Here is a 52967-nt window from a genome sequence, read left to right on the forward strand (position 1 = left end):
TAGAGATTAATATGATTCCGGCCCACTCTTTGCAGCTGTAACAGCTTCAACTATTCTGGGAAGCTTTCCACAAGGTTTAGGAATGTGTTTATGTGAATTTTTTACCATTCTTCCCGAAGCGCATCAGACACTGATGTTGGTCGAGAAGACCTGGCTCGCAGTCTCCACACAAACTCATCCCAAAGGTGTTCTATCAAGTTGAGGTCAGGACTCTGTGCAGGTCAGTCAAGTTCTTCCACAGCAAACTCATTCATCCATGTCTTTATGGACCTTGCTTTGTGAAATGGTGCGCAGTCATGTTGGAACAGGAAGGGGCTATCCCCAAACTGTTCCCACAAACTTGGGAGCATGAGATTGTTCAAAATCTCATTAAAGCATTAACAGTTCCTCTCACTGGAACCAAGGGGTCGGGCCCAATTCCTGAAAAACAACCACATGCCAAAATCCCCCCTCCACCAAACTTTTCACTTGGCACAATGCAGTCAGACAAGTACCGTTCTCCTAGCAACTGCCAATTCCAGACTCCCAGACAGAGAAGTGTGGTTAATCACTCCAGAGAACATGTCTCCACTGCTCTAGAGTCCAGTGGCTTTACGCCACTGCATCCAACGCTTTGCATTGCACTTGGTGATGTAAGGCTTGGATGCAGCTGCTCGGCCATGGAAACCCATTCCATGAATGCACTGTTATGCACTATTATGCACCTATGCACTGTTCTTGAGCTAATCTGAAGACCACATGAAGTTTGGAGGTCTGTGGGGATTAACTCTGCAGAAGGTTGGGGACCTCTGCGCCCTATGCGCCTCAGCCACCCCGCTCTGTCATTTTACGTGGTCTACCACTTCTTGGCTGAGTTGCTGTCATTCCCAATTGCTTCCACTTTGTTATAATACCACTGACAATTGACTGTGAAATATGTAGTACTGAGGAAATTTCATAATGGGACTTGTTACACAGGTGGCATCCTATCATGGTACCACGCTGGAATTCAGTGAGCTCCTGAGAGCGACTCATTCAGATGTTCTTCCTGGCATCTGCTGGAGTTATTCTCCCAGTTTGTGGGGTAACAGCTCATAGTGCTCCGAATACTATGGGAACCACAGTTTTTATATCTGTTATTTTATCCATTAGTTATTTTTTTTGTGTGTGTTTCTTGGTCTTGATGTTGCCATCATGTTAGATCTCTCAGTACGACCCTCTTCTGCTGTTTGTCTATGAATATATATATATATATATATATATATAATAATCAGTTGACCTTTCCCGTCCCAATACTTTTGCTTCCCACATTATGTTTATGGGGATTCCATCCCAATACTTGTGTTTCCAACATTATGTTTATGAGGAATTGATCCTGATGTTGATCATGAGCCACAGCATGAAGGCTTCAGCAGGGAGGAGTGTTTGAGTAGAGAAGTGCACATCTATAAATGACAGCTGCTCTCTCTTCTGTGTGGCTTTTGGTTTCTCACACAGACACAGGTAAGGCCTGACAGAGATAGCAAACAATTATAAGACTCAATAATCCTTAGGACCATTTATTTTTAATATTCTTAATACTACTATAATGTATTTACAACAGAATAAAAATGTACTGTTTGTAAAATATTTTATTGGTCATTCAGAATATGCAAAATTACTCAAAAGAGAATTAAAGTGTGGTATAACATATATAATATCAATTACTCTTTAATAATCCTTTACATTACCATTTCTCTTCACAGTGTGAAAAGGATCCCTGAAATTATGGATTTAAAGGACATCTTAAACCACAATGGGAAAATAGGAAATCTTTCTCTATGTTATGAAAATAATTCCAACTCTTGTCAGAGACTATTTGTCTATCCACCGGCTGTGAAAGTTATGTCTTATTTTGTGCTTGTTGCCATTATACTTCTAACACTGTTAGGCAACCTTTTGGTGATCATATCTATAACTCATTTCAAGCAGCTCCACACACCAACTAACTATCTCACTCTGTCTCTAGCTGCGGCTGATTTGCTTGTAGGAGGACTTGTGATGCCTCCCAGTATGATACGCTCTCTGGAGACCTGCTGGTATTTGGGGACCACATTCTGTAAAATACACACCAGTCTTGATTTAATGTTGTGCACTACCTCTGTTTTAAATCTGGCATTTATCTCTGTTGAACGATATTATGCAGTATGTCACCCTCTGCTGTACCACAGTAAAATGACTCCTCTCACTACTGTACTCATGATTGCTGTTTGTTGGAGTATTTCTGCTGCTGTGGGATTTGGGATGGTGTTTCTGGAGCTCAGCATTCAAGGTACTGAAAGCTACAGTAATATATTATGTGAGGGGGGGTGTATAAGTATTCTAGGACCTGTGGCAGTTCTGGTAATTTCATTGTTCAATTTGTATATCCCCACCATTGTTATGCTAAGCATTTATCTGAAAATATATCTTGTGGCACAGAGACAATCGCGTGTAATACAAAATACTCAAATAAACACATCCAGAGCGCAAAACACCATTAGTAAGGCAGAGAGAAAAGCCACTAAAACATTAGCCATCGTTATGGGGGTTTTTCTTCTGTCCTGGGCACCACTGTTTATCTACAGTATTACTATTATATTTCAGGGTTTGAATGGTCCTCCACAGATGTTTGATTTCTTTGGTTGGATTGCCTATGGTAATTCAGCATGTAATCCCATCGTGTATGCATTCTTCTACACATGGTTTAGAAAGGCCATTAAAGTTGTTCTACAAGGTAAAATATTCCAAACTAATTCTTCAAGAACAGACCTGTGCTCAGAGAAACATTTGTGACTGGTCCTTTTACATGTTTTTCAGTAATTTACTATTGTTTTCCCATCTCCAACAACACTGAGTTTCTCTTGTCTTAAACATATTTCAGATCTTATTTCTTATAGTACATTTCTCCACCCCCAAAAAGATTTAAAACTTTACTGTTTTCTCTGCCTGATGCTTTAGCTTTTATACATATATTTCTATATATATATTGCTATCTAACTGGGAGATAATAGTTGAAAAATAAAGATATTTCTTTTTTGACATGTATGCACACTAAGATCTTTTGCTCATGATGTCAAGTTAATGTAAGAAATTGGAAATCTGGTTAATATCATGTTTCCATGCTGCATCTCAAAAATATAGAACCAGTTTTAGGTGAACCAGGTACTCTGCCTTGAATCCTTCTCATCTTGTTCTTCTTGCTCCGTGTCACTCATGCCCATACTTTATTAAGGCTTCTGAAGACACTTGTCTTTTGAGGAAATATTTGTTACTTACTCAATAACTACTCTATTGCAGCTCAATATTGTAGTGTAGCACTCCTCTCCTTGTAGAGAAAGAAATGTTTGAGTGATCTCCCATTTCACAAAACAGTCGACTATTTGTGAAGTGAGCTTTTCCACAAACATAAACATACACTCTTGTAGGGCCTGTAACTTGGTCTGATGCATCAAATCAGCCCCGGTGCCGCCACAGGCCTGTATCAGTGCTCACGTGTTTCTCCCTCCCACCATGCAGGCCTGTATCAGTGCTCATGTGTTTCTCCCTCCCACCATGCAGGCCTGTATCAGTGCTCACGTGTTTCTCCCTCCCACCATGCAGGCCTGTATCAGTGCTCACATGCTTCTCCCTCCCACCATGCAGGCCTGTATCAGTGCTCACATGTTTCTCCCTCCCACCATGCAGGCCTGTATCAGTGCTCATGTGTTTCTCCCTCCCACCATGCAGGCCTGTATCAGTGCTCACGTGTTTCTCCCTCCCACCATGCAGGCCTGTATCAGTGCTCATGTGTTTCTCCCTCCCACCATGCAGGCCTGTATCAGTGCTCATGTGTTTCTCCTTCCCACCATGCAGGCCTGTATCAGCGCTCACATGTTTCTCCCTCCCACCATGCAGGCCTGTATCAGTGCTCATGTGTTTCTCCTTCCCACCATGCAGGCCTGTATCAGCACTCACATGTTTCTCCCTCCCACCATGCAGGCCTGTATCAGTGGTCACGTGTGCTTCGGCAGCAGAGGATTATTTTGCAAAAATAATTCACATTGTCTGCATGAAATGTTACACTCAAGAGTGATTCTCTCTCATTCCACCATCTCTGTGAATATTGTGCCCAGTTGTGTTTAATACCATGTGGTGAGTGGTGAGTTTATTCAGTCACCCAAATCAGTTGAGATAGAAGTCTTATAAGATGTTCATTATTTTCACATCTGTGTATCTATTTTGGCATATAATTATGAAATAATAGTTCACACAATAAATTAACAAAAAAGAGATATTTTGCACATACAGCGAAATCAACGAAAGAGCAGTGAAATGGAGCAGGTGTAGTGTTCCAGTCTCTTCTCTCGCAGTATGTCTACAGCAGCTCTACCACCTGCAGCCTCACGTTCTAAAAGACAACACCATCTGGACATTTTAATATGCCTGATAGACATGTAAATGTTGGAACCAGTATTCCGGTTTATGGGTTCTGATTGGATAACACTGTGGTTAAATCTTCAAGCCAATAACTATTCTGCTGTAACCCCGAGGATCCAATGGGCTGAACCATTTTGCAATATTCCTGCTTTAAAACACCTGTCACTTGACACTTAGAGCTTAACACCTAGTGACACTTATCATTGTTAGAGACACTCATCACTTTTAGACACACTCATCACAGTTAGGGACAATCATCACTGTTAGGGACACTCATCCCTTCTGCATGGCTAATTTGGAGAGTGGCGTCTCCGCCCCAGGTAGTGTGGATCCTGTGGTGGCGATTCAGCCAGGCAGACACAAACCTCTTTGCCTGTCATGACCTATGAAGGATGTTCTTCTCTTTACAGTACAGAGTAGCTCTTATTGTCATAGTCCATCTGTGGTCCAGCGTCCGGTCCTACGCTTTTCCCTCAGTCAGTGTGATCTCCCTCTCTAGCCAGGGTGAAGGAGCAGGGTTTGATGGCCATGGCTGGCAGACATGATTTCCCACCTCTGTGCTCAGATATAGGTCCTCCTGCTACACACAAACCAGTTGTCCTACTCTGTGAGAGGTCAAACCTCGGTGCTCTAGGTCTTCCCCCTCAGTTCTTGTTACTAACTAGAGGCAAAGTGTAGGACTCTATATAACAGTAAATCCAGATATTTCAGAAGTGGTGTGCATACCTCGGTTTAGCAGGATAACTGACACTTTGTTATGGTTGTCTACACTGGTGGCTGTGTTTACTTTGTTATTGCATTGTAAAAGGGTTGCAATGATCTCCGTCACTCTCTGTATTACAGAGAGAGGTCCTACTCCATCTGTGTACTAACCTACCATCACGTGTTTGTGGGCACAGATTCGAATATGGTTGAACTTTGTGCTATAGCTTTCACACTGCCCACCGGGACCTCTTTTTCCATGCACGCACGTACACGCACATGCATGCAAATAGTCAGTTCACTCAGTGTCTCATTTGTTATAAATTTGTTGTTGTGTTGTTTTGACTAATAAATGTATCTCCCAAGTGTAACCTCGTTGCCTGAATTGTTGTATCTCATTTATAACCTGAAGCCAGAACTAATATTCAACCTTAGCCTTCAGAGCGTACTTATTAGTATTATCACCATTAGAATTTACTATAAATGTTTGACATGGTTGATAAGATTAAAACAAATAATTGAAATTTTAGTGCTATTAAATTAGATATCAATATTGACCTAATGCTGATAGAGTAAATTTAATATCAACTAAACTTCATAGGTAATTTATTGAGAGTGATTCCCTTAATAAATTTGGCCAGCACCCACAGCTGTTATTCTTCTATTTAAAAGGTTAATGAAATGATCACCCAAGTTGTTGAAGTGGATAGAAATTTAGTTTGGATGGGCATCAGTTAATCTACTTCATTCTAATGCCATAAATGTAAATCTATATCACCCCTCCAGCAGGTCCTGGGCCTGCCTCTTTGCCACTTTCTGGGAGATTTGCCTTGAACAGCCATTGTTAGAGTAAAAATGGAGGCATCCTTATAAGATGTCCCCAACCCCTCAATTTGCTCCTCACAGTCCTGAGGTGCAGTGAATCTCCTCCAAATCCTTCGCTGACTGTATTGGGGTAGTTTGTACAAGTTTGGTGTCAGAATCTACCTACGCTTGGCTGTAAACGCACAGACCTACAAATTACCTCAGCTCATGAACATCAGTTATTCCTTGGGGCTTTTCTGACTGCTTTAGTCCTATCCAGAGCTATTTCTCTCTGCCTTTGTGAAATTTTCAGGCCCAGGTGATCAACATTGCTACCTACTCTGCTCCTTATTGTTTATAATGTTGTTATTGTGGTGTCCATTGTTGGCTAGAGGAGGATCCCCCCTCCCCCATCGCCCTTTGAGTCCTGGTTCCTCTCAAAGTTTCTTCCTTGTGCTCTAGCGAGTTCACCCTTGGCTTGCTCAATGGGGCTTGGACTCAGACATTTGTAAAGCTGTTTTGTGACAACATCTGCTGTAAAAAAACACTATATAAATAAATTTGATTTTGACTTCGACAGATTGCACAATCCCCACACTTCTCTCAGCCTGGTACACTTCACCAGTATAAAGATCTCAGAGAAGTATAGATGTTTTGGCATCAGTAAAAAAAGTTGTTTATGCTGAACCTGACGTGCTTTGTTTGCGATAGGAGATCGGACTCAACTATTTTACATTTTTGCTGCAGTTAGTACTCCCATTAAAAGTTGTGTCACGTATCCCAAATAGATCATATTCCAGGTTCTTTTGTAAATTTTACATTAAAGGCTAAAATATGTGTTATTTAGACATATTAATTAAGTAAGGTATAGGCATTTAAAAAACAGTTATATAATTTAAATATAAAATAACATTTATAGTAGCTTGTAAGTCTACCGCTACCTCCCACACACTTGTCATCATTCACTGTGATGTTTCTGCCGTATGCCAGCTAGATATAATGGCCCAACCGTAATGAATATAAAGCCTAATTAACCACAGTTGGAATACTTAACTCTTCGTATGTTTTTGTAGAACATGTACTGTACCCTCCCCACTCTCTCTCATTCTGGCCAGTGACAGATGCCACGGTATCACAGCTCCAGCAGGGAGGAGTGTTTGAGCAGAGCAGTGCACATCTATAAATGACAGCTGCTCTCTCTTCTCCGTGGCTTTTGGCCTCTCACACAGGCACAGGTAAGGCCTGACTGAGATCCTTCAAAGCCATTTAGGTCTAATCATTTAAAATATTATTGTATGTATACTGTTGAACAAAAATATAATGTCTGTACATGTTTCTACAAATCATTTAAAGTGTGTTAGCTACAACTAACAGGAATACACTGAAAAAAAGTATTTGCTTTAAATTTAACTTTGGCACAGATAATATTGCATCAGTGCAGTTCTTTGTTATCTTATGTGTGTATTTATTTATTTACAAGTTTATTACTTGGATTTCAATTATTTTAATAATTAAATGTTTAGGTTAACATTTTATTGTTTCTACAATTTAACATAATTGATGGTTTCTTTAATTTAACATCATTTCTTTTCACAGTGGAAAAACAAACCTGAAATAATGGAGTTAAAGGACTACGTAAGCCCAAACAGGAGCACAGGAAACATTTCTCTATGTTATGAACATCATCCTAACTCTTGTCAGAGATTTGTCTATCCGCTGGCTGTGAGAGTTATGACTTATTTTGCCCTCGGCGTCATTATACTTCTTACACTCTTAGGAAACCTTTTAGTGATCATATCTATAACTCATTTCAAGAAGCTCCACACACCAACTAACTACCTCATTCTGTCTTTGTCTGTGTCTGACCTGCTTGTAGGAGGACTTGTGATGCCTCCCAGTATGATACTGTCTGTGGAGTCCTGCTGGTATTTTGGAACCACATTCTGTAAAATACACACCAGTCTTGATTTAATGTTGTGTACTGCCTCTGTTTTAAATCTGGCATTTATCTCTGTTGAACGATATTATGCAGTATGTCACCCTCTGCTGTACCACAGTAAAATGACTCCTCTCACTACTGTACTCATGATTGCTGTTTGTTGGAGTATTTCTGCTACTGTGGGATTTGGGATGGTGTTTCTGGAGCTCAGTATTCAAGGCCTGGAAGACTACAGTGATATTGAATGTGAGGGGGCGTGTTTAGTAGTTCTAGGGCCTGTGACAGCTTTGGTGATTGCAATGTTTAATTTATACATCCCCACCATTGTTATGCTAAGCATTTATCTGAAAATATATCTTGTGGCACAGAGACAATCGCGTGCAATACAAAATGCTCAAATAAACACATCCAGAGGGCAAAACACCATTAGTAGGGCAGAGAGAAAAGCCACTAAAACATTAGCCATCATTATGGGGGTTTTTCTGCTGTCCTGGGCACCACTGTTTATCTACAGTATTACTATTATATTTCAGGGTTTGAATGGTCCTCCACAGATGTTTGATTTCTTTGGTTGGATTGCCTATGGTAATTCAGCATGTAATCCCATCGTGTATGCATTCTTCTACACATGGTTTAGAAAGGCCCTCAAAATTCTTTTATATGGCAAAATATTCAGAAATCATTCTTCAAGAATAGAACTGTGTTCAGAAAAGAATTCATGAATGATCTTTGAAGTGTTTCAGTAGGTCATTAGTATTTGGCCAATACTCTTTCTATTAACGTTCTCTTTAACTGAAAAACATTTTCTTTGACACGGTTCCTTTTAGTAATTTCTACCATAATAAAAATCATAAAAACTAAAAAAGTTAACTATTTTCTATGCTCATATTTGCATATATTTAATACCATCTAATTGGTAGGTAATACATCACATATATTAAGTGCATTTATGGTACATTGCCTGTGTACAGCTGATGTACAGACCAGGAAAATAAGTCCACGTAGTGCACCACTGAGGAAGCCAATACGTCTGCAGCTTCATGAAGCCTAGGTCATAGGTCATAGATACAGCACCATCTGAACATGTGACACAACAGTTATAGCACCAGCATTCTTGGTTTGCATGAGTGTGTTAGCCACAGAGGCATGACTTGCAGTGATTACTGATCAATGTTATCATTTTATTCACATGTCAGATGCAGCTCTTGTTTCCAAGCAGAGGTTTACTTTAACGTGGAAATACATCAGTTTTCCTCCTCCCCAGCTTCTCAAAATACTCACTCAATTTTGCTTCATCTTTCTATTGATCGATTACACTGTATTTATATTTGTATTATACTGCATTATAGTTATATCTATATGATCAAATTCCATGAAACCGCCACCAAACCTGTCCACTCCCTGAGTCCTACACCCTTTGTCAACTTTGTCCAGAGCCCCTCCCTTGAATGATGTATACTTAGCACTTAACATGCCTTTCTTGCAAGGGGTCAGCCAGCTTGGTCTTGACTCACCAGATAGGGGCAGCAGAGCACTGATGCCCAGCCTGTGGATATGTGTGCTGAGATATCTGCTTCAGCCACTGGAGGGAAACAGATAGTCAGCACTTACCTGTTGGTAACTCAGTGGTTCATAAACTGGTTCATTTGAGGACAACAAACAAACCATGGTTTGGTTTGGTTTTTCATGTCATGTGAGCTGCATGTAAAAATAATTAATTTCATAAACATTGTTTATACTTTATAGTGGTAAAAATGAATTATTTCTCCTTTAATTTTCCCATTTGTTTATTTTGAGCTTTTGGTGGGCATACACATTGATAGTTCCATCCTTATTGGCTCAGTCAAGTAGGAGTCCCTGGAGCACTAAATTCAATTTCACTTTAGGGCATACAACCCCAACCCCACACACATGTACCGTAATACACTGTGGTTGTGTGTAAAATAGTTAGCAGGTAGGGAGGACCACCTTGCTTTGGAGAAGTTTCCTGATTGGTTAAAACTGTATTGCAGGCATTCAGTGGAGTCAATCCATTGTCACGAAAATGCTTTCCAGAAGGTGCAGTAGCATGCCTGTCCGAATTTATGCCCACTACTCAAAAAAGGGTTTATTAGGTGTGACAAATTTTGGACAAGAAGGCGTAGCTTGCAGTCAGCATTCCAATATATCCCAAAAGTGTACAGTTAAAGTCAGGAGTGTGTGCATCTGTTCATTCAGTAAAACATAGTAGATTCTGGTTTATTGGCCAAGCATGCTGACATGCACAAGGCATTTGGATTCAGCTATTGGTAATTCTCAAGCAATACAGGAATATTTCATGAACATTTTTTTTGTGCTGGTGTTGCTTCTATTTGGGACACTCTAGTGAGGAATGCAACAACAAATAGCTGATTTTTACACACAGCACTCTTCACCACAGTGAGTGTGTGTGATCTACCCCTTCACCATGGTGACTTTGTATGATCTACCCCTTCACCATGGTGAGTGTGTGATCTACCCCTTCACCATGGTGAGTGTGTGTGATCTACCACATCTAACTGGGGAGGATTTAGCAATATAGATATACTGGGTGACATTCTATGGCTACATTTAAAGTCATTTAGCTCTTCAGTACAAATCACTGTACTGTCATTGTTGGACATTGGGTATGTTAATTCACTTCCTCCCCTCTAGCATTGTGGTCTCCCTATTACCTGTCATGTTACGGCCCCGCCCCCTCCTCAAACATCTTGGTGTGTGTGTGCGTGTGTGTGTTCATCCGTGTTGCCACGCCCTTTCGCCCTTTTCCACCTGTTCTGTATTATGTGTAATCCTCTTATGTGTATATATGTCTCTTGTGTTGTAATACGTGTTGTTGGTGTTTGAAAGGTGTTTAGTGAAGTGTGGAGAGTTAGATGTGTCGTCTATGTGTTAAATAAAAACGTATGTTTGAACGTGCCCCTTCTCTGCATCCTGTTAGCCTCGAATCATCACAGTAACCTGTCTCGTGTTCTTGTTTTGCTTTGGTGTTCCTGATTCCTCACCTCTGCCCCTTATTAATTGCACCTGCTTCTCAATTTCGCTTGCTTACTTGCATATTTACACCTTTGTCTTGTCCACAGTGCCATCTGATGAAATGAGAAGTGTTGTATTGTCATATTTTTCCTTCTGCCGGCATTATTACCTACAAGTAACAGCTTAGAGATTAAAATTTGTATTCACTATTGTTTCAAATTGTGTATCAAGCTCAAGTAATGGCCGGTTAACCTAATTGAATTAATATTAATTAATGACACTATTAGTTGATTTTATGAGTCTGTAGCTTATAAAGGGTAGATGTAGGAACAGTGAGAAGCCCAGCAAAAGAACACCTTAGAAAGTGAATAGATTTTTATTGAAGAAGATTGGACAGATAAGATGGTGTGAGATTGTTGAGAATTTTTATCTGAGAGGGATGATTTTTAGGTGTATGTGGTACTTAACAGGAATCCAGTGAAAATCCTGTTGAATGGGTGTAATGTGTAAGAGTAACCTGATGGGAGTGAGAAGATGAGCAACTGTCATGATTAGTCCCTCCCAGGTTCCAGCTTCCGTGGTTTCCCTGTCTTGTGTGTTTTGGTTCCATGCCTTAGTTTCATTTTCTCCTCCCCTCATTTGATTGCTTGCACCTGTCCCTTGTTTCTACCTTTGGTTCTTGTATTTAAACCCTGTCTTGCTCCCTGTGTTTTGGGCTGTTTGTTGTTAGGCTTCATTGTGTTTGTGTTTGATTGTTTTGCAGTATTTGCAAAGCACATGTTTGTACTCTGTGCCTTTGTGTTATCTTAGCTTCCTTGTTCCCTAGTCTTTGTTATAACCCGTTTCCTGTTTGCCTTCGTGTACTTTTGCTTTCTGTTTCCTAGCTTTTGTGTATCCTAGCCCTTGTCTTGTTGTTCATGTATCCCTGTGCTCTCCCTATGACCCTGGACTGCTTTAATGACTGATTCTGGATCTGCCCCTATTAAATCTCGCTTTTCTCTGCACATGCCTCCTTACCAGTCATCGTTACAGCAGCAGAGTTCTGAAGAGCTGCTGATGTCATGGAGAGAGTTTCAGTAGTTCAGGTGGCTGAACATAAAAGCATGAACGAGAATTTGTTTTGTTGATTTAGTAGTGAGATTTGGGTGTCATCTGCATAGCAAGTGAATTCCACTTTGAAATTACATAAGATTTGTCCAAAGGAAGGTTTGTTGATTATAAACAAGAGCGGTCCCAAGTCTAAGCTTTGTGGAACGAGGTGGAGGAAGAATACTTCACACTGAGATAGGGAAAGAGGAAAGAAATAGGAAAGGTAATCGTAATTGACAGGTGCAGGGCATTCATATTCATGAGATCATAAAAGACATTATGTGTGGTTTGTTGACTGTGTTTGTTTGTTTGTTCCACAAGTGTAGTGGTTTGTGAAAGTGACATAGATTTTGGAGGACAATAGATTCATAATGCAGTTATAGAATACAGTACCATAAAGGCAAGATATTCAAAAGATGTTACCGTTGTAAAGGTAAGCTCTGTCACATTAGTTTTGTCAATGAAGATTACTGCTAGACCATCCCTTCAACTACTGGAGCAGGGCTTGCAAATGTAATTAAAATTAAGTTGTGTTACCTGATTTAGGTCTTAATATCAACATCTTGTTGCCATGTTAGAAAGAATATGGGAGTAGTATTGTCTATTATTAATTCCGGCAAAAGTGATGATTTATTACCAAGAGAATGAGCATTTAGTAGTGCAAAGGAGGTGCTAAAAAAGCACAGGTAGCACTTATTGGGATAAAAAACAGTGTTGTTAACAGAGATTAATATGCAACTAAACTAATGACTTGTACTTTATTTTCCCAATAAAAAGGCTTAAATATATATTGATGATATGCTAAACATGAACAAGAGTATTCTTTCATCTTTTAATGGCGAAGCGCACACAGCAAACAGACTGACAGGGATGTAGTAAAGGGAAACACAGGGCAGGGGTATTGAAAAATAAAACACATCACGAAGATTTGTAACACAGCTCCAGTAGACCAATTAAGGTAAACAGAACAAGACTGGACTGAATAACACACAAACAAGGATCAGTTATTTTTTAAAACAAAATTAACCATTAACTAATTTCCAAATGCTTGGATGAGCACCCTCCCCACTCTCTCTCACTCTGGTCAGTGACAAACGCCACGGTATCACGACTCCAGCAGGGAGGAGTGCTTGAGCAGAGTGTTTGTGCGTTTATTTATTTACGAGTTTCTTGCACACTTAGATTTTAATTATTCTTTTTCTTTTTTTTAAACATAATTGATGGTTTCTTTAATTTAACATCATTTCTTTTCACAGTGGAACATGTGACATAAAATGGACATAAAGGACTACGTAAGCCCAAACAGGAGCACAGGAAACATTTCTCTATGTTATGAACATCATCCTAACTTCTTGTCAGAGATTTGTCTATCCGCTGGCTGTGAGAGTTATGACTTATTTTGCCCTTGGCGTCATTATACTTCTTACACTCTTAGGAAACCTTTTAGTGATCATATCTATAACTCATTTCAAGAAGCTCCACACACCAACTAACTACCTCATTCTGTCTTTGTCTGTGTCTGACCTGCTTGTAGGAGGACTTGTGATGCCTCCCAGTATGATACTGTCTGTGGAGTCCTGCTGGTATTTTGGAACCACATTCTGTAAAATACACACCAGTCTTGATTTAATGTTGTGTACTGCCTCTGTTTTAAATCTGGCATTAATCTCTGTTGAACGATATTATGCAGTATGTCACCCTCTGCTGTACCACAGTAAAATGACTCCTCTCACTACTGTATTCATGATTGCTGTTTGTTGGAGTATTTCTGCTGCTGTGGGATTTGGGATGGTGTTTCTGGAGCTCAGTATTCAAGGCCTGGAAGACTACAGTGATATTGAATGTGAGGGGGCGTGTTTAGTAGTTCTAGGGCCTGTGACAGCTTTGGTGATTGCAATGTTTAATTTATACATCCCCACCATTGTTATGCTAAGCATTTATCTGAAAATATATCTTGTGGCACAGAAACAATCGCGTGCAATACAAAATGCTCAAATAAACACATCCAGAGGGCAAAACACCATTAATAAGGCAGAGAGAAAAGCCACTAAAACATTAGCCATTGTTATGGGGGTTTTTCTGCTGTCCTGGGCACCACTGTTTATCTACAGTATTACTATTATATTTCAGGGATTAAGTAGGCCAATACAATTATTTGATTTATTTGGTTGGATTGGCTATTCAAATTCAGCATGTAATCCCATCGTGTATGCATTCTTCTACACATGGTTTAGAAAGGCCCTCAAAATTCTTTTATATGGCAAAATATTCAGAAATCATTCTTCAAGAATAGAACTGTGTTCAGAATAGAATGCATGTATTATTTTTTGGAATACTCTCAATAATTTTGTAAATGTTTGGCCAACAGTATACTTTCAACATGTTCATTTCTCTTTAATAAAAAAAAAAAGCTATTCCCAATTGATTTTTTTCATGCATAGTAATTTTCACCTTAATAAATTAATATAGAAATTAATTGTTCACAATTTTATTTGATTCTTTTAATTTCTATACTCATATTCAAAGTTAGTATCTAACTGAAAGATTCACAAATAATAAAGACATTGCTCCTTTATCATGTTCTCTCTCCTATGTTTTACTTATACAGTAAAATGAATGTAAGGATATAGAATTAATTATCCAGTCCTATTACTACAGAAGACTGTATGCCTGTAGCATCTTGTCACCTCTGTTTCACAGAAACAGGAGCACCTGGAGATGGAATGACCCAAGAGACCTGTTTTCTGGATTTGGGTGGATTTATCATCCTTTATTTAAACAAGTGGTGCACGGCTTTTGCCACCTAATAGACTATTTGAAACAACCTACCCTTTGAACAAGTGTGCAAAGGTTTTACAATACAAACTTGTCATCATTAGTGAAAGCTTCTTTTAACAGGAGCTTGGCAGAGACAATATGTAGTTGTCCGATGGTTGACAAAATATCTGTCAGAGATTTCTCTCTTCAAATTAGGTTCAGTACAAGTGAGAAACAGCACAAGAAGCATTCAAAAAATCAAGAATAAGCTTTATTACAAAGAAGCAGTTCAGTCTTGAGGGGAAAAATGTTTGCCTGTTTGTATTTGTGTTAATATCCCAGTTATTTTGCAGAGGGGGAATCTTCTCATTGTGTGTGATTGGCTTACTAGAATTCTCTCTTGCTCGAAGTGACTGCCAGCTGTTGGGTGTATGATGTAGCTATAGCAGATAGGATCAGGTCAGACATGTGTATGAAATCAGATTGAGCTCAGTAAAGTCTACACCTCAGTGATCTTGAGTTTGGTATGAGCTGGATGTATTAATAAGTTTCACTGGCTCTTTCTTACATCTAGAAATATGTTTACCTCCTCTCTCCCTGATACACACACACACACACATACCCACATACAGCTCAGTACACTCTGCACACACACACACACACACACACACACACACACACACACACACACACACACACACACACATTATTAAATTAAATTACTCCTGTTACTGCTCTAGTAATGATTGGTGTTTGCTGGAGCTACTCTGCTGCAGTGGGAATTACAATCATGGAGCTCAACAATTTAGGCACTGACCACTTTAATGATGCTTCATGTGAGGGGGTGTGTGCATTTGCCATGGGACCAGTGTCAGCTTTGTTCATTTCTTTGTTCTCTCTGTTCATCCCAACCATTATCATGCTATGCATATATATGAAAATATATCTTGTTGCACAGAGACACTCACATTCAGTCCACAACACTTTCTCTCAACTAAACACATCCAAAGGGCAGCCCACCATTAGCAAGGCAGAGCGCAAAACAACTAAAACACTGGGTGTTGTTATGGGGGGATTTCTATCATTTTGGACACCATTTTATATTTACAGCACAACTGTGACATTTACTGGTTACACTGGTCCACCACAAGTTTTGGAGGTAACTGGTTGGATTGGTTACTCAAATTCACTGTGTAATCCTATTGTGTATGCCTTCTTCTACAACTGGTTTAGAAAGGCTGTCAAAGCTATTTTATTAGGCGAAATATTTAGAAAGATTCATCAAGAATAAAGTTGTTCTGAGTAGAATAATGCATCATCTACAAAAGTCAACTCAACCGACTCATAATAAATATTTCCAGTACCATACTTAAGCAGTGTTCTGAAAGGTTTTCAGTCATTTGTATACATCTCATATGTGTGTACAGTGTTCAGCGTACCAACCAATATACAGTAACGCAAACACATACAACATACATTAAGATCGAAATTGATTTGTACAAAGATAATTTTTAATACTTTTCAAAGCTATTTCTGAATCTTTGTATAGCAAACTATAGAACTTCAGCACTCTAGAAAGGTGCACATAAGAAGAATGAAGTCTGTTTTAAATAATAAAAAAACAAATCCTCAAAGGCATTTTATTACTGTGCATCACAGCATGAAATAATCAGTCATACAATCATTACTGAGAAGGAGTCACATCCCCTGTCAAATCATTTTTGTTTTAAACAAGGATAAAATGACTGTTAAAAATCGCTCACCATTTCTCCAAAGCCATTAACCTACACATATTATGTAGGCTTTAGTGTAGTTATGTAGTGTATCCTGAAACGTGTTGAGGGGCCAATCAGTACACATAAACACTTACTGACTCACAATGGCTGAGTGAGTGAATCCATACTGTTAGAAGACACAGGGGTCACAGCACACCCATGCAGCAGTAGGCACAAGCTAGGTCTGCAAGTTACAGAAGTAAACAGCCATAAATAACTTGTTCTACTGTAAATATACTGACTCACGATGCTGTGAGCATGGAGCACAAAAGATGTGAGCTGTGTGCACAAAAAAACAGTTTATCGAACACAGACGACAAACACAAACAAGTAATACGAACTAGAATCAGGACAAAGTGAGAACAGCAACCGACAAACAAAGGAGCCATAATGGAGCGTTTATATACACACTATCACTGTTAATATGAAGCAGGTGAAACAAGCAATAAGGTAACAAGGAGCATAGTTACAAACAAGGGAAACAAGATCACATGGGTAAGTGTCACAAGGCAACAACAACAACAACAACACAGCCATGTGGCGGGCCATACCACCTGGTCAACAACAACAACACAGCCACGTAACGGGCCATGCCACCCAGTCAACAACAACAACAACAATAACAACAACAACACAGCCATGTGGCGGGCCATACCACCTGGTCAACAACAACAACAACACAGCCATGTGGCAGGCCATACCACCTGGTCAACAACAACACAGCCACGTGACGGGCCATACCACCCGGTCAACAACAACAACAACAACAACAATAACAACAACAACACAGCCATGTGGCGAGCCATACCACCTGGTCAACAACAACAACAAACAACAACAACAACACAGACACATGACGGGCCATACCACCTGGTCAACAACAACAACAACACAGCCACGTGGCAGGCCATATCACCTGGTCAACAACAACAACAACAACACAGCCATGTGACAGGCCATATCACCTGGTCGTCAACAACAACAACAACAACACAGCCACCTGGCAGGCCATACCGCCTGGTTTAGGGGGTGGGGAAGCATGCAGTTACAGATGCTATATGTCTCTTAGAGTAGCTAACTAGTTGTTAGTAGTTGATTGTTGTGATATCATCCAAATGCTGGCTGTTGCCAATCTCTTCAAAGAAATTATTTAAATACTTGCTCAACTAATCTGCAGGATAGAAAACAAATTAGGAATTACATCTAGCTAGTTAAATATATAAACTTACCTATAGTATAAGATCTTAATGGTTAATATCTGTGAGGTGAATGTTAATGACAATGTTTAAACTCTAGCAATCAGCTCTTTAAACTGATCTAAAATAGTCACACCACTCTCTGCACACAATTTCTCAAACAAAACAAACTTCTCTCTGGCAAATTTCATGTAGATTTGGCTGTTTTTTTTTTTTGCGTGTTTCTACACTTCGGTTGATAGGCTTCTGGCACCAATTCAAAAGCTTTCAAAATGGTAGATTTTCCAAGTCATAATCTGCTCCACATTCAAATAGGAGAATATTTACTGTGCTTTACCTGTAAGTTTGCACTGTAAAAGCAAATACCAAATGCTAGGTGGCCAGTTGAGTGTGGTAGCGATCAAAGATAAGGAAATACTTCATACTCCCTAAACACTGGCACAAACCTGATATGCCCACTTGCATCAAACACTGTATTTTCTAGAACAGGACTAGCTGGGTGGGTCACTGCACTGGAGGAGCGAGGCTTAGGAACAGGAGCTCTGGCATGAGTGGCAGTGACTGACACTGAAGAGACACTGGACAGACTTCTTGAGGAAGAGACACAGGCTTTTCCAAGCCAATGCTCATACTCATTAAAGCAACCTCTTTATCGGCCTCCACCTGAAACCCTCACACTCAGAGCAGTTCTTCCTCATGCTCCTTCCTGTCTTTTGATTTCCAGCTTAAGTACTTTTAATCTTATTGCGAACATAGGACCCCTCCCAGGAGTCCAATATCTATCAGGATCCATGCCTGACCTTCCTGCAGAGCCAGTCACAGCCTCTACTGTTTCCGTGCTTCGGGCCGAGTCAACAGTGAGACAAACAGTAATCTCTGCAAAGTCAAAAATAGACATGGTCTACAATCACAGAACCACAAGGTGCACCCCCCCCCCCCCCAAAAAAAAAAACCCAACCAGGAATTGGCAAATGCTAAGTAATTTCCCTGCAGAAAATCTCCAAAAGAAATCATCACCTAGAACAGTAGGGGCAATTTGGAAATCATTAAGAGAAATGGCTGGTTTTTTTTTAGCAAGCCCAGTCCCTTGGATGAGAAGCAACTCCAAATATGAATGGTCTCAAGATGCCTCACTTTTGGCATGACACAGGACTCATGATAGCGCTCACTTTTTCTTCTATGTCTGAAGGCGGTTTCATCAGAGAAAATCCCTATTTTTCCTGCAGAATATCAGTTTGTCCTTGTTTTTCTGGGAGAAAAGTGGCCCTTCTCGACACCAAGCCATCCTACAAAAGCATTCACCTCACTGTGCGTACATATGCACTCACACCTGCCTTCTGCCATTCCTGAGCAATCTCTCATCCAAAGGAGGTTTGCTCAAAAGTTTGCCTAAGGACACTGCTATGAATAAGGAATAGTATCAAAACATCCTCCAAGAACAAATTCTCCCAACAATCCAGGAGCAAGTTGGAGATAAAAAATGCATTTTCCAGCATGACGGAGAACCATGCCATTTTTGGTGCATAGCCAGGAGACCCCCCAGATCTCAATCCCATTTGGCAATCACTAAAAACAAGGAAATACCTGTTTTAAAATATGTGCTCCTAAATCTACAGGGTATTCAAGAGATGTATTGAGGAAACTGAGGAAATGTTTGGCTGATGGTGTAAGAAGGAAAATTTGGTAAATGTATTTTGATTCACTGTTATTGTTATGTCACATGACCAACACAGATGCGTGATTGAGTAGAAAGGCGTTCCTGCTACAGGACAGTGGTACTATAAATGAGAGCAGCTCTCTGATCTGTGCTGAACTGTCCTGGTGTGCAGACAGAGGTAAGGATGGACATGAATTCAAGCTATGTTTTTTTAGCTGTTGTTAATGAAAAGTTAGGAACAGTATTTAATAATTTTGAAATTTGAGTTTGATAATATATTATTACATAATGATCTTAACAGTAAATTCTTGATGTTATGTTTACCCACAGATGAAAGAAAATGCATAATGGACATCAGCCTACGACAACACTGGATGAGAGGAAACATTTCTCTTTGTTATGAACATCATTCTAACTCTTGCCAGAAGATAATCTATCCCCTGGTTATGAGAGTTGGGATGTATTTTCTCATTGGTTTCATTACATTTTTTACATTATTTGGAAACCTGCTGGTTATCATAGCAGTTGTTCATTTCAAGCAGCTCCACACTCCAACCAACTACTTCACTCTCTCTCTAGCTGTAGCTGATCTGCTTGTAGGAGGGGTTGTGATGCCTCCCAGGATGATAGACACTGTGGAGACCTGCTGGTATTTTGGAACTGTGTTCTGTAAAATATTAACCAGTCTTATTGTTATGTTATGTACTGTCTCTGTTTTAAATCTTGCTTTCATCTCTATTGAACGATATGTTGCAGTATGTCACCCTCTGCTGTACCACAGAACTATGACACCTCATGTTACATTAATCATGATTGCTGTTTGTTGGAGCTATTCTGCTGCACTGGGAATCATATTCCTGAAGCGTAATATGCTCCGTGTTGAACACAATAGTGAGGTTTTATGTAAGGGGGTATGTGTTGCAATAATAGAGCCAATGGCAGCTTTAATAGTTTCTCTGTTCTCTTTGTACATCCCCTCTGTTATCATGGTGAGCGTATATGTGAAAATATATGTTGTTGCCCAGAGACAGTCACGTTCTGTCCACAACAATCTCTCTCAACTAAACACACCCAGAGGGCAGCCCACTGTTAATAAGGCAGAGAGAAAAGCCACTAAAACACTGGCTGTTGTTATGGGAGTGTTTTTAACATTTTGGACACCACCTTCTATCTACACCACATATGTAGCATTTTCTGGTTATAATGGTCCACCACAAGTGTTACATGTGATTTCTTGGACTGTTTTTTCCAATTCAGCATGTAATCCTATTGTGTATGCCTTCTTCTACCGCTGGTTTAGAAAGACCATCAAAACTATTTTATTAGGCAAAATATTTAGGAAAAATTCCTCGAGAATTAATCTGTTCTGAGTAGAATAGTGCATCATCTGCTAAAATCAACTGCACTGACTTTTAATTCACATTTCTAATATAGTATGACATGTATTAAATAGTGGCTTGAAATTGTTTCTTTTACTGATGTGGAATATATACAGGACATGGAAAATTAGGACATTCAAAAAGTCACTTTATTAGAAGCACCTATTTTCAAATGGTTCCATATTAGATGCACTCATGTTATAATTATAATTGTACAATTAGACTACAGATACACATCAGTGCTGATCCTGTGTTAAAAGTGGTCTACCAAGCAACAGCAGGTCTTTGGTTAGATACTAACTAAAGCACTACACGATGGCTTATTATAATTGTTGTCCATGGTAACAGATGGGAAGTAGCCTGTAATCCACCTGTCGAACTATTTCTGAACCATGTCTGTATGTGGACCACTTTCTATCTATTCTTGTTATTGATTAGCTGCACCATGTGGAGAGTCCTGTAGGACATCACAAACTACAGAAGACCATCTCCCTCTGCTCAAGACAATAAAGATCTGGCTGATGACTCAGTATGTAACAGATTTAAAGATGTTTTAAAAAGTGTTAGTTGTAAGAGACAGCAGTCTAGCTTATCACTGGAAATATAATATATATATATATATATATATATATATATATATATATATATATATATATATATATATATATATATATATATATCACTTTCTAGGTTATTATATTATTGTTTTTAAAGAGAAATGACTGATATGTAATAAGGTCATAAAAGATATGATCAAACAGCCCCTGAGATTTTAAAGAAGAAACACATAGGTTTTCTTGCATATGACCAACATATTATAAAGTAAGATTCCGAACTGCTCAGAGTGACGCCAAGCCACTGGTTGTTCACCTCACTAAATCTGTGCAGCAGCTAATGACAGGTGCCCTTGTCAAAAGACAAAACAGTGCTCATGCTACAGGAAGCTCTATTTTAACCTTGGTGATAGTGTTTGGGTTCTGTTATGCCCCTGGCCCCAAAAAAGTGCTGTGGAGGGCATGGCTAGGATTCTCTTGGTGCAGTGTGCCTCTCTGTGGCTGTAAATAATTCAGAAAATCTAACTTAGGTGTGCGTATTTAGCTATTGATTTGTGTGAACAGTATCCATTAGAATCGTGTCTTGGGGATGGATATAAAGGGATGAGGTGTTGCACACATCTCTTTTGTCATGTGGACTAATCAAGCTTCACTGACATGACATGTGCATTTCAAATAGCCTGAGGGCCAGGTTTTGAGGTTGCTCATGGAACTACAGGAATACCCATTTCACCATCAACACCATTTCAACACTGCACTGTACACCTGTACAGTAATTCCCATGAGTAATGATTGTGAGCTTGAGGGCAAACACACATGCGGAGTACAGTCATCTCGTATGACAGAGTATAGAAAGTCAAATTCCGATACATGACTAACATTTTAGCAGGGATGAGGCGAGAGGCAGAACACAAATGCAGAAGGCTATTAAACAGAGACAAGGGGAAAACACTGAGGCAAAGTAACACGAACTAAGTATACAAATAAAACAAGGACGATAACAGCAATAGTGACAACGACTTCACACATGACCTTAGCAAAATAACCGACATGGGAAACCAAACACAAGGCTTAAGTAACCAAGACAATTAAAGACAATTAAAGGTGAACATAAGAACAACGAAAACCAAAACAAGGAATAGAATTAAGGAACAGATTTAGGGGCGGAGAAAACGAAACATACACGACAGGGAAACTATGAAAACAGGGATGCCTGGAGGTAGGCTACTCGTGACAGAACCCCCCACTAAAGTGTGCAACACTGGGGCACGCAAAACAGAACACAGGACTTGGATGAGACACCGACAAGCAGAATGGGCAAGGTGCGGAGCAGAGACAGGACCCAGACAAGACACAACAGACAGAAACAGGAGATTCAACAGGAGCAGACAAGGGAAAATATACAAAAACCCAGGGAACAGGATAAGGACCAGGAACAGATGTAGGAACAGAGGCAGGAGGTCAGGCAAGACAGGGAGTAGGAACAGGAGTACCACATGGAGCAGAGACAGAACCAAAAGGGGGAACTAGTGGACATTGAGGAAGCCAGTCTAGACACAGGAACATGAAGGACACAAGCAGGTACAGAAACAGGACCTGGCTGAGGAGCAGAAACAGATGAGAGGACACATGGAGTAAACAAAGTAGGAACAGGACCAGGGGCAGGACTACAAAGAGGGATTGTGGGAAGACCAGGGGCATGCATGGGACTCAGGGCTAAACCCTGGACAGGTAGCAGAGTTGGGACAGATTGAGGGACAGAAGCCAGATGGGGAAAAGAAGTGGTCCTGGAGACATGGTTGGAACAGGAGGTGGGCACAGAGACAAGAGAGGAGAAACATTGGGATTGGGCACAGCTGTGGGAATGGGGACAGGAACAGAAGCAAAAGACAGAGGTACGTATTTTCAGCACAACAGAGACAGGCACAGAAACAAAATACACCACAGGCGTGGGTATGGGTACTGGAACAGGTAATGGAACACTGATGCCACAAAACAAGATAACAGATCTCACTATGGTAACAAAAACAGGCATGGATGTATGGACAGAAACATGAACAAAACCAGGAACAGGAGCAAGCAAAACAGGAACTGAGGAAACAGAAATAGACACGGGGGCAGTAATGAGGGATGGCGCAGCAGCTTCAGGGGGCAGAGGCGTTACAGGAATTGCACAAGGTTTACACATAGGAGCTACATGGGACTGAGGGCTCAACAGGGAGGCCGAAGGAGAGACTGAAAGAGTCCTAAGCCTCTCAGTGGCCTCACCTGCAGCAACTATCGGGCCACAGGGGAGTCTTGAGGAGCAACCATGAGAACAGGCCTGGCATGATGTGCGTGGACATTCAGAGTGGCTTCATCCACTCCTGGAACAAGAACTGACAGCGCAACAATCTGCGTGCCAGTAACAGGGACAGGCTGAGCAGCGTCCGCTACTCCAGGAACAGGATCTGGCTGGGGGTCCAGCAGTGTAACAGCCGCAGTTGGCAGGTCCTGACCTGCAGCTGTTGCAAACAATGGGCCAGGAAGGACCAGAGGAGCACATACACAACAGGGAAACTATGAAAACAGGGATGCCTGGAGGTTGGCCAATCATGACAGAACTGCCCACTAAAGTGTGCAACAATGGGGCATGCAAAACAGAACACAGGACTTGGACGAGACACCGACAAGCAGAATGGGCAAGTTGTAGATCAGGGACAGGACCCAGACAAGACACAAGAACAGACAGATAATATTATCTGTGTAATTTCTATCTATTCTTGTTATTGATAAGCTGCACCATGTGGAGAGTCATGTAAGACATCACAAACTACAGAATACCATCTCTCTCTGCTCAGGACAATAAAGATCTGGCTGACGACCTCAATGTGCATCAGGACATCTATGTGTTTGCATTACTCTGTATTGTTTCAGTGTTTGCTGTGTCACTTTAAATGCTCTGTCACTTAGATGTAAACACAATCCTTTATAAATGGCTCCAGTTACAAAGCCCTTGTTCCTCCTTATGAATGTGTGTTGCATTGATGCATCTACTAGTGTTGTATGACACTCACCCTTATATTTCATTTAGACAGTTTGCTGTTTATTCAACTGTGACAGGTGATACAGCAAATCAGCAAACATTCATGAATGTGTAACAGTCAGTATGTAACAGATTTAAATATGTGTTTTAAAATGTTTTATTGGTAAGGTACAGCAGTTTTGCTTATCAAAGTAAATATAGGAAATAAATATATATAACTTTATCACTTTATGTTTTAAAAGAGATATGACTGATATATAACAAGGTCATAAAATGTGATACTTTCTATTTGCTTTTTTAAAAACATTTTTTTAAGAAAGTGGTCCACATACAGACATGGTTTACAACTGGTTTGGCAGGTGGATTACATGCTACTGCCCATCTCTTGCCATAGACAACAATTATAATAAGCCATCGTGTAGTGCTTCAGTTAGTGTCTAACCACAGACCTGCTGTTGCTTGGTAGACCACTTTTAACACAGGATCAGCACTGATGTGTAGAAGCCCCAGCAATCCTGCTATTATTTATACATTCATTACAGGGCAACATCCTCTATCATGCCACTACTAAAATGTTCATGCCAACAATCAGTATTATATTTGTACAATAATAATTATAACATGGGTGCGTCTAATATGGCACCATTTGAATATATGTGCTCCTAATAAAGTCACTGTTGAATGCACTCATTTTCAATCTCCTGCATATATCCCATATTAGTAAAAGAAACAATTTCACGCCATTATTTAAGGTAAGTGCAGTACTATATTGGAAATGTTAATTAAAAAGTAGCTCAGTTTACTCAGAATAGTTTCATTCTTGATGAATGTCTCCTAAATATTTTTCCTAATAAAATAATTTTGATGGCCTTTCTAAACCAGTGGTAGAAGAAGGCATACACAATAGGGTTACATGCTGAATTGGAAAAAGTAGCCCAGGAAATCGCCTGCATCACTTGTGGTGGACCATTATAACCAGAAAATGCTACATATGTGGTGTAGATAGAAGGTGGTGTCCAACATGATAGAAACACTCCCATAATAACAGCCAGTGTTTTAGTGGCTTTTGTCTCTGCCTTACTAACAGTGGGCTGCCCTCTGGATGTTTTTAAGTGAGAGAGAGTGTTGTGGACTGAACGTGATTGTCTCTGGGCAACAACATATATTTTCACATATATGCTCACCATGATAACAGAGGGGATGTACAAAGAGAACAGAGAAACTATCAAAGCTGACACTGGTCCTATTACTGTAACACATGCACCCTTACATAAAACATTACTATTGTGTTCAAGCTGGAGAGCATTTAGCTCCATGACTATAATTCCTACTACAGCAGAATAGCTCCAACAAAAAAAAATCATGATTAATGTAACATGAGATGTCATAGTCCTGTGGTACAGCATGGGGTGGCATACTGCAACATATCGTTCAATAGAGATGAAAGCAAGATTTAAAACAGAGACAGTACATAACATAACAATAAGGCTCGATAATGTATTACAGAACACAGCTCCAAAATACCAGCAGGTCTCTACAGTGCGTATCATCCTGGGAGGCATCACAACCCCTCCTACAAGCAGATCAGCTACAGCCAGAGAGAGAGTGAAGTAGTTGGTTGGAGTGTGGAGCTGCTTGAAATGAACGACTGCTATGATAACCAGGAGGTTTCCAATTATTGTAAAAAATATAATAAAACCAATTAGAAAATACATCACAACTTTCATAACCAGGGGAAAGATGATCTTCTGACAAGAGTATGGATGATGTTCATAACAAAGAGAAATGTTTCCTCTCATCCAGTGTTGTCGTAGGCTGATGTCCATTATGCCTTTTCTTTGATCTGTTTATAAATATGACATCAATAATTTGATACCATTAAGACATGAAATAATTTATTATGAATCATTATATGACAGAGCAATTACCAAATCATCAAATACTTCAAATACATCAAATCCTTTTCATTAACAACAGATAAAAACCCCTGGTTTGAAATAGCGTCACTTTTACAGTTTCATGATTGATCATTTTTAAAACATTCTCTTTTATGTCATATCCACGATTTTTTGGAATGAATGATACATAAAGCACACTCTCTGAACCTGCTCCAATTAAGAGAAGTTTTAAAAAAGCATATTATCAATGCCAGTTATTATGCCAGTATGGTGTCAGTCATAATGCCTTTCATATCATATATATAACACAGTCACATACTCAGTATATACAGATGTAAAACAACCAGATTCATAATTCTCTATTGTTCATGTTAGCAAGGTTTCCCCCATAATGCCTTTCATGTCCATTCTTACCTCTGTCTGCACAAGAGGACAGTTCGACACTGAGCAGAGATCTGCTTTCATTTATAGTACCACAGTCCTGCAGCTGGAACGCCTTTCTACTAAATCACTCCTCTGTGTTGATCATGTGATAGTCTAACCTACCATAACAGAAGATAAAAATACATTTACTACCATTTACTACTTCATCTTTATTTTCAATTTCCTAAACAATTTCTCACTTTCTTAAGCACAGTACATGTGTACAGTGTGGTTCAAAGCATGGGCATTACTGTATAGTTGCAAAGTGCAGTGTTGAAGAATGGACATTACTGTTTAGGTGTACAGTGCAGTGTTAAAGCATTGGCATAACTGTACAGCAGACCAGTGCAATGTTGAAGCATGGGCATAGCTGTACAGGTGAACAGTGTAGCGTTGGTCATTACTGTGCAGATGTACAATGCGATCTTGAAACATGCACATTACTGTATAGGTGAGCAATGCATTGCTGAAACATGGGCATTTACTGAACAGGTCTAGAATGAGGTGTGGAAGCATGGGCATTACTGAACAGGTGTACAGTGTTGTGTTGAAGCATTACCGCTTCACTAACAAATATCTCAAAAACCTCCTAACCAGTGTTGTAGGTTTAATTTCATCTTTGGGGGACACCAGCCAACCTAACACTATATGAAAAGGAATTATTTGTTTGAATATGTCCCCTTATGTCCCTAGGAATTATTCAACACAAGACAGGTATGTGAGGATTCTTGATACAACCTGGATTTAAACAGCATAAAAACTACAGGTGCACTGTGCACTGAACACTCTGTCCTCTGTATACATTTAGAGAATGTGGAGAAGGTAGAGATATTTAATTTCATTGGTGTGCACATTTTACCTGACTTTACCTGGACTATACATATCTCTAATAAGGAAGGGAAATCCCAAAAAAGGCTTGACTTCCTCAAGAAACTAATGCAGGCTCAGCTCATCTCCTCCTGAATATCTTATATCTGTCAGCAAAAGAGAGTCTCCAGACCTACTCTTCCACAGTGTGGTTTGCCTGCTGCACAGGAGAAAACAGGAACATTATCCCACCTCATAGACATTAATCCTACCTCAGAGACATCCATGTTACATCACAGATACTAACCTTCCACACCGGAGGCAGGGACTAGATCAGGACAGGCGGCATTTCTCACGTTGGGAACAGGAACTTGAACCGATTGGATGGCATCTTCCACACTGGTCACAGGAACAGTGTTGCTTCCCTCATGCTGGGAGCGGGAACTAGCTGGGTGGTTTCCTCCACACCAGAGACAGGAACTGACAAGGTATCTATGATGGTGGTAGGTACCACAGGCTGTTTGGGTGAAGTTGCAGCAAATCATTCAGTTAGCAACTGGAGATAATCCAAATCTTCTTCTAGGAGCATACCATTGCACGAAGGCGGCTGGGCTGACACAGACAGAACAAGTAGCGATTCAGTGAGGCCCTCCTGCTATATTCTCATGTTCTCTATGTTCTCCACAAATGAAGGAGGCTATTTAATGAGTGAGGGTAACAAAAACACAGGAGGCTAATAAACAGGGACAAGTGGAAAACACTGAGGCAAAGTAACACACAACCCAAGTATACAAATAAAACAAAGATGCTATAACAATATAGCATCGGCAATAACAATAACAACTTCACACATGATCAAACTTAAATTGACAAAATAGTTGACAACATGTGAAACCAAACACAGGTCTTAAATAACCAAGACAATTAAAGACTAACCAGACACAGGTGAAAATAAGAACAGCGAAAACCAGAACAAGGAACAGACGAGGGGTGGACAAAACGAAACCAAGAAACGGAACAAGGAAGTAAAGGAAAACAGACACGACAGGGAAACTATGAAAACAGGGATGCCAGGAGGTTGGCCAATTGAGACAATGACCTCTTATTAGTAACTGTTTCCCGCCTTTGGGTCGGTCATTATATCTTGCTGTTCTACTGCTGCTGTTGTCACTAAACTGCCTTTGAGCATTTGACAAGTCCTTTGGCATCTCGTGTTTTCTCCTCTTCGCTGACACAACTAATGTGTAATATGCTGTATATGACATACCAGTGTCAAAAAATTGTCCAGAGTCTAAAGGCCTAAATGCAATTTTCTGAGTTAATACTGCATTAATATCCCTGCAAATCCCCCAAGATCACTAACAGCATGCAAAGATGAACTGGCTGCAAAATAAATAAAATAAATGCAGAGCCAATAATATTGTTAGCAGAGGAGGTATGGCATTGGCAAACGCTAAAAAAAAATGAATTTCCCTGCAGAAAACAATTATCTCCAAAAGAAACGGGGAGGGCACTAAGGAAATCATTAAAAACAGGGAAATACCTAAAAATATGTGCTCATAAATCCCCAGGGTTTTCAAGAACTGTATTGAGGAAACTGAGGAAATGTGTTTGGGTAATGGTATAAGAAGAAAGAAGTGATAAATGTAATTTGATTCGCTGTTATTCTTGAATAGAATATCACATGATCAGCACAGAGGTGTGATTTAGTAGAAAGGCGTTCCTGCTGCAGGCTTGTGGTACTATAAATGAAAGCAGCTCTCTGATCAGTGATGAACTGTCCTGGTGTGCAGATAGAGGTAAGAAGGTATATGACAGACATTATGACTGATTCCATACTGGCATAAAAATAGATTATATGTTTGTTTTAAAAGTGACACTATTTCAAACCAGGGTTTTTTATCTGCTGTTAATGAAAAGTTAGGAATATAATTTAGTTTATTTTTTTGCAATTGCAGTTGTTTCTTTGAGTTTCATAATATATTATTGCATGTCTTAATGGTAACATAAATCCCTGTCATATTTACTAACACAAAAAAGAAAATGCATAATGGACATCAGCCTACGACAACACTGGATGAGAGGAAACATTTCTCTATGTTATGAACATCATTTGTACTCTTGCCAGAAGATCATCTATCCCCTGGTTATGAGAGTTGGGATGTATTTTCTCATTGGTTTCATTATATTTTTTACATTATTTGGAAACCTCCTGGTTATCATAGCAGTCGTTCATTTCAAGCAGCTCCACACTCCAACCAACTACTTCACTCTCTCTCTGGCTGTAGCTGATCTGCTTGTAGGAGGGGTTGTGATGCCTCCCAGGATGATACGCACTGTAGAGACCTGCTGGTATTTTGGAGCTGTATTATGTAAAATACACAGCAGTGTTAATATTGTATTGTGCTCTGTCTCTGTTTTAAATCTTGCTTTCATCTCTATTGAACGATATATTGCAGTATGTCACCCTCTGCTGTACCACAGGACTATGACACCTCATGTTACATTAATCATGATTGTTTTTTGTTGGAGCTATTCTGCTGTAGTAGGAATCATAGTCATGGAGCGAAATGCTTTCCAGGTTGAACACAATAGTAATGTTTTATGTAAGGGGGCATGTGTTGCACTAATAGGGCCAGTGTCAGCTTTGATAGTTTCTCTGTTCTCTTTGTACATCCCCTCTGTTATCATGGTCTGCATATATGTGAAAATATATGTTGTTGCACAGAGACAGTCACGTACAGTCCAGAACATTCTCTCTCAACTAAACACACTCAGAGGGCAGCCCACTATTAGTAAGGCAGAGAGAAAAGCCACTAAAACACTGGCTGTTGTTATGGGAGTGTTTTTAGCATGTTGGACACCACCTTCTATCTACACCACATACATTGCATTTTATGGTTATAATGGTCCACCACAAGTGATTGAGATGATTGCTTGGACTGTTTATTCCAATTCAATGTGTAATCCTATTGTGTATGCATTTTTCTACAGCTGGTTTAGAAAGGCTATCAAAGCAATTTTATTAGGCAAAATATTTAGGAAAGATTCATCAAGAATGAAATTAACTGAAACATGGCAACAGATAAGCAGTAGTCTGTAATCCACTTGTCAAACCGATTCTGTACCATGTCTGTATGTGGACCACTTACTTTAAAAAAAAAGGAAATAAAAAATATCACATTTTATAAGCTTATTATGTATCAACAATTTCTCTTTTAAATCAATGATATAATAAAATACAAAGAGATAAACTTGTATATATATTTCTTATTTCCTATATTTACTTTGATAAGCAAAACCTCCGTGACTTATATAACCTTATATAACTCATATAAGCATTCTCTTCTCTAAACGACATAGAACGGTGAGTGTCATACAACACTAGTAGATGCATCAATGCAACACACATTCATAAGGAGGAACAAGGGCTTTGTAACTGGAGCCATTTATAAAGGATTGTGTTTACATCTAAGTGACAGAGCATTTAAAGTGACACAGCAAACACTGAAACAATACAGAGTAATGCAAACACATAGATGTCCTGATGCACATTGAGGTCGTCAGCCAGATCTTTATTGTCCTGCGCAGAGGGAGATGGTCTTCTGTAGTTTGTGATGTCTACAGAACTCTAAACATGCTGCAGCTATCAATAACAAGAATAGATGGAAATCACACAGAGAATATTACCAAACAGTCCTTGAGATTTTAAAGAAGTTTGACTTGTTTATGTAACAAATTGACTTGTTTATGTAACTTCATCTTTAACAGTTTTTTGGGAGAGGGAGTCAGCGGAGAGAGAAATGAGAAGATGACTGAGTTTTCCTAGTCGGTAAACTGAATTGAGTTGAAATGAATTGATCGTTGTCATTAAATAAAAGATTACACGAAAAACCATTTAGCAGCACGATTGACTGCAAGGACACAATTAGAGAAGAAAGGTAACTGTCACGATTGGCCGGTCCACCAACCAGAGGGAGACGCTCGAATCAAACGAGGACCGTATTGTTCATCTTTCTCATTCCCAATTGCCTGAGTATTGATTGGAGACACCTGCTCCTCATCAATGATTCTCCCTATTTGTACACCCGCAGGTTCCCAGGAACAATGCTGTGCATTAATGATCAAGAGGACTCCATGACGCTTGCTACCGTGAATCACCTAGTCTCTTAGTGGAATAATATAGCTCGTGTATTGATAAGTAATGGAAAATAAAGAGCATGTTAGCTCAACTTTGCCTCTCGCTTCCTCTGTGCCGTCAATGACACAGTAACCAATATACAAGAGGTTGAATATACAAACATAATAATCCAAAATGATATCTATAATGTAAAATGCAAAGTAAAAACATCTCTGTCTTAGGAAAGTGCGAGAGGGGAGGAGAGACTTATGCATATGACTGCCTGTGGAAAGAAACTGTTTTTAGTCTGTTGGTCAAAGTCAAAGTCAACTTTATTGTCATTCAGACTATACAAGTAGTGCACAGCTGAACAAGATTGTGTTTGTCCAAACTCCGCAGTGCAAATATACAATATACATAAAGGTAAAAATGCATGAGACAAGACATATTAGTCAAAATAGACAAGGCATAGTATAAATACAACAAGGAGTATATATATATATATATATATATATATATATATATATATATATATATATATATATATATATATATATATATATTTCACATTCTATAAGAATAGAATACTGCACATTGTATATAGAAACTATTGAAATTGTTCCAGTGATAATTGCAGAATGTAACCAGTATTATAAACTTAGCACTGGAAAATGTTGATAAGGTGCTCACAGAGAGAACATTGAAATTATTGCATAAAAGTAGCTACATATGAAGATGGGGGTGTGAGTTATAAATAGTGATTATAAATAGTTCTATGTTTCTAAGTATAAAATAAAATAAAATACTAAGTTTGGGTATATATGCTTAGACATTCTGTGTGTGTGTGTGTTTGAGTACACAGTCCTGGTGTGCCAAAAAAATGTGGTGTGTATTGTTAAAGGGAGTTGAGTACTCTAATGGCCTGGGGGAAGAAGCTCTTGTTGAGTCTGGCAGTTTTGCACCGCATGCAGCGGTAACGTTTACCAGAGGCAGAAGGCTGAACAGTCTATGCTCAGGACGGGTGGGATCCCTGACCATCTAGGAGGCTCTGCTGAGGCAGCATGACAGGTATAGACCGTGCATGGATGGAAGTGAGGTTCTGATGATTTTCTTTGCTGTCCTCTGGTCTGAGGCAGTGCAGGTGCCATACCAGACTGGGAGGCTGCTGGTCAGAGGAAGTCCAATAACCAGTTGCACAATGGGTGTCAATGCCTAATGGGTGGAGTTTCTTTACCAAGTGTTGGTCTATGACTGTGATGAAGACAGAGCTGAAGTCAGTGAAACGCATCCGCACATAACTGTTCTTATTCTCCAGATGGGTCAGGCTTCGGTGAAGCGCTGCTGATGTGGCATCATCAGTGGAGCGGTTAGGGCGGTATGCGAACTGGAGCGGGTCAAATGTTGCAGGAAGTCTTGACATTATGTGGTCTTTCACCAGTTTTACGAAGCACTTCATCATGATGGGAGTGAGTGCTACGGGGTGGTAGTCGTTGAGCGTTAATGCTGGCGACTTCTTTGGCAGTGGCACAATAGTAGTTGCCTTGAAGCACTGAAGAACAATGGCTTGGCTCAGGGAGGTGTTATAGATGTCTGTGAGGATGTGCACCAGTTGGTCAGCACAATCCCTGAACACATACCCTGGTATGTTGTCAGGACCTGCAGCTTTCCTAGGGTTGACCCTGCATAGGGTCCTCTGGATGTCAACTGAGTCAAGACAGAGTTCTTCATCATTCTTGCTAAGGGGTTCTTTTGTTATTGTCGTAGTGTTTACCTCCTCAAACCAGCTTAAGTAGATGTTGAGTATGTTGTGGAAGTCAGTGTCGTCATCGATGGGTACTGGACATGGTTTATAGTCTGTGATCAATTGGATGCCTTGCCACAAGTACCTGGGGTTTTGTGAGTCAGTGAAGTGACTCTGGATTTTCTGTCCATACACACACTTTGCTGCTCTCACGCTCCGGTTCAAGTTGGATCTAACAGATCTTAGACCATCTTTGTCCCCAGACTTGAAAGCAGCATTATGCACTCCTAGACGTGTATGTACCTCTCTGGTGAGCCAGGGTTTTTGGTTGGCAGGTGTGGTGATATTTTTGATAACGGTCACATCTTCCACACACTTGTATATGAATCCCATCACAGACTCAGCATACTCCCCTAAAAGGATGTGCTGCCATTGGCATTGGCAGCCTCCTTGAACACATTCCAGTCAGTGCATTCAAAACAGTCCTGTAGTGCTGAGACTACAGTCCTGTAGTGCTGAGACTACAGTCCTGTAGTGCTGAGATGGAAGCGTGTCCAAACTCACACTAAGATAACCCTAGCTTTGTGTGATTTGTGTGGTTTTTCACCCTTGGTTTTTTTTTTAGCTTTGTGTGGTTTTTCACCCTAGCTTTGTGCAGTTCTAGTGTTGATTAGAACTGATCTGCATCTCTTTCTTGAGAACAGGAGTAAGAACATATTATGTCCAGGGTGAGTGCAGCCCTTTCAAATACAACTGGTTATCTTTGGACTCAGCCAGTATACATGTCTTTGAGGTGGGGTACATGTCTCTGAGGTGGAGTAGATGTCTTTGAGGTAGTGTAAATGTCAGTGAGGTAGGGTAGGGTCTCTGATGTAGGATAGGTGTCTCTGAGGTGGGGTAGAGATCTCTGAGGTAACGTGCTGTCTCTGACAGACATTGGGGTAATAACACCAAATGAGGGGCCATGCAAGCTGAGATGGCACCTAGAGAAGGTGATTTTCTCAGTTCAGGTGGACCATCAGATTGTTATGGTCCACAGGGACCCACAAACCCATGTATCTCTCCCATGTCCATGAAGGAGACACTTCAGCTACCCAGGGGACTGCGAAAATTTTTAGGGGGCCTGCTGATGAGGGATGTGTACCCCACGGCACGAGAGCTGACCAGGACCTTGGGCAGTGCAATGATTCAGCTGTGTAGAGGCCACAGTGAGGGCACTTAGGGTACTGCATTTGGGTTGCTTGGGTTGGCTGACCTTTGAGGGTGTGGGCTGACCTTTGAGCAGGTGGGGTTATGTGGTATCTTGATATGTGATCTAACGCAGATGAAAAGAGAGTCTGCAGCTGTAATAACTTAAGAACACTCGTATATTCAGCTTTTAGTTTTGTGTATTTGGCTGTTGATTGGTTTGTTGATGTGCCTGACTTATTTGTGTTGTCGTCTTTCTTTTAGTCGTTGATTGTATTGAAAGTTAGTTTCAATTGTTACGCCTAATAGAATACCTCTAAAGCGACTTGACTTTCTGGATAATATGCACTTGATAACTTATGTTGAATTTTCAACTCTGACATGACCTGAGAAAAATGTTTTGATGTACACTACCTCTAGATAGTGCCCCAACGTCCAAATTCAAGTATAATATGTTTCATCTGGCAGGCACTGCGCGCAGCCCACCCCAGATTTTTCCCAAACCGGGGGACACATCGGAGGTGCTCTGTGGGTCACCCCGACTCAGTCAGACCTAGCGTGGCACTTCTAGCCCGTCTGTGGGGGGCGCTATAAATCATCAAAAATTTGTTATTTTGTTGCAATTTGACATTTCGACACAGAGTGGCAGATGTCCGACTATACTTGAAATGATATTTTCATCCCATTTGAAGTATATTTGATACACTCACTGAAATATATTTGCATTGGGATTTTCATCCCAAGTGCAGTATATTTGACACACTAAATGACATATATTTGAATTGGGATGTTTACAATAATAACAATCCAACATGCAGTATATCTGACACAACTAAAATATACTTCGATTGGGATCCCTCTTGCAATATATTTGACATTGTTAAAATATACTTGAATCTGACAATTCAGTATTTGAACTGGGATTTTCATCCCATTGGCAATCTATTTGACATTACTGAAATGTATATATTTTTGTCATAATTCAAATATACTTGAATCGGACACCTTCCCAAATATGGTATATTTTTGTCATAATTCAAATATACTTCAATCGGAGATCATCCCACATATGGTATATTTTTTTTTGTCATAATTCAAATATACTTGAATCGGACATCGATTGGTATATATTTGACATAATTCAAATATACTTGAAGTGGGACTGTCAGAAAGTAGAAGTGCACATGTTCGGGGTCGGCCTATGCCCATCTTTTAACCTAGACACTTCAAACTTTTAATACTTCATCTCACTTATGTCTAGTATCTAGCTAGTGAGTTTTGGACACCTACATTGTGTTTAGGGCCCTGAAACATTAGTCAATCCTCTCCTATTCAAATGCATTGCCTTTAAGTGCATATGTTACAGGTTGGTGTACATAGACCTTTTAACCTAGACACTTCAAACCTGGGAAAGTTCATCTCACTTAGGTCTAGTATCTAGATAGTGAGTTCCGGACACCTACATTGTACGGCTTGTGTTTAGGGCCCTGAAATGTAGGTTAGGCCTCTCCTATTCATATGCATTGACTATGAGAGCTTATGTTACGATTTGGCGTACGTAAACCTTTCAACCTAGAGACTTCAAACGTGTGATACTTCAACTCACTCAGGTCTAGTATCTAGCTAGCTAGTTTGGGGCTCCTATGTTACACCGCTGGTGTTTAGAGCCCTAAAACACACACATCAAGGTATAGGGTTATCATTTCAGGAACAGGACTACATAGGGTCACGAAATTTCATGGGTGGGATGTAGGAGGTTTCTTGGATGACATATTGGGGCATTGCCCCTCTAGGTGATCAGAAACAACAAAAATCAACTGGTATCCAAAACAAGTATATGACATATGAATGAAAATATGCTTGGAGTGGGATGTTTACAAACAGTGTTTAGGGAGGGGCGCAGACTTTGCTGCATTGAATGTTGGCTCAGCTGGGTGCCCCGAATAACATATCAGACAGCCGGGTTGCTATGCCCTTCCCCAGCCAAGAAAAAAACTAATTTATTTTTGAAAAATGTTTTCAGCCTGCTCCTGTGTGTCTGTGCCCTTTCAAATCTGCACACAATGCACAGAGAAATGTTCTCTGCTGTTGTAATAGAAAACAAAACACTAGGGTGTCCTCCTTTTACACACTTTCTCATGGGTTGTTCCTGGCAAACATAATGAATTTTTGTGTCAATCTGACCTTTCTAAAGGGTGTCCAAAACAAGTATATAACATTTGAATGGAAATATACTTGGGGTGGGATGTTTACAAACAGTGTTACAAACAGGGGCCCAGACTTTGTCGTGTCGACCGATGGCTCCTCTGGGTGCTACTTCCTGTTCCTTAACATCTAGGAGTCAGGCACTTCCATTTTTGTCCTCAGGGGCTGCCACTGAGTGAATGGACATGCTTTGGGGCCAATCGGGCATTCCTTGCCCTTTCCGGACCTTTTTTGACTGGTGTCCATTTGATGCTTATTCATATATACTCAGAGTGGGATCCATTAGACAGACAGAAATACTTGGACAGGACAGCTGGACGAACCTCTCCTTACAGGTGGGATGGGATGTAGTGGACCAATGAATGGACCATCCCACTCCAAGTATATATGACACCATTCAATATGCTTGATTTAGGATTATAGCTTTCTCTGTGCTCAGACTGCTTTCAGGGTGTTCAATCTGTATGTGGAAGTAGGGTCTAGGGTGGGCTGAGGGGCAGGAAAGTGCAAGAGCGCCCATAGTGAGTCCCAAAAACTGTATATTCACTGTGGTAATCGGGTCAGGAAAGGGCAGTAAACACTGTCCGGACGATCACTTAACCTAGTGCATATTGGGATCCAAAATGAGCTCGCAATAACCTTTGCGCATATATGTGTCTAATGGCAGTATATAAGAATGGAGCCCAATCCCAAAAGGTTTACACCGGTACTAACTCCCTGACAATAAACAGACAATAACTCCTATCCCAAACAGGCACCACTACCTATAATCAGTAACTATGTACACACTAGAACATGTATTTCTAACACAGGGATCACAATTATAGACAGAACACAGGAGTACAACATGAGTGAAACCCAGTGTAGGCTTACATACAGATGTACATAATACACAAAATTGCTAACTATGGATATCAAGAAGGAAGGTACACACAGGCAAGACCACAAAACAAAACAAATTGCATGCTAAGGCAAAACTAAACAAAGCTAGGATGATCTTAGTGTGAGTTTGGACAAGATTCCATCTTCTCCCAGCAGGGTCCTTATATAGGCCACAGAAATAACTTAAGGCAAGGCTGAGTCAGTAACGAAGTAGATAGCAAGACTCAAATCCTGAACTGGGCCAGGAGCGCACTGCTGCACTTTGGAAGAGTAACACAATACAGTTACAGCCCTTATGTGTTATGTGCCTTTATTAGTCACTGTTCACCTCCTTTGTGACAGTTTTATTCTCTTGCTTTTAAGTTGTTGTTCTTCTCATTAACTGCCTTTGATAATTAAACTGTCACCGTTGGCCAGTCCACCACCGAGAGGGACATGCCCAAATCAGAAAGGGGCCATACCGATTGTCTACTCCATTCTCAATCACCTGATTACTGATTGGAGACACCTACTCCTCATCATTGTGTACCCTATTTATGCACCCGCGGGTCCTGAAGAACAACGCTGCACATTAGTGGTCAAGGACACTACGGAGTTACCATGGTACATTGCAACTCGGCATTCGTAGCATCCCTATGCATTACTTTACCATTTACATTGTTTGTCATGGATAATAAAGCGCATGTTAGCTCAACTTCACCTCTCGCTTCTTCTGTGCAGCAAGCGTCAAATTGACAAGTAAGTTTTGCTTATTCACTGATGCCACACTATTTCTTCTACTGTGTGATGTGTTGCCTATGACATATCAGTATCAAAATATTTACCAGAGTTTAACGGCCTACATACACCATTCTATATGATTGCATTAATATCCCTGCATATAATTCATGTAGAGATGAGAAGACAAATGAAAGACATGTCAATATCTGAAAACTGAGGCTGTGCATAAGGACTAACGTGTGGATAGCTCACAAGATGATTTACTTTGCAGATTTTCATACAACAGCATTCAAATAAGAAGTGGTTGTAAAAAAAAGTAAAATAACATCAGTGCAGAGATTTTAATTAATTAATTGTTACCAGATGAGTAATAACATTGGAAAATGCCATGTAATGCATTTACCTGCAGAAAATCTCCAAAAGAAATCATCACCTAGAACAATGAGGAAAATTTGGCAATCACTATATACAGTGCTATATATGTGCTCCTAAATCTACAGGGTTTTCAAGAGATGTATTGAGGAAACTGAGGAAATGTATTTGGCTGATGGTGTAAGAAGGAAAACGCGGTAAATGTATTTTGGTTCACTGTTGTTATGTCACATGACCAACACAGAGGAGTGATTTAGTAGAAAGGCGTTCTCGCTGCAGAACTGTGGTACTATAAATGAAAGCAGCTCTCTGATCAGTGCTGAACTGTCTTAGTGTGCAGATAGAGGTAAGGATGGACATGAATTCAAGTTACGTTTTTTAGCTGTTGTTAATGAAAAGTTAGGAACTGTATTTAATAATTTTGAATAATTTTGAGTTTCATAATATGTTTATGGTAAATTCTGGATGTCATATTTATAAACAGATAAATGAAAAAGCCTAATGGACATCAGCCTACGACAACACTGGACAAGAGGAAACATTTCTCTTTGTTATGAGCATCATCCATACTCTTGCCAGAAGATCATCTTTCCCCTGGTTATGAGAGTTGGAATGTATTTTCTCATTGGAATTATTATATTTGCTACAATAGTTGGAAATCTCCTGGTTATCATAGCAGTCATTCACTTTAAGCAGCTCCACACTCCAACTAATTACTTCACTCTCTCTCTGGCTGTAGTTGATCTGCTTCTAGGAGGGGTTGTGATGCCTCCCAAGATGATACACACTATAGAGACCTGCTGGTATTTTGGAACTGTATTCTGTAAAATATTAACCAGTCTTATTGTTATGTTATGCTCAGTCTCTGTTTTAAATCTTGCTTTTATCTCTGTTGAACGATATATTGCAGTATGTAACCCCCTGCTGTACCACAGAACTATGAAACCTCATGTTACCTTAATCATGATTGCTGTTTGTTGGAGCTATTCTGCTGCCCTGGGAATCATATTTCTGAAGCAAAATACTCTTCGTGTTGAACACAATAGTGAGGTTTTATGTAAGGGGGCATGTGTTCTAGAAATAGGGCCAATGGCAGCTTTAATAGTTTCTCTGTTCTCTTTGTACATCCCCTCTGTAATCATTGTGTGCATGTATGTGAAAATATATATTGTTGCCCAGAGACATTCGCGTTCAATCCACAACACTCTCTCTCACCTGAAGACATCCAGAGGGCAGCCCACTGTTAGTAAGGCAGAGAGAAAAGCCACTAAAACACTGGCTGTTGTTATGGGAGTGTTTTTATCATTTTGGACACCACCTTCTATCTACACCACATATGTAGCATTTTATGGTTATAATGGTCCACCACAAGTGATGCAGGCGATTTCTTGGACTGTTTTTTCCAATTCAGCCTGTAACCCTATTGTGTATGCTTTCTTCTACTGCTGGTTTAGAAAGGCTATCAAAGCTATTTTATTAGGAAAAGTATTTAGGACAAATTCCTCTAGAATGAAATTGTTCTGATTAGAATAGGGGATCATCTACATAAATGAACTTACTAATGTAAGGTAGTGTCTCTGAGGTGGGGGTAGATGTGTCTGAGCTAGGTAGTGCCTCTGTTTTTTTGTGTGTTAGTTTTTCCTCTGAGTGATCTGTATCTCTTTCTGGAGGGCAGGGGTGAAAATAGATTAAGTTCAGGGTGAGTGGGGCCCTTTCTAAAAAAATATTTTCTTTTGTGCTTAGCTGGAGTTTATGTCTCTGAGGTGGGTAGATGTCTTTGAGGTGGAGTAGATGTGTCTGAGGTGGGGTAGCTGTCTTTGACATGAGGTATATGTCTTTGAGGTGGGGTAGATTTCTTTAAGGTGGGGTAGTGTCATACTGATGTATTCTCTCCACCTTCTGCAGGGCCTTCCTGTTTTCTTCTATGCAGTGGACAAAACACACCATGCCACAGTAGGTCTGCTAAGTGATAAAAGTCAGTCGATGAGTGTACCTTAGCTTGCTGAGGAAGTTCAGTCTTTGTTAAGTCATCTGATGGAAAATATGTGTCCAGGGTCAGTCTGATGAAATATCCACGCCAAGGGGATTAAAACTACCCTCTTCACCCTGCCCAAAAAGGAACCTTTTTTTTTTTTGTAAACAAGATTGAAGCGGCCATTGTGCTTTCATTCTAATGCGTTCATGAACAACAAATCAGGCCTGCCACATATTTTCTTTTATGGTTCTGTTTTTATTCGTATGTTTATGTAAGATTATCTCGAGTGTAATTTTGCTACATTCATTATCTCTGTTCTTTATTCAGTTGGTATATAGTATTGTGTGTGTAAAAAGGTAACATTTAATAAATTTTAACCTATTTATGTGCAAATGTTATGTAATTCAAGTAGTCTTTAATTTCATCTATAGTGGCTTTAAGTCATTTTAATGAAACCTGGTCACAAACTACTATACAGGTCACCTAGAAAGGCTCATGTGTAACAACAGGGGGTAGTTAGAGAAGAAATGATTATTTATTAGTTGACTGAAGTCCAAACCTGGTCCCCCTCCCTTTTAGAATTGTATCTTGGAGCTGGATATTAAGTAATTGTGAGCTAAACATCTGTAATGTCTGTATTTTTTCCATGTGAACTCATCAAGCTGCACTCACATGACACTTGCAGTTCAAATAGCCTGAGGGCCAGGTTGTGAGGTTGAACATGGCAATACAGGAATACCCCTTCACTATCAATACCACTTCTACACTGCACTGTACACCTGTACAGTAATGCCCATGATTCAACACTGCACTGAACACCAGTACAGTATTACAGATGCTTCAGATCGCATTGTGCACTTGCATAGTAATGCCCATGTTTTCGCACTGCACTTCTCACCTGTACAGTAATGCCTATGCTTCAGCACCACACTGTACACTTGTACGGTAATGCCCATTGTTCAAAACCACACTGTACACCTGCACAGTAACCCATCCAGCTTGGTTTTTGTCCTGTCTGTAGCCAAAGGCTGTCAAGAGGCTTTGTGTATTTGACTGTTAATTGGTATGTGCCCGACTTATTCGTATTGTGGCATTTCTTTTAGTCACAGGTTGTATTGAGATCTAGTTACCACCCTCATATTATGTGTTGTTATCAGTCACTGTTTCCTTTGAGTCAGTCCTTTTCTTTTGCTGTTCCTCTGTTGCTGTTGTCATTAAACTAACTTGAGCATTTGTAGTGAAGAGTGCACATTATTCCCCCGATGAAACTTTAACCTGGTCAAAGGGAGGCTCTCTCCCAGCCCCAGCCATGGACCAGACCCAGGACCTGCTGGTGCAACAAAGCTATAATCGGCCTAGCTATCAAGATGGCCTGGCTTCTGACCCTCACCCCCCTATCCGTAGTGGATAATGATAATCAACCTGTAATGTAATTCTCCAAATTGTGATGTTTGCTCTTTATTTATTTATAAATATCTGTAGTTGCATTATTCAGTCAGATTACTTCATTTGTATGTTGCTTACCTTCATGCATATTTTTAACAAATTTTATACACTACTAACTGTGTTTACCAGAAATCCTATTTGAACCAGTTTGACAATATATTAAAGTTAGTAGTTTGTAACTTCTAGAAATTAGGAAAGTAATTAAATTCATTATCCAATTGCTCTACCTCTCTCAGGGTCTGATAGCAAATTTCATTCTAAGACCAGGATGTAGAAATGGGTAATAATGTATGATTTTCTTTATTTTTCTTTATTCCTTTATTTCTTTATGATGGATTTTATGCATTCCTATGTACTAGAGAAATTCCTGTCCTCTAATACAGGAACAAATGCTATTGGATATGCATGAACTAGGCATGCCCTGTTCCCCAACAAATACTTGAAATGGCCAGTTAGCTCTCCTCCTCGGCCCTGGTCCCACCTTGCTATAGACTTTGTTACTGGCCTACCTGTTTCAGAAGGCAACACCGTAGTCTTGGTGATTGTGGACAGGTTCTCAAAAATGGTGAGATTCTTGCCACTGAAAGACCTACCATCTGTCTGGGAACTGGCAGAACTGCTCTTCCACCAGGTCTTCCGAGTGTTTGGACTGCTGGAAGACATCGTATCAGACAGGGGACCACAATTCACGTCAAAGGTGTGGAAGGAACTGCTGAGGAAACTGTACATCATAGTCAGCCTGACATCTAGCTACCACCCTCAGGCCAATGGGCAGATAGAAAGGGCAAACCAGGAACTGGGTAAATTTCTGAGGCCTTTTTGTCAAGACCGACCCGAAACCTGGAGTAATTACCTCCCCTGAGCTGAGTATGCCCAGAATTCCCTACGTCATGAAGCGACGGGTTTAATACCTTTTGAGTGTGTCCTAGGTTTCCAGCCTCTACTCTATTCGTAGAATCCGCCCACATCAGATCAGCCAGCGGTGGAAGCGTGGTGTCGACGCAGTGAGCGGGTGTGGGAAGGGGTGCATCAAAAGCTGCACAAGGCCATCGCCGCCTATAAGAGGAAGGCGGATAGGAGGCATGGGGAAACGCCCCTGAATGAACCTGGGCAGAAAGTGTGGGTCTTGATGGCAGATGGCCATGCGGGATCCTGCAGTAAGCTGGCCGCGAGATACGAGAGTCTGTACACTGTCACACGACGCATTAACGAGGTCACCTACCATGTGGGCCTCCCTGGAACCAGCCATGTGTCGGCACTGAAGCCGGTGGTAGAAGGTCCTCTTTCGGAGGAGTCCAATCCTTTGGGTGCCATTTGGTATCAGTAGTAACTTGATAGAATTACTGTCTTTCTCTCCTGATCCTCCTATTATACTGTAGACACACTTTCAAAAGGAGTTTACTGATTAATAAGTTTCCTTTGTTGATCATGTTGATTGAAAAGTAGATGACCTGCATGGTTACCCTGATGGGTTGCTTAAAACAATCTATATCCTTTTGTTTCTTCTCTCTTTTCTTTATTATCTTAAGTAGCTACCTGCATCCACCACAAATTGCTTGGGTTAAATTTAGCTTGCATTGTTAGGATTGTTATTCTACTGAACTAGACGCTCTTGATCATTAGTAGAATCTTAGTCAATGATTGTTGTGCATGTTGTTCTTATCTTTGCATATTGTTCTTATCTTTGTTTATTCCATGGACATACCTTAGTTATTACATCTGTGAGCCAAGACATTTACCTTTACGATATTTGGTAGATGCTCTTATGCAGAGAAAATTGCAAAAGTGCTTTGTCATTTATTCAAATTGCCAATTTTCATGAGTTGAGAAAATTATTAGTCATTAATAAATTAATTAAAATGAATAGAATTAATCAGGGTGGTGTAATATGTTGCCTATGACATATCAATGTCAAAATATTTTCCAGATATTTTCTGCCTACATGCATATAATGTACAGAGTAGACAAATCAGAGGCCATAATAATATCTGAACACTGAGACTATAAGGACTACCCTGTGAGTAGCTCACCAGACTGTTTACTCTGTAGATACTCAAAATCACCAATAGCATGTAAATAAGAACTGATTGCAAAATAAAAGAAATAAATGCAGACCTATTGTTATTAATATTGTTAGCAGAGGAGTTATGGTGTTGATAATGCTAAGTAAGTTAATGCTAAGAAAGGGATTTACTCCTAAATCTACAGGGTTTTCAAGAAACATATTGCAAAAACTGAGGAAAATTGTTTAGGTAACTGTGTAAGAAAGAAGTTGTAGTAAATGTTTTCACTGATTCAATGTTATTGTTGGATAGAGTATCACATGATCAGCACAGATGAATGATTTTATAGAAAGGTGTTCCTCCTGCAGGACTGTGGTACTATAAATGAAAGCAGCTCTCTGATCAGTCATGGACTGTCCTGGTGTGCAGACAGAGGTAAGGATGGACATGAGATGGACATGGACAAGCCACGTTTTTTAGCTGTGGTGAAAAATTGAAAAAGGAGCAGTCTTTAATAATTCTTTAACTTTGTTCCCTTAAATACTGAGTTTCATGGTATATTATTACATGTCTTACTGGTAACATATATTCCTAATCTACTATTTACAAACATATAAAAGAATAATGGACATCAGCCTACGACAACAATCGATGAGAGGAAACATTTCTCTGTGTTATGAACATGATGCTAACTCCTGCCAGAAGATCATCTTTCCCCAGGTTATGAGAGTTGGGATGTATTTTCTCATTGGATTCATTATATTTTTTACATTAGTTGGAAACCTGCTGGTTATCATAGCAGTCGTTCATTTCAAGCAGCTCCACACTCCAACCAACTACTTCACTCTCTCTCTGGCTGTAGCTGATCTGCTTGTAGGAGGGGTTGTGATGCCTCCCAGGATGATACACTCTGTGGAGACCTGCTGGTATTTTGGAACTGTATTCTGTAAAACATTATCCAGCCTTATTGTTATGTTGTGTACTGTCTCTGTTTTAAATCTTGCTTTCATCTCTATTGAACGATATGTTGCAGTATGTCACCCTCTGCTGTACCACAGAATTATGACACCTCATGTTACATTAATCATGATTGCTTTTTGTTGGAGCTATTCTGCTGCAATGGGTATCATATTCCTGAAGCGTAGTACTCTTCGTTTTGAATACAATAGTGAGTTTTTATGTAAAGGGGCATGTGTTCCAGTAATAGGCCCAGTGTCAGCTTTGATAAATTCTCTGTTCTCGTTGTACATCCCCTCTGTTATCATGGTAAGCGTGTATGTGAAAATATATGTTGTTGCCCAGAGACAGTCACGTTCTGTCCACAACACTCACTGTCAGCTAAACACATCCAGAGGGCAGCCCACTATTAGTAAGACAGAGAGAAAAGCCACTAAAACACTGGCTGTTGTTATGGGAGTGTTTTTATCATTTTGGACACCACCTACAATGTACACCACATACATTGCATTTTCTGGTCTTAATGGTCCACCACAAGTGATGCAGGTGATTTCTTGGGCTGTTTATTCCAGTTCAACATGTAATCCTATTGTGTATGCCTTCTTCTACCACTGGTTTAGAAAGGCCATCAAAATTATTTTATTAGGAAAAATAATTAGGAAAAATTCCTCAAGAATTAATCTGTTCTGAGTAGAATAGTGTATCATCTGCTAAAATCAACTGAACTGACTTTTGATTTCCATTTTCAATACAGTTCTACATGGCTTAAATTGTGGCTTGAAATTGTTTTTTTTACTAATGTGGAATATATACAGGACATGGAAAATTGGAACATTCTACACTCATTTATTCAAAACACATATTCTCAAATGGTGTGATATTAGGTGCACCCATGTTATAATTATAACTGTACAAATTGAAGCCCATCTGTTAGCTTGGACATTTTAGTCAACCTCATTCCCATTCATCATTGGTCAGTTTACATCCACAAGATCACTGCTGACCAGATACTGGGGGACAAAATTAACACTGACAGTAGTGGCATGATAGAGGATGTTGCCCAGTAATGAATGTATCAATAACTGCAGGATTGCTGGGATTTCTACACATCAGTGCTGATTCTGTGTTAAAAATGGTCTACCAAGCAGGTCTGTGGTTAGACACTAACTGAAGCACTACACGATGGCTTACTATAATTGTTGTCCATGGCCACAGATGGGCAGTAGCCTGTAATCCACCTGTCAAACCAGATCTGAACCTTGTGGGTATGTAGACAAGTTTATTTAAAAAAAAGAAAATCAAATAGAAAGTATCATGTTTTATGCACTTATTATATGGCAATAATTTCTCTTTAAAAATAATACTATAATAACCTAGAAAGCGATAAAACTGTATATATATTTCTTATATCTTATATATCCTTTGATAAGCAAAACTGCTGTCCCTTACAACTAAGACTTTTTATAATACATCTTTAAATCTGTTACCTTCTCACTGTTACACATTCATTAAAGTTTTGCTGATTTGCTGTATCACCTGTCACAGCTGAATAAACAGCAGACTGTCTAAATGAAATATAAGGGTGAGTGTCATACAACACTAGTAGATGCATCAATGCAACACACATTCATAAGGAGGAACAAGGGCTTTGTAACTGGAGCCATTTATAAAGGATTGTGTTTACATCTAAGTGACAGAGCATTTAAATTGAGACAGCAAACACTGAAACAATACAGAGTAATGCAAACACATAGATGTCCTGATGTGCATTGAGGTAATCAGCCAGATCTTTATTTGCCTGAGATGGTCTTCTGTTGTTTGGGATGTCTACAGGACTCTCCACATGGTGCAGCTAATCAATAACAAGAATAGATACAAATCACACAGAGAATATTATCAAACCGCTCCTGAGATTTTAAAGAAGAACGACATAGATTGGTGGTTTTCTTGCATATGAATTCAATATATTATAAAATAAGATTCTGCTCTGTTCAGAGTGACACCAAGCCACTGGTGGGTCACTTCACTAGATACACATCGAGTGTATCGGGGAATAACTCACTGCAGTGTTGCCTTTCTTTTGTTCCCCGGGACGATGCCATACTCCTGCCACTACCAGCTGCATAGGCTCCTCTGGCGGGTCGGTCTGTCCGGCTGTTCGCTCCCTTTGTGGGGAGCCCCGACTGAGGTACCGATGCCGCTCTTGCAGGAGGCGGTCATAGGTGATTGTGAGATGCATCGTTCAACGAGGCAGCTTCCTGCTTTCAGGCCAGCTCTGTCTGCAACTCTGCCCTTAGCCTTCCAAGGAATGCATCGATCAGCACGGGTTCATTCCATCTCGTTCCGGGAGCCAGGGTCTGGAACTCCATGTCGTAGTCTGCAGCTGGTCTGAGACCCTGCCTTAGGCGCAACAGGGCTTGTCCACAGAGCCTCCCCTGATGGGGGTGGTTAAACACTGCCCTTAGTTCCTGAACGAACTCGGAGTAGTCACTTATCAGGGGCTACGCGTTAGTGACCAGCACCGCACCCCAAGTGCGAGCTTTACCCATGAGCCTGGAGATCACAAAGGATACTTTCGCGTTCAAGTTCAAAGTTCAAAGTTCAAAAGGCTTTTATTGTCATTTCAGCTATATAAAAGTACAGAGCAAAATGAAACAATGTTCCTCCAGGACCATGGTGCAAAACAAAACAAGTGCAACAGACAACACACTACACGAGTGCAAACAGTACAATACAGTGCAATAATACCATACAATAAATACAATAAATACAAGAAAGGACCAATCCACAATGAACAGGCAGTGCATTCTTTTGACCAGTGCAGTACTGAGAATATGTAAAGTAGGTTTGTGCATAGGAGTCAGTGACATTCTATATTGAACATAGCAGCCACTGGTTGCAGCCAGAAACAGTTCAGAATACAGTATTGATATAGTACAGTATTCTAGCAGCAAGTAGAAAGAATGTGCAAGAGAGCAAAAGGAGTGTGTATTATGTGTGTGTGAAGTTTGACTTCAGCAATTTGTCTGATATAAAAACAATGTATGTGTGTGTGTGTATGTATGTATGTATGTATGTACATATGTATGTGTGTGTATGATTGTATATACTTGTGTGTTTGTGTGTGTGTGTGTGTGTGTGTGTGTGTCTGCATGAATGTGTATAAGCATGTGTCTATGTATAGATGTGTCCATTTTTTTGTAATCAGAATTAGCCAGAGCTCAGGAGTCTGATGGCTTCTGGGAAGAAGCTGTTGCACAGTCTAGAGGTGAGGGACTGAATGCTGTGGTACCTTTTTCCAGATGGCAAGAGGGTGAATAGTTTGTGTGAGGTGTGTGTGGGGTCTTCCACAATGCTGGTGGCTTTGCAGATGCAAAGTGTTCTGTTAACTGATCCTGGTACCCAAGGAACAGATCACACTGGACAATGAACCCCTCACAAGTTGGTCTCCTTCATAAGCCTCAGTCACTGGTGGACTGACGGGGGGGTCACCCGTTGCTCTGGACTCGTGGCCAGGCGGTGCATGTACTGCCCCTAGTACCTGCACCATCGAGCAAACCTCCCCGATCTCCTGCTTCTGCTGGTCCAGAGCTGCCATCTGGACCATTCGCAGGAGAGCCCAGTCAGGGATGCTTGCTTGGCTTCCAGATGGCTGCGCATTCTGTGACGCTGGGTGCACAGAAGAAGGGAGAAGCGAAGTTGAGCTAACGTGCTCTTTATTATCTGTGACAAACAATGTAAATGGTAAAGCAATCCGCATGGTTGCTACGAATGCCGAGTTGCAATGCACCGAGGGAACTCTGTAGTATCCTTGACCACTAATGTGCAGCGTTGTTCTTTGGGACTTGAGGGTGCATAAATAGTGAGACACAATGATGAGGAGTAGGTGTCTCCAGTCAGTAATCAGGTGATTGAGAGTGGGGTAGACAAACATTAAGGCCCCCTTCTGACGTGGGCATGTCCCTCTCAGTGGTGGAACGGCCGCCCATGACAGAACCCTCCCCAAAGGCCACGCTAGCTGCCTGGAGCATGGCCTGCCACAGGTGGTGGGGCCTCCATGGGTACAGCCTGTGGAAGGAGGCGTTGAGGCTGGGGTCTAAAACCTGGGAGGCCGGGACTCATCTACGTTCCTCAGGGCTGTACCCTACCCAGTCCTTGAGGTATTGCAACCCCTTGCCTCTCCTCCACCTGCCAATCAGGTGATTGAGAATGGGGTAGACAAACGGTATGGACCCTGTCTGACATGGGCGTGTCTCTCTCAGTGGTGGACCGGCCAACGGTGACAGTCAAATTATCAAAGGCAGTTAATGTGAAGAACAACAAATTAAAAGCAAGAAAAAAAGACTGACACAAAGAAGGTGTTCAGTGACTAATAAAGGCACATAATACATAAGGGCAGTAACTGTATTGTGTTATTCTCCTGGAGTGCAGCAGTGCGCTCCTGCTCCAGTTCAGGATTTGAGTCTTGCTATCTACTTCGTTACTGACTCAGCCTTGCCTTAAATTATTTCTGTGGCCTATATAAGGACCCTGCTGGGAGAAGATGGAATCTTGTCCAAACTCACACTAAGATCACCCTAGATTTGTTTGGTTTTGCCTTAGCATGCAATTTGTTTTGTTTTGTGGTCTTGCCTGTGTGTACCTTGCTTCTTGATATCCATAGTTAGCAATTTTGTGTATTATGTACATCTGTATGTAAGCCTACACTGGGTTTCACTCATGTTGTATTCCTGTGTTCTGTCTATAATTGTGATCCCTGTGTTAGAAATACATGTTCTAGTGTGTACATAGATACTGATTATAGGCAGTGGTGCCTGTTTGGGATAGGAGTTATTGTCTGTTTATTGATGGGGAGGTAGTGTTTTCAAGTTCTCAAGTTTGGTTTATTTGTCACATACATAGTCATACACAGTATAGCTCGCAGTGAAATGGTGGAGAGTGCTCTGTCCAAACTGAGGAAAAAGAAAAACAGGGGTGCATAGAGAAATATATATCTATATATATACAAAATATATTAACAATGTATGTACAATATATGTATATTATGTTTATATACACAATGTACAATGTATATATGGATATGTATATATGTATGTACACAATGTACAGTTCCATCTTGTAATTGAACATATTTACAGTTAGTGTTAGTGTACATAAAAACATTTTTCTCAGGTCATTTTAGAGTTGAAAATTCAACATAAGTTATCAAGTGCATATTATCCAGAAAGTCAAGGAGCTTTAGAGCAATTCTATGACGTGTAACAATTGAAACTAACTTTCAATACAATAAATGACTAAAAGAAACATGACAACACAAATAAGTCAGGCACACACCAATCAACAGCCAAATACACAAAACTAAAAGTTGAACATCTGCGTGTTCTTAAGTAATTACAGCTGCAGAGTCTCTTTTCATCTGAGCTAGGTCAAATATGAAGATACCACCTAACCCCACCCGCTCAAAGGTCAGCCCACACCCTCAAAGGTCAGGACTTCCTCTCAGACAGACCACAGACAGTACAAGTTGGAGTAAACACCTCTGAAACCATTATCATGAACATGGGAGTTCCCCAGGGCTGTGTGCTAAACCCTCTGTTGTTCACCATAATGACTTAAGATTGTTGTGCCAAGTACAACTCGAATCATATCATCAAGTTTGCAGATGATACCACGGTAGTGGGCCTCATCAGAAATGATGATAACTCGGCATACAGAGAGGAAGCGAACCAAATCGTCATCTGGTGCAACAATAACAACCTGTCACTGAATGTGAACAAGACAAAGGAAATCATTGTTGACTTCAAGAGGAAGCACACGGTACATACTCCACTCACAATCCATAGTACTGCCGTAGAGTTAGTGAGAAGCATCAAGTTTCTAGGGGTGCACATTTCAGATGATCTGACATGGATTACACACATCACCTCCCTCATCAAAAATGCACAGCAGTGCCTTCACTTCCTGCGAAGGATGAGGAGAGCAAATCTTCCCTCTCCTATCCTCACTATGTTCTATAGAGGCACAATAGAGAGCTTTCTGACCAGCAGCCTCCCAGTCTGGTATGGCTTTGCACCACCTCAGACCAGAAATCTCTCCAGAGAGTGGTGAGGACAGCAGAGAAAATCATCAGAACCTCACTTCCATCCATACATGGTCTATACCGGTCAAGCTACCTCAGCAGAGCCTTCAACATGGTCAGGGAGCCCACCTATTCTGACCATGGACTTTTCAGCCTTCTGCCCTCTGGTAAATGCTACTGCTGCATATGGTGCAACACTGCCAGACTCAACAAGAGCTTCTTCCCACAGGCCATTAGATTACTCAACTACCTTTAACAATACACACCATATTTTTTGGCACACCAGAACTTTGAACTTGAACATACACACAGAATGTCTAAGCATATATACCCAAACTCAGTATTTTATTTTATTTTACTTTATATTTAGAAATATAGAACTATTTTTGATCACTATTTATAACTCACACCCCTATTTTTATATGTGTCACAATCAGTCCCTTCCAGGTTCCATGTTCCGTGTTTCCCTGTCTTGTGCATTTTTGTTCCATGCCTTAGTTTCATTTTCTCCTCCCCTCATTTGATTGCTTGCACCTGTCCCTTGTTTCTACCTTTGGTTCTTGTATTTAAAACCTATCTTGATGCCTGTGTTTTTGCTGTTCACTGTTAGGCTTCATTGTGTTTATGTTTGGTTGTTTTGATGTTTTTGCAAAGCCTGTAATTTTGTACTCTGTGCCTTTGTGTTATCTTAGCCTCCGTGTTCCCTAGTCTTTGTAATAACCTGCTTCCTGTTTGCCTTCATGTACTTTTGCTTTGTGTTTCCTAGCTTTTCTGAATCCTAGCCCTCGTCTTGTTATTCCTGTATCCGCTAGCTCTCTGTATTGGTTCTATGACCCTGGACGACTCTGATTCTGGATTTGCCCCTATTAAGTCTCACTCTTTTTAGCACATGCATCTGTCTCCTTACCGCTCACTGTTACTATATGTAGCTACTTTTGTGCAATCATTTCAATGTTCTCTCTGTGAACACCTTACATTTTCAAGTGTGAAGTTTACCGGTTACACTGTGCAATAATTACTGGAACAATGTCAAAAGTTTCTATATGCAATGTGCAGTATTCAATTCTTAGAAAATGTGCAATATAAATAAATATATATACATATATATTCCTTGTTGTATTTATACTATGTCTTATCTATTTTGACTAATATGTCTTGTCTCATGCATTTTTACCTTTATGTATATTGTATATTTGCACTGCGGAGTTTGGACAAACACAATCTTGTTCAGCTGTGCACTACTTGTATAGTCTGAATGACAATAAAGTTGACTTTGACTTTGACCAACAGACTAAAAACAGTTTCTTTCCACAGGCAGTCATATGCATAAGTCTCTCCTCCCCTCTCGCACTTTCCTAAGACAGAGATGTTTTTACTTTGCATTTTACATTATAGATATCATTTTGGATTATTATGTTTGTATATTCAACCTCTTGTATATTGGTTACTGTGTCATTGACGGCACAGAGGAAGCGAGAGGCAAAGTTGAGCTAACATGCTCTTTATTTTCCATTACTTATCAATACACGAGCTATATTATTCCACTAAGAGACTAGGTGATTCACGGTAGCAAGCGTCATGGAGTCCTCTTGGTCATTAATGCACAGCATTGTTCCTGGGAACCTGCGGGTGTACAAATAGGGAGAATCATTGATGAGGAGCAGGTGTCTCCAATCAATACTCAGGCAATTGGGAACGAGAAAGATGAACAATGCGATCCTCGTTTGATTCGAGTGTCTCCCTCTGGTTGGTGGACCGGCCAATCGTGACAGTTACCTTTCTTCTCTAATTGTGTCCTTGCAGTCAATCGTGCTGCTAAATGATTTTTCATGTAATCTTTTATTTAATGACAATGATCAATTCA

The 52967-nt window shown here is 40.2% G+C and overlaps 7 protein-coding genes and 1 pseudogene across 7 annotated transcripts; 7 read left to right on the forward strand and 1 right to left on the reverse strand.

Moving 5' to 3' along the window:
- Positions 1–1725: 1725 nt before the first annotated feature.
- LOC113587397 (trace amine-associated receptor 1-like) lies at positions 1726–2983 on the forward strand. Its single transcript, XM_027026035.3, has one exon. The coding sequence runs from the start codon at positions 1747–1749 to the stop codon at positions 2791–2793; it is 1047 nt and encodes a 348-aa protein (XP_026881836.3). The 5' UTR covers positions 1726–1746; the 3' UTR covers positions 2794–2983.
- Positions 2984–7513: 4530 nt separating this feature from the next.
- LOC113587399 (trace amine-associated receptor 1-like) lies at positions 7514–8596 on the forward strand. Its single transcript, XM_081723361.1, has 2 exons — positions 7514–7644; positions 7799–8596. The coding sequence occupies exon 2, from the start codon at positions 7810–7812 to the stop codon at positions 8581–8583; it is 774 nt and encodes a 257-aa protein (XP_081579487.1). The 5' UTR covers positions 7514–7644; positions 7799–7809; the 3' UTR covers positions 8584–8596.
- A 4622-nt stretch (positions 8597–13218) lies between these two features.
- Positions 13219–14254, forward strand: LOC113587385 (trace amine-associated receptor 1-like; annotated as a pseudogene).
- A 5406-nt stretch (positions 14255–19660) lies between these two features.
- Positions 19661–21232, forward strand: LOC113587386 (trace amine-associated receptor 1-like). Its single transcript, XM_081723372.1, has one exon. It carries the CDS (start codon positions 19677–19679, stop codon positions 20697–20699), a length of 1023 nt encoding a protein of 340 aa, XP_081579498.1. The 5' UTR covers positions 19661–19676; the 3' UTR covers positions 20700–21232.
- A 3189-nt stretch (positions 21233–24421) lies between these two features.
- On the reverse strand, positions 24422–26119 carry LOC113587389 (trace amine-associated receptor 1-like). The gene has a single exon (XM_081723376.1). The coding sequence runs from the start codon at positions 26111–26113 to the stop codon at positions 25091–25093; it is 1023 nt and encodes a 340-aa protein (XP_081579502.1). The 5' UTR covers positions 26114–26119; the 3' UTR covers positions 24422–25090.
- Positions 26120–29367: 3248 nt separating this feature from the next.
- Positions 29368–30617, forward strand: LOC113587388 (trace amine-associated receptor 1-like). The gene has a single exon (XM_035529124.2). It carries the CDS (start codon positions 29466–29468, stop codon positions 30516–30518), a length of 1053 nt encoding a protein of 350 aa, XP_035385017.2. The 5' UTR covers positions 29368–29465; the 3' UTR covers positions 30519–30617.
- An 8520-nt stretch (positions 30618–39137) lies between these two features.
- On the forward strand, positions 39138–43757 carry LOC118241811 (trace amine-associated receptor 1-like). The gene has a single exon (XM_081723389.1). The coding sequence runs from the start codon at positions 39145–39147 to the stop codon at positions 40165–40167; it is 1023 nt and encodes a 340-aa protein (XP_081579515.1). The 5' UTR covers positions 39138–39144; the 3' UTR covers positions 40168–43757.
- A 755-nt stretch (positions 43758–44512) lies between these two features.
- Positions 44513–46474, forward strand: LOC118241828 (trace amine-associated receptor 1-like). The gene has a single exon (XM_035529125.2). It carries the CDS (start codon positions 44692–44694, stop codon positions 45712–45714), a length of 1023 nt encoding a protein of 340 aa, XP_035385018.1. The 5' UTR covers positions 44513–44691; the 3' UTR covers positions 45715–46474.
- The last annotated feature ends 6493 nt before the right edge of the window (positions 46475–52967 follow it).

This window comes from Electrophorus electricus, chromosome 2, assembly GCF_041902795.1.
Source record: "Electrophorus electricus isolate QZ-2024a chromosome 2, ASM4190279v1, whole genome shotgun sequence".
Classification (NCBI taxonomy): domain Eukaryota; kingdom Metazoa; phylum Chordata; class Actinopteri; order Gymnotiformes; family Gymnotidae; genus Electrophorus; species Electrophorus electricus.

What these genes read in the sequence shown, in the direction of transcription:
- LOC113587399 (XM_081723361.1), top strand. Translation starts at nt 7,810, where the DNA reads ATGCCTCCCAGTATGATACTGTCTGTGGAGTCCTGCTGGTATTTTGGA.
- LOC113587389 (XM_081723376.1), bottom strand. Translation starts at nt 26,113, where the DNA reads ATGGACATCAGCCTACGACAACACTGGATGAGAGGAAACATTTCTCTT.
- LOC113587386 (XM_081723372.1), top strand. Translation starts at nt 19,677, where the DNA reads ATGGACATCAGCCTACGACAACACTGGATGAGAGGAAACATTTCTCTT.
- LOC118241811 (XM_081723389.1), top strand. Translation starts at nt 39,145, where the DNA reads ATGGACATCAGCCTACGACAACACTGGACAAGAGGAAACATTTCTCTT.
- LOC113587397 (XM_027026035.3), top strand. Translation starts at nt 1,747, where the DNA reads ATGGATTTAAAGGACATCTTAAACCACAATGGGAAAATAGGAAATCTT.
- LOC113587388 (XM_035529124.2), top strand. Translation starts at nt 29,466, where the DNA reads ATGGACATCAGCCTACGACAACACTGGATGAGAGGAAACATTTCTCTA.
- LOC118241828 (XM_035529125.2), top strand. Translation starts at nt 44,692, where the DNA reads ATGGACATCAGCCTACGACAACAATCGATGAGAGGAAACATTTCTCTG.